At 45.6% G+C, this 72089-nt stretch overlaps 1 protein-coding gene and 7 pseudogenes across 8 annotated transcripts; all 8 read right to left on the reverse strand.

The window, feature by feature from the left end:
- Window positions 1-14966: 14966 nt before the first annotated feature.
- Window positions 14967-17362, reverse strand: LOC311045187 (lipoyl amidotransferase LIPT1, mitochondrial-like; annotated as a pseudogene). Its single transcript has 3 exons — window positions 16451-17362; window positions 15794-15813; window positions 14967-15108 (listed from the first exon to the last, which is right to left on the reverse strand). The product of its transcript is annotated as a lipoyl amidotransferase LIPT1, mitochondrial-like (transcript).
- Window positions 17363-22512: 5150 nt separating this feature from the next.
- LOC311045188 (lipoyl amidotransferase LIPT1, mitochondrial-like) lies at window positions 22513-24158 on the reverse strand (annotated as a pseudogene). The gene is made up of 3 exons: window positions 23260-24158; window positions 22755-22771; window positions 22513-22648 (listed from the first exon to the last, which is right to left on the reverse strand). The product of its transcript is annotated as a lipoyl amidotransferase LIPT1, mitochondrial-like (transcript).
- Window positions 24159-28042: 3884 nt separating this feature from the next.
- On the reverse strand, window positions 28043-29742 carry LOC311045189 (lipoyl amidotransferase LIPT1, mitochondrial-like; annotated as a pseudogene). Its single transcript has 3 exons — window positions 28788-29742; window positions 28285-28301; window positions 28043-28178 (listed from the first exon to the last, which is right to left on the reverse strand). The product of its transcript is annotated as a lipoyl amidotransferase LIPT1, mitochondrial-like (transcript).
- Window positions 29743-34167: 4425 nt separating this feature from the next.
- Window positions 34168-35865, reverse strand: LOC311045190 (lipoyl amidotransferase LIPT1, mitochondrial-like; annotated as a pseudogene). The gene is made up of 3 exons: window positions 34910-35865; window positions 34410-34426; window positions 34168-34303 (listed from the first exon to the last, which is right to left on the reverse strand). The product of its transcript is annotated as a lipoyl amidotransferase LIPT1, mitochondrial-like (transcript).
- A 13569-nt stretch (window positions 35866-49434) lies between these two features.
- On the reverse strand, window positions 49435-49899 carry LOC311045191 (lipoyl amidotransferase LIPT1, mitochondrial-like; the record flags this gene model as incomplete). The annotated part of the gene is made up of 1 exon (XM_084056996.1): window positions 49435-49899. A coding segment is annotated over one exon (465 nt), but the record flags the coding sequence as incomplete, so codon positions are not given.
- Window positions 49900-53941: 4042 nt separating this feature from the next.
- Window positions 53942-54689, reverse strand: LOC311045193 (lipoyl amidotransferase LIPT1, mitochondrial-like; annotated as a pseudogene). Its single transcript has one exon. The product of its transcript is annotated as a lipoyl amidotransferase LIPT1, mitochondrial-like (transcript).
- Window positions 54690-59930: 5241 nt separating this feature from the next.
- Window positions 59931-60678, reverse strand: LOC311045194 (lipoyl amidotransferase LIPT1, mitochondrial-like; annotated as a pseudogene). The gene has a single exon. The product of its transcript is annotated as a lipoyl amidotransferase LIPT1, mitochondrial-like (transcript).
- A 5710-nt stretch (window positions 60679-66388) lies between these two features.
- Window positions 66389-67136, reverse strand: LOC311045195 (lipoyl amidotransferase LIPT1, mitochondrial-like; annotated as a pseudogene). The gene has a single exon. The product of its transcript is annotated as a lipoyl amidotransferase LIPT1, mitochondrial-like (transcript).
- Between the last annotated feature and the right edge of the window lie 4953 nt (window positions 67137-72089).

Here is a 72089-nt window from a genome sequence, read left to right on the forward strand (position 1 = left end):
GTCTCTCTCTCTCTCTCTCTCTCTAGTGGCTCCCCATTGGCTTAGACTTGTCACATGACCTGTCTAAGCCAATGTGGAGCCTAGAAGTGTTGCCAGATTCTGCGAGACAAATCAGCAACCAGCGTGTGTGGGTCCTTGTCATGGCAAGGACCCCCAAAATTTGATGTAGGCTACTTGTCTGCAGAACACAGCATTCCTCTCTCGCTCTCTCTCTCTCTCTCTCTCTCTCTCTCTCTCCACGGCCAGATACATATCATTTGTGGGGTACCTTCATGTGTGTCCCCCCCCTCCTCTGAGTGGAACAACTACCGTAACAGCGGAATTTTACACGTGCATAATTACGCATGTAAGTGCATGTTGTAACATAATAATACACAGCGTGTGCTGTACATAGCTCGATATAGCTAGCTAGATAGATAGATAGATAATCACTTATGTTGCATGCAAGTAAATCCAACGTGCGTAAAGACGGTGCGTAAAGTCCAGCCCCTGTGTGCAAAACTGTTCTTATATTTAAAATATACAGCTCAAGCAATTCATTATTAGTTATAAATTAAGAATGTATTATTAATGATTTAAAATGGGGGGGGGGGGGGGGGGGGGTGATCCTCAATGCGCACTCAACCAGGGATTGTATCTTTCACAGAAGTGATGAGGATTTGGAATCCTTCATGAATGAATCTTTCCACCTATACCAGAATAAACCATGGGCCTATTCAGCGCATGCTGCACATCCCTGCCTGGGTGCACAGTAGGCAAAATTCACAGCTCTAGTCCCCAGCAGCTGGCTGGGACCGGAGAGCAAGCTGCCATTCAGTCATGATTGATTGAGGTGATTGAGATGACATCATGACATCATGATTTCTCCGTGAGTCTTTTAACAACTTTGCTTTGGAGGAAAAAAACAACAACAATTAAATAGGTGTGGATGGCTTCAGTCATTGAATCAACAGCAGTCGTTAGCTCCCCACTGGGAGATCAGACAAACGTGATGGCCCAATTCGCGCACACATCATAGGTGGTTAGGATCAAAGGCACTAATAGTTTGCACAAGGCATGAGTGGATGCCGGTGATGGTACGTTTCGGTCACTGTCGGGAGGTTTGTAGCGAGCTGTGTGCGGCCGTGGAACGAGCGGCCATTCAATTATTATTATTATTATTATTATTATTATTATTATATAATCATTATTATTATATTAGCCTACTATTGAATCATGTAAAGTCCAAATATATATTGTTCGAACGCAAACCAATGTCCACGCAAGCTATTAGAAAAGAAGTAGCGATCTTCATTTGCACAATAATCTCGCATGCAACAATCTCACATCACAGTGCTTTTTTTGGGGGGAAAAAGGAAGCAATCCATATACTTGAACGGAAAATGTATATTTGTATCCTGTGCTTCACAAATCACAATAAAAATATTTGAAACAAAAAAACCTGGCAAAATCAAAATCAAAACAACACAACAACAGAAACACTTCAACCAGGTATGCTCTATACTATAGCCTACCTGAGGACAGAACAGTATAGGCTCATCAAACTAGCCTATACAAACAACTGTCATTCAACTGTTGGCCTATGCATCATATACATCATCATTATCTTGCCGGAGGAATTGGAAATCAGTCGCCCAGAAGCGGCACAGCACTTAAGGTTACAAAGTTACAGGTATGTATGGGTAAGAAAAAGAAAAATTAGCCTTGTCCAAAAGGCTGCCAGTGAGAGAGTTAAGTGTGTGTGCTCGTTAAGGGTGTGCACAGGTCATCATGACCCCAGTCCTGCTTGCACGCACCTGCGGTTAATCAGTGCTTCTCTGATCGTTCAGAGCGTGCGGTGTCACATCAAACAAATTGCTCTGACGGTTCAGACGGACGGTCAGAAGTGTGTCGCAGTTTGTCAGACATTGTGCTCGAATACACTTTAAGTTTCTGTGCGTTCATGCAAAATGTAAGTCCTATGTTTCCTATTTAAGCGCCATTCATTTGTGTGGAATGTGCCCTTTGATGTTCCGTTTTGTAACGCTGTTTGGGCGTCGGTGATGGCGTTTGATTGACAGTAGTATGACGGTGGCAAGTGTTTTCTTATTTGTCTTAGTTCATTGTCTGTAACCAAATGAACCCCGGTCAATAATTATATTATGTTGTAAGTGCATTGAAGCACTGTTATGTTTACACTGTTTGTGGCTGAATAGTTTCAAGTGTAATTGAACACTGGGTATTAGGCCTATGTATAAGTTCATCCTGAATATGTATGTGTATAATCCATGTGGTATATGCATGCTGCTCATTGTCAAGCATTGTCAGTGTGATATCCTTCAATTCATTGTGAATGTGTGTAGCTTAGACAATAATTCATGATGTATGCAAGCATAATGCCTTTGTCATATATATATTATTGTTACTGTAATTATTTACTTTATTATTGCAGACACCACACACCAGTGTTGTACTGTACTGTGCTCATTGAAGTCTTCAGTAAATCCCTTAAATGAGTGAAGTTGTCTGTCCTGTGTTTTAATCGACACCCCTGGGTGAAGTGTGGAATCTGGACCAGCAAGCCACTACAAACCAGTCCCTATACAGTCCTTTCCTTTAACCCTCACTAACATTGAGGTCCTTCGAACCGGATCTACGCTTTACTTCAGGATAAGGATGGATCCATTGAGCACAGTACAGTACGAAGACGAGCACCAACGGATGGAGGAGGGAGCAGCCAAGACGACCTCTCTCAGCTGTCATCAGGCCACCCCTTCCCAACTCCAGCATGACAGGGATCGACCAGAGTCCCATGGCTCATCCAGCCACGACAGGGAGTTGGAGGTTATGTGGGAGGAGAACATGCAGCTTCACAGATCTCAGCTGGCCATCGAGAAGGACATTGCACAGCTGAAATCACTTAAGGACGACATGAAGCAGCTCATGGAGACTGTAAGCCGCCTTACGGAAGTGATACCAGCAGTGGGTGGTTACCGCCACACAAGGTCCATTAATCAGGAGCCAGCTGAAAGGCCTAACTACAGCTCCACACCAGCTCCACGCAATACAAGTCAACGGACACAGGCGCAGACGCTTGGGCCAGGACAGGCATCCGCCGGGCAGTCTTACAGTGGACCTTATCAAGCAGAGTCAACCTATAGGGGGCCCAGGCCCACTATACCACACTTAAGCCAGCGAGACCCAAGTCAGTTTGCCAAATTGAAGATCGCTCTAGAGAATCTGTTGCCTGCTGATGCAACAGAGCTCTTCAAGTACCAGATACTCACAGATCACCTCAAGCTGGAGGAAGCGAGTCTAGTAGCGGACTCATACCTCCACTCTGCCACGCCGTATTCAGATACCATGGCAGCTCTGAATGAACGGTTCGGGCAACCACACCAGGTGGCACTAAAGAAGATTGCCAGTGTCATGGACTCCCCTGACATCCACCGCGGTGACGCCACAGCCTTTGAGAGGTTTGCCTTACAAGTTCAGTCATTAGTGGGGCTGCTGAGGACCCTTGGCCGAGAAGGCGAGAGTGAGCTAGGCTGTGGGTCTCATGTAGCACGCCTGCTCAGTAAGCTGCCCCCTGAAATGAGATCAGACTTTCGTCGCTCCGTGATCCACCGCCCAGGTGCCATGTACTCACTTCAGGACTTTGCTGCGTGGCTCCAGTGCGAGTCTTGGTGCCAAGACTTTGATGGCCAGTTGTCTAGCAAAGGGCAGAAAGAAACCCAGAACCAGAAGTCAGAGAGTCGTCAGGGAAAGCGTTCAATATCTGTCCTCCTTGGAGCTGAAGATGCGACACACCCTGCTGGGAAGAACGCTAAAGCAAAGGTGTATTGTCCCTACTGCGACAATGATGCACATTACCTGAACCAGTGTTCAGCCATCCAGAAGCTCACTAAGGCACAAATCACTGAGTGGATCCGCTCCAACCACAAATGCTGGCGCTGTGGAAGGTCCCATCGGGCGGCACAGTGCACCCTCAAAAAGCCCTGTGGCATCTGCCAGGGCAAACATTTGCAAGTCCTGCATGAGGTCAACAGCAGGGCTCCTAAGGAGGAGCCAACAGACCAGAGCGTGCCAACAGAACAGAGTGCACCCGCTGTCTACACACTCTACCTAGATCGACCAACAGGCCGCAACCGTGTACTGCTGAAGGTCATCAGAGTAATCCTGCGTCACGGTAAACGCACCCTAGATACCTATGCCATATTGGATGACGGGGCCGAGCGCACAATGCTCCTTCCGGCTGCAGCAGAGAAGCTTGGCCTACAGGGCACGCCAGAGAATCTCGCCCTCAGAACCATCCGTCAGGATGTCCAAACGCTCCAAGGCGCCTCGGTATCCCTCCGTGTTTCCCCTGCTTCACAGCCCAAGAGAAGTTTCCCTATCAGTGGAGCCTTCACCGCAACTCGCCTAGGATTGGCTGATCATTCCTATCCTGTATCCAGCCTGCAGAAGAGGTACAAACACCTCGCAGGTCTTCCCTTAGAGCAGTTCGATAATGTCCGCCCACTCATCCTCATTGGAGCCGACCACCCACATCTCATCACCCCCAACAAGCCAGTGCGGTTGGGTCCGCCGGGGGGACCAGCGGCCATAAGAACGAGATTGGGGTGGGTGCTACAAGGCCCCACTGGGATGGTGGAACAACAGTCACGGCCACAGCAGTGCCTCCTGACGATGACAGTCCCAGACAAGTGGCCAGTGAAGCCAACCGCCTCAGCCGAGGAAGAGGAGTCAGAACTCCGTAAGTCAACCTTCTGCGAAGTCACATTCACAGTGACTGACCCGCAAGTTCCAGACGCAGACCAGTGTAACACCCGGAGGGAGCTCCTTGATGTTACCCCAGTGAAGCGGGCGCTTCACGGGGCGGCAGACCAACATAGTACAGCTGCCGACTATCAGAAAGCTGACAGTGACACCCTCATCTTCCAGCAAGCCCAAGGGGACAGCATCCCAGATGAGCTGCGTCTCTTGAGAGCCAACAAGCCTGTTCCATCTAGTAGCTGCCTTCCAACTCCACCCCCGGAGTTCGACAAGTCTGATGATATCATCAGAGTCGGTGGGAGACTACAAAGATCGGAAGACCAGGAGCCAGCCACCCTGCACCCCATTGTGCAAAATTCAAGCCGCCCTGCCGGTGAACTCCTGATGCAGGAGTACGACAGGCGTCTGTGTCACCCTCGCCCAGAGCGGGTGTTTGCAGAGATGTGCCGCACACTGTGGATCCTCCGAGGGCGTGAGGCTATCCGTCGCCAGAAGCACGCCTGTGAAGAGTGCAGTCGATGGAAGTCTCGACCGCCAATCCCCAAGATGGCTGACCTACCAGCTGCCCGCAGTGGGCAAAGTCTCCTGTTGATGGGGCGGCTCGACGGATCCCTTCCTCAAGTTGTGTACCCAGATAAAGAGCTCCGCTGCAGACGCAGGTGGAGGCACTTTCGGATCTTGCCAGATCACTTCTTTTCAAGTTTCATCAGGCGTTACAAACCTGCATTGCAAGCCTGCCAGAAGTGGCACGCCACCAAGGACAGTCTCACTGAGGACACAGTTGTCATGCCGGTGGCCCCTTGGCCTCCCCCAGTGGGCAGACTTTGTTTAAGCAAATAGCTTCCGCTATTTGGGGGCGGCTGTACAAAAGGCTGCCAGTGAGAGAGTTAAGTGTGTGTGCTCGTTAAGGGTGTGCACAGGTCATCATGACCCCAGTCCTGCTTGCACGCACCTGCGGTTAATCAGTGCTTCTCTGATCGTTCAGAGCGTGCGGTGTCACATCAAACAAATTGCTCTGACGGTTCAGACGGACGGTCAGAAGTGTGTCGCAGTTTGTCAGACATTGTGCTCGAATACACTTTAAGTTTCTGTGCGTTCATGCAAAATGTAAGTCCTATGTTTCCTATTTAAGCGCCATTCATTTGTGTGGAATGTGCCCTTTGATGTTCCGTTTTGTAACGCTGTTTGGGCGTCGGTGATGGCGTTTGATTGACAGTAGTATGACGGTGGCAAGTGTTTTCTTATTTGTCTTAGTTCATTGTCTGTAACCAAATGAACCCCGGTCAATAATTATATTATGTTGTAAGTGCATTGAAGCACTGTTATGTTTACACTGTTTGTGGCTGAATAGTTTCAAGTGTAATTGAACACTGGGTATTAGGCCTATGTATAAGTTCATCCTGAATATGTATGTGTATAATCCATGTGGTACATGCATGCTGCTCATTGTCAAGCATTGTCAGTGTGATATCCTTCAATTCATTGTGAATGTGTGTAGCTTAGACAATAATTCATGATGTATGCAAGCATAATGCCTTTGTCATATATATATTATTGTTACTGTAATTATTTACTTTATTATTGCAGACACCACACACCAGTGTTGTACTGTACTGTGCTCATTGAAGTCTTCAGTAAATCCCTTAAATGAGTGAAGTTGTCTGTCCTGTGTTTTAATCGACACCCCTGGGTGAAGTGTGGAATCTGGACCAGCAAGCCACTACAAACCAGTCCCTATACAGTCCTTTCCTTTAACCCTCACTAACAAGCCTACTGTTGTGTACAGCAATATAAGAAAGAAAAAAAAGCACACATAACAATACAGAGCAACGGTAAATGGAGGTAAAAACAAAAGTGTCCTCAGTGCTTCTTTAAGTGTCTCACTGCATCTCGTCATAAAACAAATAGAATAATTATCAGTGCAATGCCAATCAAAAAAAAGTGTCCATTTGGTCAGTGCAAAAATGTGAAAATGTTCACATCGAAAAACAGCACAACCTAGGAAAAAATATTGTCATTCAAATGTGTTGGCCTACATATAAATAAATGTCTTTCATGTTGCTTAGTGAGACAGAAAGTCACCCATACCATGTTTCAGCCCACTCATGTTCAATGCAAAGTTTATCAACACTGTGTGTGGTTTGAGGCAAAAGCGAAGCACGCTTCCTTTGCAGTTTGGAACGCACACTGTTAAATTCGGGGATGTTCCCGTCATCTGTTGCATCTCTGACGACCTCGTCGTATATCCTCTTAACAGGCTTTGTTGGGTCATTTTCAATCGCCTGAATCATCCTCTGTACAATGACAGTGCTTGAAACAATATCACCATCATCCCGGTGGTTGTGGTCTGGATTGGTTAAAATGATGATATTTGGATCGTCTTCATCCATGTTGAACACGGCGGTTTGGAGGAATACATTGCAGGTCTTCCTCCAACAGCGCCAGTATATTTTGGCACCTTTGGTTTTGTTTTTCTGGTAGCGGTATCCCTCATGTACTAGAATCTTGCCACCTCGTTTGCCTGGCTGTAGCCTTGCCATTACGGAGCGTGTATAACAGTTACTTTACGCATGGCCCGGGAGTTCTGCAACTTGTAGGAACTGTCCAAAGTGCTGATCAACTGCCATCAGCATTCAATGTGTTTTATACCCTCCTAAATTAGTTAGCAATTAGCAATTAGTATTATTGAACAGCTCAGGTGCTGATCAATTACCACCTGCATTCAGTTTATTTTATCAGCTGTTTATATTAAGGTTATGATTTCGAGGTTGTTTTCAATTAACGGGAAGGGTTCTGATTGCTAAGGAAGGTTCTGAACCGGCTTGGTTCAATAATACTAATTGCATTTAGGAGGGTATAAAACTGATCAGCACTTTGGACAGTTCCTACAAGTTGCAGAACTCGTGCAGGGCCGTGCGTAAAGTAACCGTTATACACGCTCCGTAATGGCAAGGCTACAGCCAGGCAAACGAGGTGGCAAGATTCTAGTACATGAGGGATACCGCTACCAGAAAAACAAAACCAAAGGTGCCAAAATATACTGGCGCTGTTGGAGGAAGACCTGCAATGTATTCCTCCAAACCGCCGTGTTCAACATGGATGAAGACGATCCAAATATCATCATTTTAACAAATCCAGACCACAACCACCGGGATGATGGTGATATTGTTTCAAGCACTGTCATTATACAGAGGATGATTCAGGCGATTGAAAATGACCCAACAAAGCCTGTTAAGAGGATATATGACGAGGTCGTCAGAGATGCAACAGATGACGAGAACATCCCCGAATTTAACAGTGTGCGTTCCAAATTGAACAGGAAGCGTGCATCGCTTTTGCCTCCAATTCCACACAGTGTCGATGAGGTTCGCGTTGAAAATGAGTGGGCTAGAACATGGGATGGAACTGAGTTTCTGTCTCACCAAGACAATGACTGGGGGATTCTGTTTTTTGGCACAGACAGAAATTTTGCCAAGCTGCAAAGGTGCGCAGATGTGTACATGGATGGTACTTTTTAAAGCTGCCCGAGGCCCTACGAGCAATTCGTAACCATCCATGGCAAGTACCACGGTAGGGTAGTACCACTTGTCATGTGCTTGATGACCGGTAAAATGGTTGGCCAGTACAGGGAGGTCATGACGCACGTGAAAAGAAAAGTCAGGCGCGTAACTGGACACCGCTGGAGACCGCAGCGCATAGTGACAGATTTTGAAAGTTCTCTGCTCCTGGCAATACAGACAGAATTGCCACAGAGTCAGTCATCAGGCTGCTACTTTCATTTTTGCCAAAGCCTATGGAGGCGAATTCAGGACCTGGGGCTAGCAGGTGCATACCGGCGCTCTAGGAGCTTAAAGAAATTACTCCAGAAATTCATGGCCATTGGATACCTGCCAGTGGCTTTGGTGAGGCAAAATTTCAGGACCCTGGCAACTGACAGAGCTACAGTACGGCTGACACGGCGCTTCCCCGCTGCGGCCGAGTTCATCCAATACATGGAGCGCAACTACATCAGAGAGGGCGCGCAGTTTCCTACACCGTTATGGAATGTCTTTGACAGAACGTCGGACAATAGGAGTAACAACTTTGTTGAAGGTAAGAAGTTAGAAATAATCTGTTAGAAGTGACAGTCAGGAGTAAAAGTATTGGTATTAAAATGTACTTAAAGTACCAAAAGTAAAAATACTCATTATGCAGAATGTCCCATTCCACAAGTTTTCAACTGTATAAAAATCTTTTGAAAATAGCCGATCTACAAGCACACAATAAGTTGCATCACCAGCATTGTGAGCTTGTAGATCGGCTATTTTCCAATGTAGGGCTGAAGTGTTTTATAATAATATTAACATTTCAAAAGTAACTAGTAACTAAAGTTTTCAACTTTAGTGTGTGTGTGTGTGTGTGTGTGTGTGTGTGTGTGTGTGTGTGTAAAAAGAAAAGGGTTTGGTTATTTATAGATATATTTTTTATTGTTTCAGGATTCCACGGAAGATGGAACTCAGCTCTGCAGAGGCGCCATCCATCACTCTGGATCTTTCTGCGACGCCTTAAAGACGAGCAGCGGCTGGTGGAGGTCAGAACAGCTGCAGCAGAACGGGGAGAGCCTCGTCCACCATCAAAGAGGAAATGGAGACGTCTGGAAATCAAAATCTCACGTCTGAAGAGGGAGTACAATCACGGAGACCGCACACTCACAGAGTATTGGGATGCGATAAGGCATTCGGTGCACAGTTTTGTGTAAATACATTTATTTGTAGGCCAACAGTTCAATGACAATATTTTTTCCTATGGGGTTGTGCTGTTTTTCGCTGTGAACATTTTCACATTTTTGCACTGACCAAATGGACACTTTTATTTGATTGGCATTGCACTGATAATTATTCTATTTGTTTTATGACGAGATAAGTGAGACACTTAAAGAAGCACTGAGGACACTTTATTTGTTTTTACCTCCGTTTACCGTTGCTCTGTATTGTTATATATGCTTCTTGTTTTTTTTTTGGTTTGTTTTTTAGATAATGATAAAGATAATGAGGATGTATAGGCCAACAGTTGAATGACAGTTGTTTATAGGCTAGTTTGATGAGCCTACTGTTCTGTCCTCAGGTATAGTATAGAGCATAGGCCTACTTAAAGAAGCACTGAGGACACTTCATTTGTTTTTACCTCCATTTACCGTTGCTCTGTATTGTTATATATATGCTTCTTGTTTTTTTGTGTGCTTTTTTGCCTTATATTGCTGTACACAACAGTAGGCTATTTTTTTTTTCTTGCCCATACCTGTAACATTGTAACCTTAAGTGCTGTGCCGCTTCTGGGCGACTGATTTCCAATTCCTCCGGCAAGATAATGATGATGTATATGATGTAGGCTATAGGCCAACAGTTGAATGACAGTTGTTTGTATAGGCTAGTTTGATGAGCCTATACTGTTCTGTCCTCAGGTAGGCTATAGTATAGAGAATACCTGGTTGAAGTGTTTCTGTTGTTGTGTTGTTTATTGATTTTGCCAGGTTTTTTTGTTTCAAATATTTTTATTGTGATTTGTGAAGCACAGGATACAAATATACATTTTCCGTTCAAGTATGGATTGCTTCCTCCCCCCCCCCTGTTTTGTTTTCTCACTCCCCATGTAAAAAGTGTTTGAATACAAAAAGCACTGTGATGTGAGATTGTTGCATGCGAGATTATTGTGCAAATGAAGATCGCTACTTCTTTTCTAATTGCTTGCGTGTACATTGGTTTGTGTTCGAACTATATTTGGACAGACTTTACATGATTCAATAGTAGGCTAATATAATAATAATGATTGTATAATAATAATAATAAGAAGAAGATGATATTATAATAATTAATAATAATAATAATAATAAGGGTAATAATAATAACAATATCAACAATAATAAAATAATACAAAGTAAAAGCACCGAACATTTGAAATACTCCAGTAAAGTAAAAAATACCTCAGAATTGTACTTAAGTATAGGCTACAGTACAGTACTTGAGTAAATGTACTTAGTTACTTTACACCACTGCACGTAGCCTACAGGCCGTTCATCTATTGAGAGAACGGGCAATTTCTAGTGAAAATTACGTCACTGTCAAACTATGATGGAACAATGTTGTCAGCTTGTAGATCGGCTATTTTCGTTGCGCGATCCTGTCGTATGACAAAGTATAAATACTTCCAAGTGTTCAACGTATTTTTGAGCAACACACGGACCCCAGACCTGCATGTTATACGTCATAACTTTGCGCAGTGGCGCATGCTAAAAAAAAAGAGATCTACAAGCTAATATCCTGTACATAGCACAGTGCTGATAGCTTGTAAATCTGTTCTTTTGGCGCATGACACAGACACCTCTCATAGACCGAAACAGGGAGAAGAGAGAGAGAGAAAAAAGGTTGGTTTGTGTTAATACATAATAATACAAATAATAATAATAATGATAAGAAGAAGAATGATAATAATTATTAATAATATCAATAATAACAATATCAACAGTAATAAAAGAATACAAATATATGCTAATAATAATAAAATAATATTAACAACATTAATACTTTATGGAGTATCTGCTGTAGGCTATTTGTTTCAATGAAGTTGACAGGCCTAGAGTTGGCCTGTAGATGTTTGGCTACCTTAAACAAATACAGGTCATGATGTTTAAGCTTTATTATAATAATTGGAGAGAGTGCGTCGCGTGCACCACTGGTGCTGCCGTGCGCGCGAGGCGCTCCATGGTCGGAATATTAGGATGTAGTAATTATGGGTTTTAAATGTCACGGTCGGAACATTAGGATGTCGGGATTATGGGTTTAATATGGTCGGGAAAATGGCATGGCGGACCTATGGGATGTCGGTAATATGGGTATTTTTCGAAATTATGGGAGGTCGGACTATGGAGAGGTCGGGATAATGACATGGCACCGGCCGTGGCGTTGCTCCGGATCCCCTCACAGGTCGGCCTGAGCGCCGCCGAGAGCAGAGCCCGATCCGCAGAGCACAGCAGAGTGCAGTGGTGGTAGGCCACGCTACCACCCAGCTTAGCTGCTGTACCAGAGATCTTGTAGTGTCCGTTGAGCAGCACGCCGAAGCGGTCAGTGCTGTGGATGTCCAGCCGTGGGGAGAGCTTCTTCAGAGCCGTGGTGAGCAGCCTCAGGTTCCTGTGTCTGTCGTACTGCTTCCTGGAGGTGAAGAAGGTCAGGTTGACGTTGCCCAGGTCATGGAACACCGTTCCGCCTCCACTCCTCCTCCTCCTGGCCAGAGGAATTTAGTCATATTTATAAGCATCATCATCATCATCTGGGATTGAGACAAATATACTGTCTAGATAGATGATACTCTTACCTTTAGTGAGCTAAAGCCCCCTTCGTTAAAGAGATCCCCATAATCAATACGATGTTGGGCCTACAGCTGCAGTGTGGTCTGGAAGGCCATCTCCATCTGCCATTTCTTGTGTCCCGGTGGCACATTTTAATATTATACGCCTCATTAGTGTTGGATTATACAGGGTAATACATAGTACATAATATCATTATCTGCACGTATGAGTACAATGGAGTCACTATGTAGTACCCTGTAGTAGTACACTATGTTGTAGGCTGATAGGGATGGGGTCAGAGGAGGGTCAAGGGTCAGGGGTTACTGGTCTTTGAAAGCCTCTGGGTCAAAGGTTGGTGTCCAGGAAGCGTGTCAACTCGGTCAGATGACCTTCCTTGTTTCCTGTAGAAGGAGCTGCAGCTGGTCCACCACGACCAGCTTACCAGACTGGTTTGATGCGTTCAGGGCTAAGTTCTCGTAGATGTCATTGCCTCTCCTGACCCACACTGAGCTTTTCCTAACAGGGAAAAGGTAAAATAAAGAAACTAGACGTTAGTGGGGAGCGCTAATTAAACGACCCCAGTTAAAACTCAAGAAATCACCAAAACAGTCTATTTTCAGACCGACTTGAAGATGATGCCTGGCAGAAGAGGGATGGAACATCATTAGTCAGCGGTAAACAGAGAATCCATCACTTTGACACTTTGTTCTTCAAAATTTAGAGGAGCCAATTATCTTTTACCCCTTTAATTCTCAGTTTAGTGTCATCAGGTAGCTTAAGCCTTAAACCTTTGTCAAGCAGACCTTTTCTGCTGCTGCAAACACTTCTTTCCCACTTTGAGGTGAGACAGGTGAAATTAAGGTGAAACTCAGGTCAAATCAATGACCAAAACAAATCCGAAAAATAAGCTCAATACCACCACAGACACTGAAATCCAATAACAACATAAAAGCACCTCACAAGAAACAGAAAATAAGCATCAATGCAATATACCTTACATGTTCATAAGATACAAATACATTTACAACAACAGACAGCATTGTATCACAGCCCACAGCAGTCATATTTATAAGCATCATCATCATCATCTGGGATTGAGACAAATAAACTGTAGATTGAAGACACTCTTGACTTTAGTGAGCTAAAGCCCCCTTCATCGAAGAGATCCCCATAATCAAATTAGCAAAAAATAAAGTCGTACCACAATGTGTGTGACCGCCGCCATGATACCCGGACAGAACCTGCAGCCAACAGCGAGGAGAACTCGCCATACTCCTCCGCCGGCAGCCAATCGGATGGCGCCCGGATCTCGCAGCGTTTCATGAACCCCTTCTTGACCGTGACGGTAGCGGACGTCGGGCTGTGATTGGTGGAGGCGGTGGATGCGTTGTCGTGGAGACGGAGCAGGGTGTGGACGGTGAACTTGGGCGTGCGTCCGAACGTCCACTCCCAAGACTACAGCTCATTGGCCAGTCTGGTGATGCTAGGAAATGAATTTTATTTCTCACATTAAACAGAAAATGAGAATCAATTGAATATAGCTTATATGTACTTACAATACAATAAACTTTGCTTTGGGGTCATTTACAACTACAGACAGCATTGTATTACAGTCCAGAGCATTCATATCATCATCATCATCTGGGATTGAGACAAATATACTGTCTAGATAGAAGATACTCTTGCCATTAGTGAGATAAAGCCCCTTTCGTCGAAGAGATCCCCATAATCAATACGATCTCGCAGCGTTTCATGAACCCGTTCTTGACCTCCATGGTAGCAGACGCCGGGCTGTGATAGGTGGAGGTGGTGGATGCGTCGTCGTGGAGATGGACTAGGGCGTGGACCGTGAATTTGGGCGTGCATCCGAATGTCCACTCCCAAGACCGCAGCTCATTGGCCAGTCTGCTGATGCCAGGAAATGACAACCATACTCTGTGTTGTACTGCGTTGCCACAGCGCTCAAGACGGTCCGGCAGTCCAGAGCCGGGTCTTCGGCTGGCTGCGGCGTTGCCCCGGATCCCCTCACAGGTTGGCCTGAGCGCCGCCGAGAGCAGAGATACGCAAAGGACAGCAGAGTAAAGTGGTGGTAGTTGCTGTGTCTGTCGTACTGCTTCCGGGAAGTGAAGAATGTTCATTGTTCAATGAGTATTACTGTATAATTCAACAAGAATACATGAATATTTAACAGGCTATCTTGCCTCTGGCCCCTCATGATCTCCCATTGTTAGTTTCTTAGGGGAGGCAGAGTCGAACAAATTACTTTTGATTTCTAATGTATGGTAGAATAATCCCGGACAGACCTTTACTATACAACTCAAACAGATAAAGCTAGTCTTGTTTACTTCTATGATGCAAGTGGAATGTCATTTAGGCTACTGCAATTCAATTGAATCCACATTCCATTTGGATTACATTAACAATCAGGATTTTACAGTGTAGGTCCGATAAGACTCTTTACATGTTTTGCATTTTTTATGTAAAATATTATGACAAAATATACGGTATACAGATTCATAATGGTTATTATAGATTTTTTTTTTGCATGTTCACTCATTCACACTGCAACTGATAAAAAAAAAGTACAGGCTCTGCAAAGAAGCTGTTCAAAAATCATTCTGGATGGATTTCAAATGGATTGAAAGACCACCTGCCTCTCCTGACCCACACTGAGCTTTTCTTAACAGGGAAAAGGTAAAATAAAGAGACTTAAGGTTGTTACACACCGGGGCGATTTTTTCGTGCGAATAATGCGTTTTTTTTTTAAACCTTATAAAGTCAATGGCTCCGTACATGGAGCGAAAAAGCGAAGCGAAAAAGCGTCTTTTAATTATTCGGAACGAGTCCGAATTTTGCGTATATTCGCTATTTTCGCCGGTGTGTAAGGACCTTAAACGTTAGTGGTAGCGGATGCCGGGCTGTGATAGGTGGAGGCGGTGGATGGGTCGTCGTGGAGACGGAGCAGGGCGTGGATGATGAACTTGGGCGTGCGTCCGAACGTCCACTCCCAAGACCACAGCTCATTGGCCAGTCTGGTGATGCCAGGAAATTACTGTTTGATTCTGAAATGAAACAGAAAATAAGCATTCATGGAATATACCTTACATGTACATGAAATACAATAAACTTTGCTCTGGTGTCATGTACAACTACAGACAGCATTGTATCACAGCCCACAGCAGTCATTTTTATAAGCATCATCATCATCTGGGATTGAGACAAATATACTGTCTAGATAGAAGATACTCTTACCTTTAGTGAGCTAAAGCCCCCTTCGTCAAAGAGATCCCCATAATCAATACGATGTTGGGCCTTAGCAGCTGCAGTGCGGTCTGGAAGGCCATCTCCATCTGCCATTTCCTGTGTCCCGGGGGCACATTTTAATATTATAAAAATGCTCCATACTTGGAGCCCCCAAATTGTTAAATCCGCCACTGGCTGCGTGTGGGTATTGGCCTCAGTGTTTTGCCTGGAGGCGGCCAAACGGATGCGACAATTCAATATTCTGAATTAAATAACATATAAAGAAATAAATAATAAACCCCCATCCCAAAAAACACCCGCTCCTGCCTAGGCTTACTAGCGTTCTGGCTGCACCACTGGTTGCATGTGGTTCTGAAATACAAAATATGAAAAAAACACATCTGTCTCTAACGCCTAATTGAAAAGTGAAGTTCTCTCCCCTGGGATCTCCCTTTACATCACAACATTGTTCACCCGTGGTCGTTTCCTCCTGCCTGGACAATAACGCCAAAAAAAAATGATGGTTTACCATTGTAAAACCTCTACTCTGTGAGCTTATACTGTAGATGGGCTACTTTGGCCAAAATGTCCTCCAGGGACATCTGGTTACATGTGTTTCATTGTCAAGACCCTAGATGTGTACTTCTACACTCACTGTAATTCCCCTCTAGTAGGTATTCTGTTAATAAGGTTTACTGTTCTTATGCATGCTGCTATATTGTCTGAGGATCCTTAAAACACAGACACTGCACTCTTATGGGCAGATACACAAGATGCAACATTACAGAACACAGTGAACCTTAAATGTATTAATGTGTATGCACATACAGTATTGTTATGATTAAAAACAACATAAACGTACCATTCTTGACCTGCATGGTAGCGAACACCGGGCTGTGGAGACGGAGCGGGGCGTAGACGGTGAACTTTTGTATTGCATTGTATCACAGCCCACAGCAGTCATATTTATAAGCATCATCATCATCATCTGGGATTGAGACAAATAAACTGTAGATATAAGATACTCTTGACTTTAGTGAGCTAAAGCCCCCTTCATCAAAGAGATCCCCATAATCAATTTTGAAACAAATAAAAGTCGTACCACAATGTGTGTGACCGCCGCCATGGCACCCGGACAGAACCTGCAGACAACAGCGAGGAGAACTCGCCACACGCCTCCGCCGGCAGCCAATCGGACGGCGCCCGGATCTCGCAGCGTTTCATGAACCCCTTCTTGAACCTCCATGGTAGCGGACGCCGGGCTGTGGAGGCGTCGTCGTGGAGACGGAGCAGGGCGTGGACGGTAAACTTGGGCGTGCGTCCGAACGTCCACACCCAAGACCACAGCTCATTGGCCAGTCTGGTGATGCCAGGAAATGACAACCATGCTCTTTTGTACTGCGTTGCCATGGCGCTCATGACGGTCCGGCAGTCCAGAGCCGGGTCTTCCTCCTGCAGGTTCCTGACAGGGGAGGGGACGCTGGCCGTGGCGTTGTTCCGGATCCCCTCACAGGTTGGCCTGAGCGCCGCCGAGAGCAGAGCCCGATCCGCACGGCACAGCAGAGTGCAGTGGTGGTAGGCCACGCTACCACCCAGCTTAGCTGCTGTACCAGAGATCTTGTAGTGTCCGTTGAGCAGCACGTCGAAGCGGTCAGTACTGTGGACGTCCAGCCGTGGGGAGAGCTTCTTCAGAGCCGTGGTGAGCAGCCTCAGGTTCCTGTGTCTGTCTTACTGCTTCCTGGAGGTGAAGAAGGTCAGGTTGACGTTGCCCAGGTCATGGAACACCGTTCCTCCTCCACTCCTCCTCCTCCTGGCCAGAGGAACCTTAGAGCTCCTCAGCACCTTCATGTCACTCTCCTGCCAGGGGTTCTAGTGCCTGCCCACCACCACACAGGGGGAGTTCCTACACAACAGCAGCACATGTGGGTTGTTCTGCAGGTCCATGTGGTCGTAGATCCAGTCCTCCAGGGCTAAGTTCTCGTAGATGTTTGTAGACACAGACTGTAAGACCAGGCCCGGGGATGCTTTAAACACAGAGGTCATGCTCCTCCTAAAAAAAAAGTAAACTTACTGCTCTCATGTTTGTTGTGGTTTCAGTGTGTTGAGTTAGTCCCTATATGATATTACACTCTGTGTTCTGTTCACACATGCCAGTTTGTAATTTGTGTTCTGTTCTTGTGCTTCCATGTGAAACGGAGAGTAATCCCATGGGTGTATTTGTGTTTCTTGTGTTTTTGTGAATAAACGGACGAATGTCAGCACTGCCTCTTTGACCTGCATTTGGCTCCTACCAAAACATTGACTATTCATGACATTATCATCGCATAGGCATGCACCGCCTCAGTGTCAGGTGAAAAGAAGCAGATGGTTACTCCAAGTGTAACATGGTAGTTGGTAGGTAGGTAGGTTCACTCTCCCTCCCCAGACAATGGATATGAATATTGTCAGCAACATATACATATATATGATATATATATTTTTCAAAACTGACATGAATAAAAGGCAACCACATTTCTATATCGGTCCTTTCAATTTTCTCCAAAATGTAAACTGAATCCATTTATATAAAGTGTAAAGCTGAACAAGCCGTCCGGGTCTTCCTCCTGCAGGTTCCTGACAGGCGAGGGGATAATGGCCGTGGTGTTCCTCCATAACAGCAGCACATGTGGGTTGTTCTGCAGGTCCATGTGGTCGTGGATCCAGTCCTCCAGGGCTAAGTTCTCGTAGATGTCATTTTGGATGGATTTCAAATGGGTTGAAAGACCACCTGCCTCTCCTGACCCACACTGAGCTTTTCCTAACAGGGAAAAGGTAAAATAAAGAAACTACACGTTAGTGGGGAGCGCTAATTAAACGACCCCAGTTAAAACTCAGTTAAAACTCAAGAAATCACCAAAACAGTCTATTTTCAGACCGACTTGAAGATGATGCCTGGGAGAAGAGGGATCCCTTTAATTCTCAGTTTAGTGTCATCAGGGAGCTTAAGCCTTAAACTTTTTCAATGACCAAAACAAATCCGAAAAATAAGCTCAATACCACCAGACACTGAAATCCAATAACATAAAAGCACCTCACATGAAAGAGAAAATAAGCATCAATGCAATATACCTTACATGTTCATAAAATACAAATACATTTACATGGAAGTCTCGGTGTAAGACAGCCCCAGCTCAACGTGAGGCTAATCAAGAAGGATCATCTTAAAGTGACAACCACCGGATACGGTGTCGTTTATAACTTTAAACTCGATGATTTCACATCGAATACCAACTGGGACTACTATCGTATCTACAAGGCGGTGATCAAGTGGATCCCGGATCAGAATTCAACAATGACCCGGAACGGAGGGAACGATGTGCTCGGGGGGACAGCGATCGATTACGATGCCGGAAATCCGCCGAAGCACATGGACCAAATATGGAACATGCAAACGTTCCGGATGTTCAAAGGAAGCAGAGGGTTCACCCGGATCATAACACCGAGAGCAACCGTGGGCTTGGGAACAAGCACCACTACTATCGGTCTGGCGCCTGCGGGTATTGGAAAACCGCGACAGTGGATCAACACTATCTACAACAGCGTGCCTCATTACGGTGTGCGCTGCTGGGTTAACGGGTATACCGGAAGCCCCGATCCCAACATCGGTTGGTCGGTGATCTACAAGATCTATGTGAGCTTCAGAGGAGCTCTGGCTTTCTAATGCCTTGACCATCTACTGCTCGCCGCTCCGCGGCTCGAAGATTGCCCATAGGGTACTGAAGGGTTCATTCAGTGGGGGTGATACAAATGTGAACTCAGTGGGGGGTGATTCAAATGTGAACTCAGTAAACCAATCATTGTTTGTGTTCAAATAAAATTGTTTATTTCAAATAATAAAAATCACATAAAAGAAAGAATTGTGTCGACATTCAATAATTATATGGAACAGTGGGATTGTAGAGGGGGGTGTCCTTAAGCTCAGCGAAGGCAGGGTCGATGAACACCTGGTAGGTAGTGACATGACGCATCAGGGCCTTGGCGTCGAACTTCTCGAATTTGTACCAGCCCCACAGCTCGGAGTTGGAGGTTATGTAAATCTTCTTAGCGAGGAACTGGGCGAAACCACCCTTGATGGGCACACGGTGGGGGTAGCGGTCAGTAATGCGGAGCATCTCATCGTGCTTCAGCCAGCCGTAGAAGTCATCGATGACGACACAGGGTTGACCAACGTAGCCGTCCCACCATTCACGCGGGTCTTGTAGAACACGTTGTCTCCGTATTCAGCGGTGGCGAGGGCGTGGACCTGGCGGGACTTGCCACATCCGGGGGGGCCTATCAGGACATGCAGCTCGGTTTTAAAATCACGGGGAACTTGCACCTTGGAAAAATCGCACCACATGCTCAAGCCACGCCCATAGCGTATAAAAGTAGAGGGCTGCGCGACAGCCAGTTGATGCAAGTGTCCCTTGTTGGCGGTCAGTAACTCTACAGCAGCGTCGAGGTCGGTTCGTTTTCCCTGTGCTCCCGGAGTTCCAATGGCGAGGTATATATCTTTCTCTTTGCCACAGTACTCTTCGTTGTCGCGGTCGGTTCCCCGTGCACGTTCAAAGTGTGCTCTCTGGGAGATCATTTCTTTTATGCCGGATAATCGCTGTTTCTTGAGCAGATTAACGAATCCCTGTAGATGCGGAGTGCCATTTTCTCCCTTCTCCTTCCCAACAATGGCGTACTCACACGTGTCGAGGGTTAGCTTGCTGCTAATGTGTGCTAGTTCAGCTTCAGTGTAATTGTTTAGAGTGAAGCACCATCGCTTCACTGGATTTTCTCTCAGCTTTGCCTTTTTCTTCGGTGGCAGATTCTCTTTGTTTCCCTTGCGTTTGCGATTAACTATCTCGGACATGTTTGCGTGCCGTGTTCTCTGGTTGTTGTGGTTCTTGTGGTGCCGAGGTGGTGCCGAAGTGGCCAACGGTATAACAACAGACAGCATCGTATCGCAGCCCACAGCAGTCATATTTATAAGCATCATCATCATCATCTGGGATTGGGACAAATAAACTGTAGATAGAAGACACTCTTGACTTTAGTGAGCTAAAGCCCCCTTCGTCGAAGAGATCCCCATAATCAATTTTGCAAAAAATAAAGTCGTACCACAATTTGTGTGACCGCCGCCATGATACCCGGACAGAACCTGCAGCCAACACGAGGAGAACTCGCCACACCCCTCCGCAGCCAATCGGATGGCGCCCGGATCTCGCAGCGTTTCATGAACCCCTTCTTGACCTCCACGGTCCACTCCCAACGTCCACTCCCAAGACCGCAGCTCATTGGCCAGTCTGGTGATGCCAGGAAATGAATTTTATGAAACAGAAAATAAGAATCAATTGAATATAGCTTACATGTACATACAATACAATAAACTTTGCTTTGTGGTCATTTACAACTACAGACAGCATTGTATTACAGTCCACAGCATTCATATTTATAAGCATCATCATAATCTGGGATTGAGACAAATATACTGTGTAGATAGAAGATACTCTTGCCATTAGTGAGATAAAGCCCCTTTCGTCGAAGAGATCCCCATAATCAATACGATCTCGCAGCGTTTCATGAACCCGTTCTTGACCTCCATGGTAGCAGACGCCGGGCTGTGATAGGCGGAGGTGGTGGATGCGTCGTCGTGGAGATGGACTAGGGCGTGGACCGTGAATTTGGGCGTGCATCCGAACGTCCACTCCCAAGACCACAGCTCATTGGCCAGTCTGCTGATGCCAGGAAATGACAACCATACTCTGTGTTGTACTGCGTTGCCACAGCGCTCAAGACGGTCCGGCAGTCCAGAGCCGGGTCTTCCTCCTGCAGGTTCCTGACAGGCGAGGTGACGCTGGCTGCGGCGTTGCCCCAGATCCCCTCACAGGTTGGCCTGAGCGCCGCCGAGAGCAGAGCCCGATCCGATACGCAAAGGACAGCAGAGTAAAGTGGTGGTAGTTGCTGTGTCTGTCGTACTGCTTCCAGAATGTTCATTGTTCAATGAGTATATAATTCAACAAGAATACATGAATATTTAACAGGCTATCTTGCCTCTGGCTCCTCATGATCTCCCATTGTTGGTTTCTTAGGGGAGGCAGAGTCGAACAAATTACTTTTGATTTGTAATGTATGGTAAAATAATCTCGGACAGGCCTTTACTATACAACTCAAACAGACAAAGCTAGTCTTGTTACTTCTATGATGCAAGTGGAATGTCATTTAAGCTACTGCAATTCAATTTTATCCACATTCCATTTGGATTACATTAACAATCAGGATTTTACAGTGTAGGTCCGATAAGACTCTTTACATGTTTTGCATTTTTGATGTAAAATATTATGACAAAATCGTATAGTAGTAGTATATAATCAGGGGTGCACATAACTGGTGCGCAGGTGCGCATGCGCACCCAAAATAAAAAATGAGCACCACATCAGACGACGTGAGGCGCTTTTGCGTACCAACAGCTGGGACAGGAAATTCCAAGCTTTTATTTTTTAGCTAAACTAAAAAATAAAAGCCTGGAGATCGAGGCTAGGAATTTACTTCCTTAAGCCACACTCACAAAATCACGGTAAAGCACCCGTCGGCCCCATGTACAGCCAGTAGGCGCAGGGGGAGAGATGCATGCTGCACGTGATTGTGTGTGTCTCGCATCGCCTCGCATTGCCCCGCTGCGTGCACGCAGCCAGCAGCGGCTGTTAGAGGCACTCGTCACCGATGATGAACGCACCTTGAAGGTGCAAAATATGCCGCGAACGTCCCAATCTGGCGGATAAAAGCAGCGCAGCACAGGGCACCAACATTGGGGGCTTCACCAAACGGTGTGAGAGAAAAAAGAAACGGCGAAATTCGGCTGAATTTGCAAGCAGAGCGTCCTTTTTTTTTTCTTCGCGCAGCTGCACAACCCCCCCCCCCCCGTTAACAAAATGGGACGGGACCATTTATTTGTTGCGCACCAAGTCACATCTCCAGGTGCTCTTCTGAGTACTAGACCTAAAAAGTTATGTGCACCCCTGTATATAATATCTGCACGTATGAGTACAATGGAGTCACTATGTAGTACCCTGTAGTAGTACAGTATGTTGGAGGCTGATAGGGATAGGGTCAGAGGAGGTCAGGGGTTACTGGTTTTTGAAAGCCTCCGGGTCAAAGGTTGGTGTCCAGGAAGCGTGTCAACTCGGTCAGATGACCTTCCTTGTTTCCTGTAGAAGGAGCTGCAGCTGGTCCACCACGACCAGCGTACCAGACTGGTTTGATGCGTTCAGGGCTAAGTTCTCGTAGATGTCATTGCCTCTCCTGACCCACACTGAGCTTTTCCTAACAGGGAAAAGGTGAAATAAAGAAACTACACGTTAGTGGGGAGCGCTAATTAAACGACCCCAGTTAAAACTCAAGAAATCACCAAAACAGTCTATTTTCAGACCGACTTGAAGATGATGCCTGGGAGAAGAGGGATGGAATATCATTAGTCAGCGGTAAACAGAGAATCCATCACTTTGACACTTTGTTCTTCAAAATTTAGAGGAGCCAATCATATTTTACCCCTTTAATTCTCAGTTTAGTGTCATCAGGGAGCTTAAGCCTTAAACCTTTGTCAAGCAGACCTTTTCTGCTGCTGCAAACACTTCTTTCCCTCTCTGAGGTGAAACAGGTGAAATCAAGGTGAAAATCCAATCCAATAACAACATAAAAGCACCTCAGATGAAACAGGAAATAAGCATCAATGCAATATACCTTACATGTTCATAAGATACAAATACATTTACAACAACAGACAGCATTGTATCACAGCAGTCATATTTAGAAGCATCATCATCATCTGGGAGACAAATATACTGTAGATAGAAGATACTCTTGACTTTAGTGAGATAAAGCCCCTTCGTCAAAGAGATCCCCATAATCAATTTTGAAAAACAATAAAGTCGTACCACAATTTGTGTGCCCGCCGCCATGTCACCCGGACAGAACCTGCAGCCAACAGCGAGGAGAACTCGCCACACGCCTCCGCTGGCAGCCAATCGGATGGTGCCCGGATCTCCTAGCGTTTCATGAATCCCTTCTTGAACCTCCATGGTAGCGGACGTCGGGCTGTGATTGGTGGAGGCGGTGGATGCGTTGTCGTGGAGACGGAGCAGGGCGTGGACGGTAAACTTGGGCGTGCGTCCGAACGTCCACTCCCAAGACCACAGCTCATTGGCGCTCATGATGGTCCGGCAGTCCAGAGCCGGGTCTTCCTCCTGCAGGTTCCTGACAGGCGAGGGGACGCTGGCCGTGGCGTTGTTCCGGATCCCCTCACAGGTCGGCCTGAGCGCCGCCGAGAGCAGAGCCCGATCCGCAGAGCACAGCAGAGTGCAGTGGTGGTAGGCCACGCTACCACCCAGCTTAGCTGCTGTACCAGAGATCTTGTAGTGTCCGTTCAGCAGCACGTCGAAGCGGTCAGAGCTGTGGACGTCCAGCCGTGGGGAGAGCTTCTTCAGAGCCGTGGTGAGCAGCCTCAGGTTCCTGTGTCTGTCGTACTGCTTCCTGGAGGTGAAGAAGGTCAGGTTGACGTTGCCCAGGTCATGGAACACCGTGTTCCTCCTCCACTCCTCCTCCTGGCCAGAGGAACCTTAGAGCTCCTCAGCACCTTCATGTCACTCTCCTGCCAGGGGTTCTGGTGCCTGCCCACCACCACACAGGGGGAGTTCCTACACAACAGCAGCACATGTGGGTTGTTCTGCAGGTCCATGTGGTCGTAGATCCAGTCCTCCAGGGCTAAGTTCTCGTAGATGTTTGTAGACAGACTGTGTAAGACCAGGCCCGGGGACGCTTTAAACACAGAGGTCATGCTCCTCCTAAAAAAAAGTAAACTTACTGCTCTCATGTTTGTTGTGGTTTCAGTGTGTTGAGCTAGTCCCTGTATGATATCACACTCTGTGTTCTGTTCACACATGCCAGTTTGTAATTTGTGTTCTGTTCTTGTGCTTCCATGTGAAACCGACAGTAATCCCATGGGTGTATTTGTGTTTCTAGTGTTTTTGTGAATAAACGGATGAATGTCAGCACTGCCTCTTTGACCTGCATTTGGCTCCTACCAAAACATTGACTATTCATGACATTATCATCGCATAGGCATGCACCGCCTCACTGTCAGGTGAAAAGAAGCAGCTGGTTACTCCAAGTGTAACATGGTAGTTGGTAGGTAGGTAGGTACACTCTCCCTCCCCAGACAATGGATATGAATATTGTCAGCAACATATATATATATATATATGATATATATATATTTTTTAAATGACATGAATAAAAGGCAACCACATTTCTATATCGGTCCTTTCAATTTTCTCCAAAATGTAAACTGAATCCATTTATATAAAGTGTAAAGCTGAACAAGCTGTCCAGGTCTTCCTCCTGCAGGTTCCTGACAGGCGAGGGGATAATGGCCGTGGTGTTCCTCCATAACAGCAGCACATATGTGGGTTGTTCTGCAGGTCCATGTGGTCGTGGATCCAGTCCTCCAGGGCTAAGTTCTCGTAGATGTCATTTTGGATGGATTTCAAATGGGCTGAAAGACCACCTGTCTCTCCTGACCCACACTGAGCTTTTCTTAACAGGGAAAAGGTAAAATAAAGAAACTACACGTTAGTGGGGAGCGCTAATTAAACGACCCCAGTTAAAACTCAGTTAAAACTCAGTTAAAACTCAAGAAATCGCCAAAACAGTCTATTTTCAGACCGACTTGAAGATGATGCCTGGGAGAAGAGAGATCCCTTTAATTCTCAGTTTAGTGTCATCAGGGAGCTTAAGCCTTAAACTTTTTCAATGACCAAAACAAATCCGAAAAATAAGCTCAATACCACCAGACACTGAAATCCAATAACAACATAAAAGCACCTCACATGAAAGAGAAAATAAGCATCAATGCAATATACCTTACATGTTCATAAAATACACATACATTTACAACAACAGACAGCATTGTATCACAGCCCACAGCAGTCATATTTATAAGCATCATCATCTGGGATTGAGACAAATATACTGTAGATAGAAGATACTCTTGACTTTAGTGAGATAAAGCCCCCTTCGTCAAAGAGATCCCCATAATCAATTTTGCAAAAAATAAAGTCGTACCACAATTTGTGTGACCGCCGCCATGATACCCGGACAGAACCTGCAGCCAACAGCGAGGAGAACTCGCCACACGCCTCCGCCGGCAGCCAATCAGATGGCGCCCGGATCTTGCAGCTTTTCATGAACTCCTTCTTGACCTCCATGGTAGCAGACGTCGGGCTGTGATTGGTGGAGGCGGTGGATGCGGCTTTGGAATGCCCTGCCTATAGAGCTGAGGTTTGCAAGTTCCGTGTCTTCTTTTAAATCACTTCTAAAAACCCACCTTTATGTTAAGGCCTTTTCGTAGCTGTTGCGCCTTCTTGCTCTTTCTCATCATTAACTGTTTTATTTGTTGTAATTGATTATATGTGTTGCTTTTTTGTATGTTGTTTTAACCTATGTGGTTATTATGCTGCCCTTTATATGTAAAGCACTTTGTAACCTTGTTTGGAAAAGCGCTATATAAATAAATTCATTATCATTATCATTATGTGAAACAGACAGTAATCCCATGGGTGTATTTGTGTTTCTTGTGTTTTTGTGAATAAACGGACGAATGTCAGCACTGCCTCTTTGACCTGCATTTGGTTCCTACCATTGACTATTCATGACAGCACCGCCTCACTGTCAGGTGAAAAGAAGCAGCTGGTTACTCCAAGTGTAACATGGTAGTTGGTAGGTAGGTAGGTACACTCTCCCTCCCCAGATAATGGATATGAATATTGTCAGCAACATATATATATATATATATGATATATATTTAAAAAAACCTGACATGAATAAAAGGCAACCACATTTCTATATCGGTCCTTTCAATTTTCTCCAAAATGTAAACTGAATCCATTTATATAAAGTGTAAAGCTGAACAAGCTGTCCGGGTCTTCCTCCTGCAGGTTCCTGACAGGCGAGGGGATAATGGCCGTGGTGTTCCTCCATAACAGCAGCACAAGTGGGTTGTTCCGCAGGTCCATGTGGTCGTGGATCCAGTCCTCCAGGGCTAAGTTCTCCTAGATGTCATTTTGGATGGATTTCAAATGGGTTGAAAGACCACCTGCCTCTCCTAACCCACACTGAGCTTTTAGGTAAAATAAAGAAAGTACACGTTAGTGGGGAGCGCTAATTAAACGACCCCAGTTAAAACTCAAGAATTCACCAAAACAGTCTATTTTCAGACCGAATTGAAGATGATGCCTGGGAGAAGAGGGATCCCTTAAATTCTCAGTTTAGTGTCATCAGGGAGCTTAAGCCTTAAACTTTTTCAATGACCAAAACAAATCCGAAAAATAAGCTCAATACCACCAGACACTGAAATCCAATAACAACATAAAAGCACCTCACATGAAAGAGAAAATAAGCATCAATGCAATATACCTTACATGTTCATAAAATACAAATACATTTACAACAACAGACAGCATTGTATCAGAGCCCACAGTAATCATATTTATAAGCATCATCATCATCTGGGCTTGAGACAAATATACTGTAGATAGAAGATACTCTTGACTTTAGTGAGCTAAAGCCCCCTTCGTCGAAGAGATCCCCATAATCAATTTTGCCAAAAATAAAGTCGTACCACAATGTGTGTGACCGCCGCCATGATACCCGGACAGAACCTGCAGCCAACAGCGAGGAGAAACGCCACACGCCTCCGCCGGCAGCCAATCGGACGGCGCCCGGATATCGCAGCGTTTCATGAACCCCTTCTTGACCTCCATGGTAGCGGACGCCAGGCTGTGATAGGTGGAGGCGGTGGATGCGTCGTCGTGGAGATGGACTAGGGCGTGGACGGTGAATTTGGGCGTGCATCCGAACGTCCACTCCCAAGACCACAGCTCATGTTGTACTGCGTTGCCACAGCGCTCAAGACGGTCCGGCAGTCCAGAGCCGGGTCTTCCTCCTGCAGGTTCCTGACAGGCGAGGGGACGCTGGCCGTGGCGTTGCCCCGGATCCCCTCACAGGTTGGCCTGAGCGCCGCCGAGAGCAGAGCCCGATCAGATACGCAAAGGACAGCAGAGTAAAGTGGTGGTAGTTGCTGTGTCTGTCGTACTGCTTCCGGGAAGTGAAGAATGTTCATTGTTCAATGAGTATATAATTCAACAAGAATACATGAATATTTAACAGACTATCTTGCCTCTGGCTCCTCATGATCTCCCATTGTTAGTTTCTTAGGGGAGGCAGAGTCGAACAAATTACTTTTGATTTGTAATGTATGGTAAAATAATCCCGGACAGGCCTTTACTATACAACTAAAACAGACAAAGCTAGTCTTGTTTACTTCTATGATGCAAGTGGAATGTCATTTAGGCTACTGCAATTCAATTGAATCCACATTCCATTTGGATAACATTAACAATCAGGATTTTACAGTGTAGGTCCGATAAGACTCTTTACATGTTTTGCATTTTTGATGTAAAATATTATGACAAAATCGTATAGTAGTAGTATATAATATCTGCACATGTGTGCAGTGTGAGTACAATGGAGTCACTATGTAGTACCCTGTAGTAGTACAGTAGGTTGGAGGCTGATAGGGATGGGGTCAGAGGAGGTCAGGGGTTACTGGTTTTTGAAAACCTCCGGGTCAAAGGTTGGTGTCCAGGAAGCGTGTCAACTCGGTCAGATGACCTTCCTTGTTTCCTGTAGAAGGAGCTGCAGCTGGTCCACCACGACCAGCGTACCAGACTGGTTTGATGCGTTCAGGGCTAAGTTCTCGTAGATGTCATTGTCTCTCCTGACCCACACTGAGCTTTTCCTAACAGGGAAAAGGTAAAATAAAGAAACTACACGTTAGTGGGGAGCGCTAATTAAACGACCCCAGTTAAAACTCAAGAAATCACCAAAACAGTCTATTTTCAGACCGACTTGAAGATGATGCCTGGGAGAAGAGGGATGGAATATCATTAGTCAGCGGTAAACAGAGAATCATCACTTTGTTCTTCAAAATTTAGAGGAGCCAATCATATTTTACCCCTTTAATTCTCAGTTTAGTGTCATCAGGGAGCTTAAGCCTTAAACCTTTGTCAAGCAGACCTTTTCTGCTGCTGCAAACACTTCTTTCCCTCTCTGAGGTGAAACAGGTGAAATCAAGGTGAAAATCCAATCCAATAATAACATAAAAGCACCTCAGATGAAACAGGAAATAAGCGTCAATGCAATATACCTTACATGTTCATAAGATACAAATACATTTACAACAACAGACAGCATTGTATCACAGCCCACAGCAGTCATATTTAGAAGCATCATCATCATCTGGGAGACAAATATACTGTAGATAGAAGATACTCTTGACTTTAGTGAGATAAAGCCCCTTCGTCAAAGAGATCCCCATAATCAATTTTGAAAAACAATAAAGTCGTACCACAATTTGTGTGCCCGCCGCCATGTCACCCGGACAGAACCTGCAGCCAACAGCGAGGAGAACTCGCCACACGCCTCCGCTGGCAGCCAATCGGATGGTGCCCGGATCTCCTAGCGTTTCATGAATCCCTTCTTGAACCTCCATGGTAGCGGACGTCGGGCTGTGATTGGTGGAGGCGGTGGATGCGTTGTCGTGGAGACGGAGCAGGGCGTGGACGGTAAACTTGGGCGTGCGTCCGAACGTCCACTCCCAAGACCACAGCTCATTGGCCAGTCTGGTGATGCCAGGAAATGACAACCATGCTCTTTCGTACTGCGTTGTCATGGCGCTCATGATGGTCCGGCAGTCCAGAGCCGGGTCTTCCTCCTGCAGGTTCCTGACAGGCGAGGGGACGCTGGCCGTGGCGTTGTTCCGGATCCCCTCACAGGTCGGCCTGAGCGCCGCCGAGAGCAGAGCCCGATCCGCAGAGCACAGCAGAGTGCAGTGGTGGTAGGCCACGCTACCACCCAGCTTAGCTGCTGTACCAGAGATCTTGTAGTGTCCGTTCAGCAGCACGTCGAAGCGGTCAGAGCTGTGGACGTCCAGCCGTGGGGAGAGCTTCTTCAGAGCCGTGGTGAGCAGCCTCAGGTTCCTGTGTCTGTCGTACTGCTAGCCTGGAGGTGAAGAAGGTCAGGTTGACGTTGCCCAGGTCATGGAACACCGTTCCTCCTCCACTCCTCCTCCTGGCCAGAGGAACCTTAGAGCTCCTCAGCACCTTCATGTCACTCTCCTGCCAGGGGTTCTGGTGCCTGCCCACCACCACACAGGGGGAGTTCCTACACAACAGCAGCACATGTGGGTTGTTCTGCAGGTCCATGTGGTCGTAGATCCAGTCCTCCAGGGCTAAGTTCTCGTAGATGTTTGTAGACAGACTGTGTAAGACCAGGCCCGGGGACGCTTTAAACACAGAGGTCATGCTCCTCCTAAAAAAAAGTAAACTTACTGCTCTCATGTTTGTTGTGGTTTCAGTGTGTTGAGCTAGTCCCTGTATGATATTACACTCTGTGTTCTGTTCACACATGCCAGTTTGTAATTTGTGTTCTGTTCTTGTGCTTCCATGTGAAACCGACAGTAATCCCATGGGTGTATTTGTGTTTCTAGTGTTTTTGTGAATAAACGGATGAATGTCAGCACTGCCTCTTTGACCTGCATTTGGCTCCTACCAAAACATTGACTATTCATGACATTATCATCGCATAGGCATGCACCGCCTCACTGTCAGGTGAAAAGAAGCAGCTGGTTACTCCAAGTGTAACATGGTAGTTGGTAGGTAGGTAGGTACACTCTCCCTCCCCAGACAATGGATATGAATATTGTCAGCAACATATATATATATATATATGATATATATATATTTTTTAAAACTGACATGAATAAAAGGCAACCACATTTCTATATCGGTCCTTTCAATTTTCTCCAAAATGTAAACTGAATCCATTTATATAAAGTGTAAAGCTGAACAAGCTGTCCGGGTCTTCCTCCTGCAGGTTCCTGACAGGCGAGGGGATAATGGCCGTGGTGTTCCTCCATAACAGCAGCACATATGTGGGTTGTTCTGCAGGTCCATGTGGTCGTGGATCCAGTCCTCCAGGGCTAAGTTCTCGTAGATGTCATTTTGGATGGATTTCAAATGGGCTGAAAGACCACCTGTCTCTCCTGACCCACACTGAGCTTTTCTTAACAGGGAAAAGGTAAAATAAAGAAACTACACGTTAGTGGGGAGCGCTAATTAAACGACCCCAGTTAAAACTCAGTTAAAATTCAGTTAAAACTCAAGAAATCGCCAAAACAGTCTATTTTCAGACCGACTTGAAGATGATGCCTGGGAGAAGAGAGATCCCTTTAATTCTCAGTTTAGTGTCATCAGGGAGCTTAAGCCTTAAACTTTTTCAATGACCAAAACAAATCCGAAAAATAAGCTCAATACCACCAGACACTGAAATCCAATAACAACATAAAAGCACCTCACATGAAAGAGAAAATAAGCATCAATGCAATATACCTTACATGTTCATAAAATACACATACATTTACAACAACAGACAGCATTGTATCACAGCCCACAGCAGTCATATTTATAAGCATCATCATCTGGGATTGAGACAAATATACTGTAGATAGAAGATACTCTTGACTTTAGTGAGATAAAGCCCCCTTCGTCAAAGAGATCCCCATAATCAATTTTGCAAAAAATAAAGTCATACCACAATTTGTGTGACCGCCGCCATGATACCCGGACAGAACCTGCAGCCAACAGCGAGGAGAACTCGCCACACGCCTCCGCCGGCAGCCAATCAGATGGCGCCCGGATCTTGCAGCTTTTCATGAACTCCTTCTTGACCTCCATGGTAGCAGACGTCGGGCTGTGATTGGTGGAGGCGGTGGATGCGGCTTTGGAATGCCCTGCCTATAGAGCTGAGGTTTGCAAGTTCCGTGTCTTCTTTTAAATCACTTCTAAAAACCCACCTTTATGTTAAGGCCTTTTCGTAGCTGTTGCGCCTTCTTGCTCTTTCTCATCATTAACTGTTTTATTTGTTGTAATTGATTATATGTGTTGCTTTTTTGTATGTTGTTTTAACCTATGTGGTTATTATGCTGCCCTTTATATGTAAAGCACTTTGTAACCTTGTTTGGAAAAGCGCTATATAAATAAATTCATTATCATTATCATTATGTGAAACAGACAGTAATCCCATGGGTGTATTTGTGTTTCTTGTGTTTTTGTGAATAAACGGACGAATGTCAGCACTGCCTCTTTGACCTGCATTTGGTTCCTACCATTGACTATTCATGACAGCACCGCCTCACTGTCAGGTGAAAAGAAGCAGCTGGTTACTCCAAGTGTAACATGGTAGTTGGTAGGTAGGTAGGTACACTCTCCCTCCCCAGATAATGGATATGAATATTGTCAGCAACATATATATATATATATATGATATATATTTAAAAAAACCTGACATGAATAAAAGGCAACCACATTTCTATATCGGTCCTTTCAATTTTCTCCAAAATGTAAACTGAATCCATTTATATAAAGTGTAAAGCTGAACAAGCTGTCCGGGTCTTCCTCCTGCAGGTTCCTGACAGGCGAGGGGATAATGGCCGTGGGGGCACGGTGGCACAGTCGGTAGCGCTGTCGCCTCACAGCTAGAAGGTCCTGGGTTCGATTCCCGCCAGGGACGCTGTGGGCGCTGGGGGCGTGTTCTCTCCTCCACGTCACCGGCGCCCATACCCTAGGTGGGGTTGGTGAAAGGGCCTACTCTGTGTGGAGTTTGCATGTTCTCCCCGTGTCTCCTAGGGTAGTTAATACCCTCACAAAAACATGTAGTAATCCTGGTCACTATACTGCCTCCCCCTGGTCAGCCGGGGCGCCTGATGGAGGAGAAGGGAACTGGTTGGAATAACGTGTTCCTTCCACGCGCTATGTCCAACCAGGGAAACTCCCCCCTGTCGGGTGATAAGAAGCGGCCTGCTTGCTCCTCATGCATTGAAGGAGGCATGAGCTTCAGCTTGGGCTCTCCCTAGGCTGGCAGAGGGTAGGTAGTGCCCAGGATTACATAGGCAATTGGCACTGGGTGAAAAAAATGTGGGTTACAAAATCGTGGGATAAAAATTATAAATTAAAAAAAAAAAGATAATGGCCGTGGTGTTCCTCCATAACAGCAGCACAAGTGGGTTGTTCCGCAGGTCCATGTGGTCGTGGATCCAGTCCTCCAGGGCTAAGTTCTCCTAGATGTCATTTTGGATGGATTTCAAATGGGTTGAAAGACCACCTGCCTCTCCTAACCCACACTGAGCTTTTAGGTAAAATAAAGAAAGTACACGTTAGTGGGGAGCGCTAATTAAACGACCCCAGTTAAAACTCAAGAATTCACCAAAACAGTCTATTTTCAGACCGAATTGAAGATGATGCCTGGGAGAAGAGGGATCCCTTAAATTCTCAGTTTAGTGTCATCAGGGAGCTTAAGCCTTAAACTTTTTCAATGACCAAAACAAATCCGAAAAATAAGCTCAATACCACCAGACACTGAAATCCAATAACAACATAAAAGCACCTCACATGAAAGAGAAAATAAGCATCAATGCAATATACCTTACATGTTCATAAAATACAAATACATTTACAACAACAGACAGCATTGTATCAGAGCCCACAGTAATCATATTTATAAGCATCATCATCATCTGGGCTTGAGACAAATATACTGTAGATAGAAGATACTCTTGACTTTAGTGAGCTAAAGCCCCCTTCGTCGAAGAGATCCCCATAATCAATTTTGCCAAAAATAAAGTCGTACCACAATGTGTGTGACCGCCGCCATGATACCCGGACAGAACCTGCAGCCAACAGCGAGGAGAAACGCCACACGCCTCCGCCGGCAGCCAATCGGACGGCGCCCGGATATCGCAGCGTTTCATGAACCCCTTCTTGACCTCCATGGTAGCGGACGCCAGGCTGTGATAGGTGGAGGCGGTGGATGCGTCGTCGTGGAGATGGACTAGGGCGTGGACGGTGAATTTGGGCGTGCATCCGAACGTCCACTCCCAAGACCACAGCTCATGTTGTACTGCGTTGCCACAGCGCTCAAGACGGTCCGGCAGTCCAGAGCCGGGTCTTCCTCCTGCAGGTTCCTGACAGGCGAGGGGACGCTGGCCGTGGCGTTGCCCCGGATCCCCTCACAGGTTGGCCTGAGCGCCGCCGAGAGCAGAGCCCGATCAGATACGCAAAGGACAGCAGAGTAAAGTGGTGGTAGTTGCTGTGTCTGTCGTACTGCTTCCGGGAAGTGAAGAATGTTCATTGTTCAATGAGTATATAATTCAACAAGAATACATGAATATTTAACAGACTATCTTGCCTCTGGCTCCTCATGATCTCCCATTGTTAGTTTCTTAGGGGAGGCAGAGTCGAACAAATTACTTTTGATTTGTAATGTATGGTAAAATAATCCCGGACAGGCCTTTACTATACAACTAAAACAGACAAAGCTAGTCTTGTTTACTTCTATGATGCAAGTGGAATGTCATTTAGGCTACTGCAATTCAATTGAATCCACATTCCATTTGGATAACATTAACAATCAGGATTTTACAGTGTAGGTCCGATAAGACTCTTTACATGTTTTGCATTTTTGATGTAAAATATTATGACAAAATCGTATAGTAGTAGTATATAATATCTGCACATGTGTGCAGTGTGAGTACAATGGAGTCACTATGTAGTACCCTGTAGTAGTACAGTAGGTTGGAGGCTGATAGGGATGGGGTCAGAGGAGGTCAGGGGTTACTGGTTTTTGAAAACCTCCGGGTCAAAGGTTGGTGTCCAGGAAGCGTGTCAACTCGGTCAGATGACCTTCCTTGTTTCCTGTAGAAGGAGCTGCAGCTGGTCCACCACGACCAGCGTACCAGACTGGTTTGATGCGTTCAGGGCTAAGTTCTCGTAGATGTCATTGTCTCTCCTGACCCACACTGAGCTTTTCCTAACAGGGAAAAGGTAAAATAAAGAAACTACACGTTAGTGGGGAGCGCTAATTAAACGACCCCAGTTAAAACTCAAGAAATCACCAAAACAGTCTATTTTCAGACCGACTTGAAGATGATGCCTGGGAGAAGAGGGATGGAATATCATTAGTCAGCGGTAAACAGAGAATCATCACTTTGTTCTTCAAAATTTAGAGGAGCCAATCATATTTTACCCCTTTAATTCTCAGTTTAGTGTCATCAGGGAGCTTAAGCCTTAAACCTTTGTCAAGCAGACCTTTTCTGCTGCTGCAAACACTTCTTTCCCTCTCTGAGGTGAAACAGGTGAAATCAAGGTGAAAATCCAATCCAATAGCATAAAAGCACCTCAGATGAAACAGGAAATAAGCATCAATGCAATATACCTTACATGTTCATAAGATACAAATACATTTACAACAACAGACAGCATTGTATCACAGCCCACAGCAGTCATATTTAGAAGCATCATCATCATCTGGGAGACAAATATACTGTAGATAGAAGATACTCTTGACTTTAGTGAGATAAAGCCCCTTCGTCAAAGAGATCCCCATAATCAATTTTGAAAAACAATAAAGTCGTACCACAATTTGTGTGCCCGCCGCCATGTCACCCGGACAGAACCTGCAGCCAACAGCGAGGAGAACTCGCCACACGCCTCCGCTGGCAGCCAATCGGATGGTGCCCGGATCTCCTAGCGTTTCATGAATCCCTTCTTGAACCTCCATGGTAGCGGACGTCGGGCTGTGATTGGTGGAGGCGGTGGATGCGTTGTCGTGGAGACGGAGCAGGGCGTGGACGGTAAACTTGGGCGTGCGTCCGAACGTCCACTCCCAAGACCACAGCTCATTGGCCAGTCTGGTGATGCCAGGAAATGACAACCATGCTCTTTCGTACTGCGTTGTCATGGCGCTCATGATGGTCCGGCAGTCCAGAGCCGGGTCTTCCTCCTGCAGGTTCCTGACAGGCGAGGGGACGCTGGCCGTGGCGTTGTTCCGGATCCCCTCACAGGTCGGCCTGAGCGCCGCCGAGAGCAGAGCCCGATCCGCAGAGCACAGCAGAGTGCAGTGGTGGTAGGCCACGCTACCACCCAGCTTAGCTGCTGTACCAGAGATCTTGTAGTGTCCGTTCAGCAGCACGTCGAAGCGGTCAGAGCTGTGGACGTCCAGCCGTGGGGAGAGCTTCTTCAGAGCCGTGGTGAGCAGCCTCAGGTTCCTGTGTCTGTCGTACTGCTTCCTGGAGGTGAAGAAGGTCAGGTTGACGTTGCCCAGGTCATGGAACACCGTGTTCCTCCTCCACTCCTCCTCCTGGCCAGAGGAACCTTAGAGCTCCTCAGCACCTTCATGTCACTCTCCTGCCAGGGGTTCTGGTGCCTGCCCACCACCACACAGGGGGAGTTCCTACACAACAGCAGCACATGTGGGTTGTTCTGCAGGTCCATGTGGTCGTAGATCCAGTCCTCCAGGGCTAAGTTCTCGTAGATGTTTGTAGACAGACTGTGTAAGACCAGGCCCGGGGACGCTTTAAACACAGAGGTCATGCTCCTCCTAAAAAAAAGTAAACTTACTGCTCTCATGTTTGTTGTGGTTTCAGTGTGTTGAGCTAGTCCCTGTATGATATTACACTCTGTGTTCTGTTCACACATGCCAGTTTGTAATTTGTGTTCTGTTCTTGTGCTTCCATGTGAAACCGACAGTAATCCCATGGGTGTATTTGTGTTTCTAGTGTTTTTGTGAATAAACGGATGAATGTCAGCACTGCCTCTTTGACCTGCATTTGGCTCCTACCAAAACATTGACTATTCATGACATTATCATCGCATAGGCATGCACCGCCTCACTGTCAGGTGAAAAGAAGCAGCTGGTTACTCCAAGTGTAACATGGTAGTTGGTAGGTAGGTAGGTACACTCTCCCTCCCCAGACAATGGATATGAATATTGTCAGCAACATATATATATATATATGATATATATTTAAAAAAACCTGACATGAATAAAAGGCAACCACATTTCTATATCGGTCCTTTCAATTTTCTCCAAAATGTAAACTGAATCCATTTATATAAAGTGTAAAGCTGAACAAGCTGTCCGGGTCTTCCTCCTGCAGGTTCCTGACAGGCGAGGGGATAATGGCCGTGGGGGCACGGTGGCACAGTCGGTAGCGCTGTCGCCTCACAGCTAGAAGGTCCTGGGTTCGATTCCCGCCAGGGACGCTGTGGGCGCTGGGGGCGTGTTCTCTCCTCCACGTCATCGGCGCCCATACCCTAGGTGGGGTTGGTGAAAGGGCCTACTCTGTGTGGAGTTTGCATGTTCTCCCCGTGTCTCCTAGGGTAGTTAATACCCTCACAAAAACATGTAGTAATCCTGGTCACTATACTGCCTCCCCCTGGTCAGCCGGGGCGCCTGATGGAGGAGAAGGGAACTGGTTGGAATAACGTGTCCCTTCCACGCGCTATGTCCAACCAGGGAAACTCCCCCCTGTCGGGTGATAAGAAGCGGCCTGCTTGCTCCTCATGCATTGAAGGAGGCATGAGCTTCAGCTTGGGCTCTCCCTAGGCTGGCAGAGGGTAGGTAGTGCCCAGGATTACATAGGCAATTGGCACTGGGTGAAAAAAATGTGGGTTACAAAATCGTGGGATAAAAATTATAAATTAAAAAAAAAAAGATAATGGCCGTGGTGTTCCTCCATAACAGCAGCACAAGTGGGTTGTTCCGCAGGTCCATGTGGTCGTGGATCCAGTCCTCCAGGGCTAAGTTCTCCTAGATGTCATTTTGGATGGATTTCAAATGGGTTGAAAGACCACCTGCCTCTCCTAACCCACACTGAGCTTTTAGGTAAAATAAAGAAAGTACACGTTAGTGGGGAGCGCTAATTAAACGACCCCAGTTAAAACTCAAGAATTCACCAAAACAGTCTATTTTCAGACCGAATTGAAGATGATGCCTGGGAGAAGAGGGATCCCTTAAATTCTCAGTTTAGTGTCATCAGGGAGCTTAAGCCTTAAACTTTTTCAATGACCAAAACAAATCCGAAAAATAAGCTCAATACCACCAGACACTGAAATCCAATAACAACATAAAAGCACCTCACATGAAAGAGAAAATAAGCATCAATGCAATATACCTTACATGTTCATAAAATACAAATACATTTACAACAACAGACAGCATTGTATCAGAGCCCACAGCAATCATATTTATAAGCATCATCATCATCTGGGCTTGAGACAAATATACTGTAGATAGAAGATACTCTTGACTTTAGTGAGCTAAAGCCCCCTTCGTCGAAGAGATCCCCATAATCAATTTTGCCAAAAATAAAGTCGTACCACAATGTGTGTGACCGCCGCCATACCCGGACAGAACCTGCAGCCAACAGCGAGGAGAAACGCCACACGCCTCCGCCGGCAGCCAATCGGACGGCGCCCGGATATCACAGCGTTTCATGAACCCCTTCTTGACCTCCATGGTAGCGGACGCCAGGCTGTGATAGGTGGAGGCGGTGGATGCGTCGTCGTGGAGATGGACTAGGGCGTGGACGGTGAATTTGGGCGTGCATCCGAACGTCCACTCCCAAGACCACAGCTCATGTTGTACTGCGTTGCCACAGCGCTCAAGACGGTCCGGCAGTCCAGAGCCGGGTCTTCCTCCTGCAGGTTCCTGACAGGCGAGGGGACGCTGGCCGTGGCGTTGCCCCGGATCCCCTCACAGGTTGGCCTGAGCGCCGCCGAGAGCAGAGCCCGATCAGATACGCAAAGGACAGCAGAGTAAAGTGGTGGTAGTTGCTGTGTCTGTCGTACTGCTTCCGGGAAGTGAAGAATGTTCATTGTTCAATGAGTATATAATTCAACAAGAATACATGAATATTTAACAGACTATCTTGCCTCTGGCTCCTCATGATCTCCCATTGTTAGTTTCTTAGGGGAGGCAGAGTCGAACAAATTACTTTTGATTTGTAATGTATGGTAAAATAATCCCGGACAGGCCTTTACTATACAACTCAAACAGACAAAGCTAGTCTTGTTTACTTCTATGATGCAAGTGGAATGTCATTTGGGCTACTGCAATTCAATTGAATCCACATTCCATTTGGATTACATTAACAATCAGGATTTTACAGTGTAGGTCCGATAAGACTCTTTACATGTTTTGCATTTTTTATGTAAAATATTATGACAAAATATACGGCAAACAAGCTGTTCAAAAATCATTCTGGATGGATTTCAAATGGATTGAAAGACCACCTGCCTATCCTGACCCACACTGAGCTTTTCTTAACAGGGAAAAGGTAAACTAAACGTTAGTGGTAGCGGATGCCGGGCTGTGATAGGTGGAGGCGGTGGATTGGTCGTCGTGGAGACGGAGCAGGGCGTGGATGATGAACTTGGGCGTGCGTCCGAACGTCCACTCCCAAGACCACAGCTCATTGGCCAGTCTGGTGATGCCAGGAAATGACTGTTTAATTCTGAAATGAAACAGAAAATAAGCATTAATGGAATATACCTTACATGTACATGAAATACAATAAACTTTGCTCTGGTGTCATGTACAACAACAGACAGCATTGTATCACAGCCCACAGCAGTCATTTTTATAAGCATCATAATCATCTGGGATTGAGAAAAATATACTGTCTAGATAGAAGATACTCTTACCTTTAGTGAGCTAAAGCCCCCTTCGTCAAAGAGATCCCCATAATCAATACGATGTTGGGCCTTAGCAGCTGCAGTGCGGTCTGGAAGGCCATCTCCATCTGCCATTTCCTGTGTCCCGGGGGCACATTTTAATATTATAATCTCATTTTAATATTATATCAATTTGTTTATTAATATGTTGTATTGAACAAAAAGCGGTGACAAAGGATGATTAATTATTAAATTAAATCCCACAAGAGAAACAGATGATCATTACAATTATTTACCTTCGCAGTCTGTCAAACCATTACGTCAGTAGACACTTTCCCGTGCCCTAAGATCATTGGTCCGAAGGACAGAATTGTTTTTGTTGCATGCAGGGGCGAAGCCACCGGAGGGCCTGGGTGGCCCGTGGCCCACCCACATAGAAAGCTAGGCCCACCCAATCGATTTAGCAAAATTATAATTAAGGATTTGAAACCAAAAACACCCTCATTAATGTTGGATTATACAGGATAATACATAGTATATAATATCTGCACATATGAGTACAATGGAGTCACTATGTAGTACCCTGTAGTAGTACTGATAGGGATGGGGTCAGAGGAGGGTCAAGGGTCAGGGGTTACTGGTCTTTGAAAGCCTACCAGGTCAAAGGTTGGTGTCCAGGAAGCGTGTCAACTCGGTCAGATGAGCTTCCTTGTTTCCTGTAGCAGGAGCTGCAGCTGGTCCACGACCAGCGTACCAGACTGGTTCGACGCGTTCGATGGTGGTCCTCATGCAAGGCTTGGCTATGGAAGATACAACCAAAGGAGTGAGAGCTCTAATGCCATCTACATGCTGGACACCACTCACAAGGGTCTGGTCCTTAATGAACACCAGAGGCCACGGATTGCTTCATCTTCAACTTTTGCTCTGCTTTTTGTTTCTGCACCTCCTGAAAGACCTTGATGCAAAGGGCCTTTTTGGCCAGCCAGCGGCGGGTGATGCGTCTGTAATACTCTGGAGGGAAGGTGTAGGTGATGCCCAGCCGACATACGGGCTCCTACATTACCGGCCCCTAATTGTTATCAAAGTCTTTAAAACCCTAACCCGCATACTTGGAGCCCCAAAATTGTTAAATCCGCCACTGGCTGCGTGTGGGTATTGGCCTCAGTGTTTTGCTTGGAGGCGGCCAAACGGGTGTTGCGACACCTGTCAATATTCTGAATTAAATAACATATAAAGAATTAAATAATAAACCCCCATCCCGAAAAACACCCACTCCTGCCTAGGCCCAGCCTATACTAGAGTTCTGGCTGCACCACTGGTTGCATGTGGTTCTGAAATACAAAATATGAAAAAAAACACATCTGTCTCTAGCGCCTAATTGAAAAGTGAAGTTCTCTCCCCTGGGATCTCCCTGTACATCACGACACCGTTCACCCGTGGTCGTTTCCTCCTGCCTGGACAATAACGCAAAAAAAGAATGATGGTTAACCACTGTTAAGCCTCTACTCTGTGAGCTTAAACTGTAGAGATGGGCTACTTTGGCCCAAATGTCCACCAGGGACATCTGGTTACATGTGTTTCATTGTCAAGACCCTAGAAGTGTACTTCTACACTCACTGTAATTCCCCTCTAGTATGTCTTCTGTTTATAAGGTTTACTGTTCTTATGCATGCTGCTACATTGTCTGAGGATCCTTAAAACACAGACACTGCACTCTTATGGGCAGTTACACAAGATGCAACATTACAGAACACAGTGAACCTTAAATGTATTAACGTGTATGCACATACAGTATTGTTATGATTAAAAACAACATAAATGTACCATTCTTGACCTGCATGGTAGCGAACACCGGATTGTGGAGACGTAGCGGGGCGTAGACGGTGAACTTAGTCGTGCGTCCGAACGTCCAGCTCATTGGCCAGTCTGGTGATGCCAGGAAACGACTGCTCATCACCTGGATCCACCCGATGCACTGGTACACTGCAACCATACTCTGTGTTGTACTGCGTTGCCACGGCGCTCATGACGGTCCGGCAGTCCAGAGCCGGGTCTTCCTCCTGCAGGTTCCTGACAGGCGAGGGGACGCTGGCCGTGGCGTTGCTACAGATCGCGCCAGAGTGCCGCCGAGAGCAGAGCCCGATCCGCAGAGCAGAGCAGAGCAGAGTGCAGTGGTGGTAGGCCACGCTACCACCCAGCTTAGCTGCTGTACCAGAGATCTTGTAGTGTCCGTTCAGCAGCACGTCGAAGCGGTCAGTGCTGTGGACGTCCGGCCGTGGGGAGAGCTTCTTCAGAGCCGTGGTGAGCAGCCTCAGGTTCCTGTGTCTGTCGTACTGCTTCCTGGAGGTGAAGAAGGTCAGGTTGACGTCGCCCAGGTCATGGAACACCGTTCCTCCTCCACTCCTCCTCCTGGCCAGAGGAACCCGAGAGCTCCTCAGCACCTTCATGTCACTCTCCTGCCAGGGGTCCTGGTGCCTGCCCACTACCACACAGGGGGAGTTCCTACACAACAGCAGCACGTGGGTTGTTCTGCAGGTCCATGTGGTCGTAGATCCAGTCCTCCAGGGCTAAGTTCTCGTAGATGTTTGTAGACACAGACTGTAAGACCAGGCCCGGGGATGCTTTAAACACAGAGGTCATGCTCCTCCTAAAAAAAAAGTAAACTTACTGCTCTCATGTTTGTTGTGGTTTCAGTGTGTTGAGCTAGTCCCTGTATGATATTACACTCTGTGTTCTGTTCACACATGCCAGTTTGTAATTTGTGTTCTGTTCTTGTGCTTCCATGTGAAACGGACAGTAATCCCATAGGTGTATTTGTTTTTCTTGTGTTTTTGTGAGTAAACGGACGAATGTCAGCACTGCCTCTTTGACCTGCATTTGGCTCCTACCAAAACATTGACTATTCATGACATTATCATCGCATAGGCATGCACCGCCTCACTGTCAGGTGAAAAGAAGCAGCTGGTTACTCCAAGTGTAACATGGTAGTTGGTAGGTAGGTACACTCTCCCTCCCCAGACAATGGATATGAATATTGTCAGCAACATATATATATATATATATATATATATATATATATATATATATATATTTTTTTTTTTTAAATGACATGAATAAAAAGGCAACCACATTTCTATATCGGTCCTTTAAATTTTCTCCAAAATGTAAACTGAATCCATTTATATAAAGTGTAAATCTGAACAAGCTGTCCGGGTCTTCCTCCTGCAGGTTCCTGACAGGCGAGGGGATAATGGCCGTGGTGTTCCTCCATAACAGCAGCACATGTGGGTTGTTCCGCAGGTCCATGTGGTCGTGGATCCAGTCCTCCAGGGCTAAGTTCTCGTAGACGTCATTTTGGATGGATTTCAGATGGGTTGAAAGACCACCTGCCTCTCCTGACCCACACTGAGCTTTTCCTAACAGGGAAAAGGTAAAATAAAGAAACTACACGTTAGTGGGGAGCGCTAATTAAACGACCCCAGTTAAAACTCAGTTAAAACTCAGTTAAAACTCAAGAAATCTCCATCTCTATTTTCAGACCGACTTGAAGATGATGCCTGGGAGAAGAGGGATCCCTTTAATTCTCAGTTTAGTGTCATCAGGGAGCTAAAGCCTTAAACTTTTTCAATGGCTAAAACAAATCCGAAAAATAAGCTCAATACCACCAGACACTGAAATCCAATAACAACACTAGAAAAAGGTCTCCGCCAGGCTCGGTAGGTTATTGTGGGGCAGCAATGTTCGGAATTCGGCAATCAGGATGTAATATGAAAAATCGGACGGAACCATCTTGACCACTTGACTATAGAGATAATGGGTACCGATTTGCATGATGTTTGGACACAATTTGTAGGAGTAATATAAAAAATAAAAACTGTTGCAAAAATTGGCCTCAAGGTGGCGCTATAATAGGGCAATGTTAAAATGGTGGCATTTGTTCCTCAACGTAGTGCGAATGTGCGAGCAAAGTTTCACTGCAATCGGACACTGCGTTCATGATTTGCGGCATTTTGTTCAAAACGGGCCACTCCTGCAAACTTTAGATGTACATTTTAGTCAATCAGGATGGACTATGAAACATCTAACAGATACTTCTTGATCACATGACTATAGAGAGCATGTGTACCGATTTGCGTGAAATTTGGATAAAATGTGAAGGCTTACAATCAAAAAATGTGTTTTACATAAGTCGGCCTCCTGGTGGCGCTATAAAAGGCAGATGTGAAAAATGCAGGGCAAAGGTTTTTCCTTGGCCTCTAGAGAGTGTGCATACAAAGTTTTACACAGATCGGTACAGTTATAGGCAAAAACACAAATCGGCCTGTTATAGCGCCACCATGAGGCTGATTTTAAAATTTTCAAGTAGCATTTCTTCCTTGACGTAGTGGGAATGTGCGTGCAAAATTTCACCGACATTGCATGCTGTGTTCATGATTTGAGGCATTTTGTTCAAAACGGAGCACTCCTGCAAACTTTGGAAGGCAATTTTAGTCAATCAGGAAGGAATATGAAAAATCTGAAAGACCCGTTTCGTTTAATGACTATAGAGATACTGTGTACCGATTTGCGGGCTGTTTGGACAAAATATGTAGGAGTACTGTCAAAAAATGCCTCCTGTGAAAAATTTGGGGCAGAGGTTCTGCTCTGGTATCCAGGGAGTGTGTGTGCACAGTTTCGCTGCGAGCAAGCCAACGGTGCCGGACATTAGCTGTACACAGACAGATCGAATGACGGACACACGGACGGACGGACGGACGGACGGACGGACAGGGGGTAAAACATACTCTCTCGCCATGCCTTTCGGCCTGGCGGAGACAATAAAAGCACCTCACATGAAAGAGAAAATAAGCATCAATGCATCAAGAGAAAATAAGCATCAAAGCATCAATGTTCATAAAATACAAATACATTTACAACAACAGACAGCATTGTATCACAGCCCACAGCAGTCATATTTATAAGCATCATCATCATCTGGGATTGAGACAAATACTGTCTATATATAAGATACTCTTGACTTTAGTGAGCTAAAGCCCCCTTTGTCAAAGAGTTACCCATAATCAATTTTGCAAAAAATAAAGTCGTACCACAATTTGTGTGACCGCCGCCATGATACCCAGACAGAACCTGCAGCCAACACCGAGGAGAACTCGCCACACGCCTCCGCCGGCAGCCAATCGGATGGCGCCCGGATCTCGCAGCGTTTCATGAACCCCTTCTTGAACCTCCATGGTAGCGGACGTCGGGCTGTGATTGGTGGAGGCGGTGGATGCGTCGTCGTGGAGACGGAGCAGGGCGTGGACGGTGAACTTGGGCGTGCGTCCGAACGTCCACTCCCAAGACCGCAGCTCATTGGCCAGTCTGGTGATGCCAGGAAATGAATTTTATTTCTCACATGAAAAAGAAAATAAGAATCAAGTGAATATAGCTTACATGTACATACAATACAATAAACTTTGCTTTGGGGTCATTTACAACTACAGACAGCATTGTATTACAGTCCACAGCATTCATATTTATAAGCATCATCATCATCTGGGATTGAGACAAATATACTGTCTAGATAGAAGATACTCTTGCCTTTAGTGAGATGAAGCCCCTTTCGTCGAAGAGATCCCCATAATCAATACGATCTCGCAGCGTTTCATGAACCCGTTCTTGACCTCCATGGTAGCAGACGCCGGGCTGTGATAGGTGGAGGCGGTGGACGCGTCGTCGTGGAGATGGAGCAGGGCGTGGACGGTGAACTTGGGCGTGCATCCGAACGTCCACTCCCAGCTCATTGGCCAGTCTGGTGATGCCAGGAAATGAATTTTAATTCTCACATGAAACAGAGAATAAGCATCAATGGAATATACCTTACATGTACATGAAATACAATACACTTTGCTCTGGTGTCATGTACAACAACAGACAGCATTGTATCACAGCCCACAGCAGTCATTTTTATAAGCATCATCATCATCTGGGATTGAGACAAATATACTGTCTAGATAGAAGATACTCTTACCTTTAGTGAGCTAAAGCCCCCTTCGTCAAAGAGCTCCCCATAATCAATACGATGTTGGGCCTTAGCAGCTGCAGTGTGGTCTGGAAGGCCATCTCCATCTGCCATTTCCTGTGTCCCGGGGGCACATTTTAATATTATACGCCTCATTAATGTTGGATTATACAGGGTAATACATAGTATATAATATCTGCACGTATGAGTACAATGGAGTCACTATGTAGTACCCTGTAGTAGTACAGTAGGTTGTAGGCTGATAGGGATGGGGTCAGAGGAGGGTCAAGGGTCAGGGGTTACTGGTCTTTGAAAGCGTCCAGGTCAAAGGTTGGTGTCCAGGAAGCGTGTCAACTCGGTCAGATGACCTTCCTTGTTTCCTGTAGAAGGAGCTGCAGCTGGTCCACCACGACCAGCGTACCAGACTGGTTTGATGCGTTCAGGGCTAAGTTCTCGTAGATGTCATTGCCTCTCCTGACCCACACTGAGCTTTTCCTAACAGGGAAAAGGTAAAATAAAGAAACTACACGTTAGTGGGGAGCGCTAATTAAACGACCCCAGTTAAAACTCAAGAAATCACCAAAACAGTCTATTTTCAGACCGACTTGAAGATGATGCCTGGCAGAAGAGGGATGGAACATCATTAGTCAGCGGTAAACAGAGAATCCATCACTTTGACACTTTGTTCTTCAAAGTTTAGAGGAGCCAATCATCTTTTACCCCTTTAATTCTCAGTTTAGTGTCATCAGGGAGCTTAAGCCTTAAACCTTTGTCAAGCAGACCTTTTCTGCTGCTGCAAACACTTCTTTCCCACTTTGAGGTGAGACAGGTGAAATTAAGGTGAAAATCAGGTCAAATCAATGACCAAAACAAATCCGAAAAATAAGCTCAATACCACCACAGACACTGAAATCCAATAACATAAAAGCACCTCACATGAAAGAGAAAATAAGCATCAATGCAATATACCTTACATGTTCATAAAATACACATACATTTACAACAACAGACAGCATTGTATCAGCAGTCATATTTATAAGCATCATCATCATCTGGGATTGAGACAAATATACTGTAGATAGAAGATACTCTTGACTTTAGTGAGCTAAAGCCCCCTTCATCAAAGAGATCCTCATAATCAAATTAGCAAAAAATAAAGTCGTACCACAATTTGTGTGACCGCCGCCATGATACCCGGACAGAACCTGCAGCCAACAGCGAGGAGAACTCGCCACACGCCTCCGCCGGCAGCCAATCGGATGGCGCCCGGATCTCGCACTGTTTCATGAACCCCTTCTTGACCGCCACGGTAGCGGACGTCGGGCTGTGATTGGTGGAGGCGGTGGATGCGTTGTCGTGGAGACGGAGCAGGGCGTGGACGGTGAACTTGGGCGTGCGTCCGAACGTCCACTCCCAAGACCACAGCTCATTGGCCAGTCTGGTGATGCCAGGAAATGAATTTTATGAAACAGAAAATAAGAATCAATTGAATATAGCTTACATGTACATACAATAAACTTTGCTTTGGGGTCATTTACAACTACAGACAGCATTGTATTACAGTCCACAGCATTCATATTTATAAGCATCATCATCTGGGATTGAGACAAATATACTGTCTAGACAGAAGATACTCTTGCCTTTAGTGAGATAAAGCCCCTTTCGTCGAAGAGATCCCCATAATCAATACGATCTCGCAGCGTTTCATGAACCCGTTCTTGACCTCCATGGTAGCAGACGCCGGGCTGTGATAGGTGGAGGCGGTGGATGCGTCGTCGTGGAGATGGAGCAGGGCGTGGACGGTGAACTTGGGCGTGCATCCGAACGTCCACTCCCAGCTCATTGGCCAGTCTGGTGATGCCAGGAAATGAATTTTAATTCTCACATGAAACAGAGAATAAGCATCAATGGAATATACCTTACATGTACATGAAATACAATACACTTTGCTCTGGTGTCATGTACAACAACAGACAGCATTGTATCACAGCCCACAGCAGTCATTTTTATAAGCATCATCGTCATCTGGGATTGAGACAAATATACTGTCTAGATAGAAGATACTCTTACCTTTAGTGAGCTAAAGCCCCCTTCGTCAAAGAGATCCCCATAATCAATACGATGTTGGGCCTTAGCAGCTGCAGTGCGGTCTGGAAGGCCATCTCCATCTGCCATTTCCTGTGTCCCGGGGGCCCATTTTAATATTATACGCCTCATTAATGTTGGATTATACAGGGTAATACATAGTATATAATATCTGCACGTATGAATACAATGGAGTCACTATGTAGTACCCTGTAATAGTACAGTAGGTTGTAGGCTGATAGGGATGGGGTCAGAGGAGGGTCAAGGGTCAAGGGTTACTGGTCTTTGAAAGCCTCCGGGTCAAAGGTTGGTGTCCAGGAAGCGTATCAACTCGGTCAGATGACCTTCCTTGTTTCCTGTAGAAGGAGCTGCAGCTGGTCCACCACGACCAGCGTACCAGACTGGTTTGATGCGTTCAGGGCTAAGTTCTCGTAGATGTCATTGCCTCTCCTGACCCACACTGAGCTTTTCCTAACAGGGAAAAGGTAAAATAAAGAAACTAGACGTTAGTGGGGAGCGCTAATTAAACGACCCCAGTTAAAACTCAAGAAATCACCAAAACAGTCTATTTTCAGACCGACATTAAGATGATGCCTGGGAGAAGCGGGATGGAATATCATTAGTCAGCGGTAAACAGAGAATCCATCACTTTGACACTTTGTTCTTCAAAATTTAGAGGAGCCAATCATCTTTTACCCCTTTAATTCTCAGTTTAGTGTCATCAGCAGTGTTGGGACTAACGCGTTACTAACGTAACGTGTTACGTAACGCAACTACTTTTTGCGGTAACTAATAACGTTACTAGTTACCTTTTCCAATTCAGTAACGCCGTTATAGTTACTGTGATTTTAAAAGGTGCGTTACTGCGTTACATTATGTGATCCAACTGCCCCCTTCATCAAAGAGATCCCCATAATCAATTTAGCAAAAAATAAAGTCGTACCACAATTTGTGTGACCGCCGCCATGATACCCGGACAGAACCTGCATGCAGCCAACAGCGAGGAGAACTCGCCACACGCCTCCGCCGGCAGCCAATCGGATGGCGCCCGGATCTTGCAGCGTTTCATGAACTCCTTCTTGACCTCCATGGTAGCGGATGTGACGCACACAAAATGTATGGTCACATTTATGTTGTTTTTATTTGAAGATGATATTTTTGTGAAAAGAATGTTTCTCATATGCACCTGCATGGACAAGAATGGACAATCATTTCTTGGTTGAATCCAAGTGTTCAAAGTAACACTACACACAGTGGGACTCTCCTAGTGTTGCCACCACTAGGGGGCAGTGTGGCGATTATTTCTCAGAGACACATGTTGAATGGAATGACGTTGCTTCCTCATTCTGCTGAGGAAGGCTGACTGGAGAAGATCGTCTCATTGTGTCTTAATTCTTCTATTCCTGTTTTAACAGGTTTGTACAACACTAAAGTGTCATAAACTGAATACAGTTGTTGGTGAAGTTATTAGTTTTATTGGAGATCGATTTTTATGAAGTGATGTGTCCAATTTGAGTGTGTTTGTGACCCAGTCCAAACTGTTGTTTTCATGTGCTCCTAAAATGGTGGATCTGCTTTGTTTTGTTCGTGACCAAGGCAGACTTTGTTTTTGGGCTCCAGATCATTCTATTTTACTGTCTTTAGATTAGTAGAAGTGTTAAGAACGATTTTGGGTTAACAGTATTATTGATTATAAAACGTTTTGTATTTTAATGCACTTTAAGCACTCAAGCTAAAAACGTTTTTCCAGAGCCTGATTATTTTAACTCAGTCATGCACTACCCATACTTACCTGATGCCTAGTAATCTGATGTTTATAGCAAAATGCTAGTTATGTCCATATAGTGGGCACTTCTGTCTATGACAGACATTTAAAGGGACATTCCTTGCATTTTTGTGTTTTGGTTCAAACAGATGCAACTGATAAAAGTAACTAAAGAAATGTGGTGATTATAACTAAATGTGACATTGAAACCCATTGAAATGTGATGTAATGAAAAGAAAGAATATTGTGAGAAAAGAAAGAATATTGTGACTATGTGAAAGTTTATTGATGAGAAGAAAATGACAAGATATAAAGAGAAAAGTAATACAGTCTGTGCATTAATAAATATGCCTGATTCTGCTGAGGAAGCTGACTGGAGAAGATCGTCTCATTGTGTCTTAATTCTTCTATTCCTGTTTTAACAGGCCTTTCCAGCAGCAAACCTTATCTGTATATGGGTCTCAAATCTGGGACCTGTAACACGGACGTCGGGCTGTGATTGGTGGAGGCGGTGGATGCGTTGTCGTGGAGACGGAGTAGGGCGTGGACGGTGAACTTGGGCGTGCGTCCGAACGTCCACTCCCAAGACCACAGCTCATTGGCCAGTCTGGTGATGCCAGGAAATGACTGCTCATCACCTGGATCCACCTGATGTACTGGTACACTGCAACCATACTCTGTGTTGTACTGCGTTGCCACGGCGCTCATGGCGGTCCGGCAGTCCAGAGCCGGGTCTTCCTCCTGCAGGTTCCTGACAGGCGAGGGGACGCTGGCCGTGGCGTTGCTCCAGATCGCGCCAGAGTGCCGCCGAGAGCAGAGCCCGATCCGCAGAGCACAGCAGAGTGCAGTGGTGGTAGGCCACGCTACCACCCAGCTTAGCTGCTGTACCAGAGATCTTGTAGTGTCCGTTCAGCAGCACGTCGAAGCGGTCAGTGCTGTGGACGTCCAGCCGTGGGGAGAGCTTCTTCAGAGCCGTGGTGAGCAGCCTCAGGTTCCTGTGTCTGTCGTACTGCTTCCTGGAGGTGAAGAAGGTCAGGTTGACGTTGCCCAGGTCATGGAACACTGTTCCTCCTCCACTCCTCCTCCTGGCCAGAGGAATTTAGTCATATTTATAAGCATCATCATCATCTGGGATTGAGACAAATATACTGTCTAGATAGAAGATACTCTTACCTTTAGTGAGCTAAAGCCCCCTTCGTCAAAGAGATCCCCATAATCAATACGATGTTGGGCCTACAGCTGCAGTGTGGTCTGGAAGGCCATCTCCATCTGCCATTTCCTGTGTCCCGGGGGCACATTTTAATATTATACGCCTCATTAATGTTGGATTATACAGGGTAATACATAGTATATAATATCTGCACGTATGAGTACAATGGAGTCACTATGTAGTACCCTGTAGTAGTACAGTAGGTTGTAGGCTGATAGGGATGGGGTCAGAGGAGGGTCAAGGGTCAGGGGTTACTGGTCTTTGAAAGCGTCCAGGTCAAAGGTTGGTGTCCAGGAAGCGTGTCAACTCGGTCAGATGACCTTCCTTGTTTCCTGTAGAAGGAGCTGCAGCTGGTCCACGACCAGCGTACCAGACTGGTTTGATGCGTTCAGGGCTAAGTTCTGGTAGATGTCATTGTCTCTCCTGACCCACACTGAACTTTTCCTAACAGGGAAAAGGTAAAATAAAGAAACTACACGTTAGTGGGGAGCGCTAATTAAACGACCCCAGTTAAAACTCAAGAAATCACCAAAACAGTCTATTTTCAGACCGACTTGAAGATGATGCCTGGCAGAAGAGGGATGGAACATCATTAGTCGGCGGTAGAACAGAGAATCCATCACTTTGACACTTTGTTCTTCAAAGTTTAGAGGAGCCAATCATCTTTTACCCCTTTAATTCTCAGTTTAGTGTCATCAGGGAGCTTAAGCCTTAAACATTTGTCAAGCAGACCTTTTCTGCTGCTGCAAACACTTCTTTCCCTCTCTGAAGTGAGACAGGTGAAATCAAGGTGAAAATCAGGTGAAATCAATGACCAAAACAAATCCGAAAAATAAGCTCAATACCACCACAGACACTGAAATCCAATAACAACATAAAAGCACCTCACATGAAACAGAAAATAAGCATCAATGCAATATACCTTACATGTTCATAAAATACAAATACATTTACAACAACAGACAGCATTGTATCACAGCCCACAGCAGTCATATTTATAAGCATCATCATCATCTGGGATTGAGACAAATAAACTGTAGATAGAAGATACTCTTGACTTTAGTGAGCTAAAGCCCCCTTCGTCAAAGAGATCCCCATAATCAATTTTGCAAAAAATAAAGTCGTACCACAATTTGGGTGACCGCCGCCATGATACCCGGACAGAACCTGCAGCCAACAGCGAGGAGAACTCGCCACACGCCTCCGCCGGCAGCCAATCGGATGGCGCCCGGATCTCGCAGCGTTTCATGAACCCCTTCTTGACCTCCATGGTAGCGGAGGTCGGGCTGTGATTGGTGGAGGCGGTGGGTGCGTTGTCGTGGAGACGGAGCAGGGCGTGGACGGTGAACTTGGGCGTGCGTCCGAACGTCCACTCCCAAGACCACAGCTCATTGGCCAGTCTGGTGATGCCAGGAAATGAATTTTATGAAACAGAAAATGAGAATCAAGTGAATATAGATTACATGTACATACAATAAAATAAACTTTGCTTTGGGGTCATTTACAACTACAGACAGCATTGTAATACAGTCTACAGCATTCATATTTATAAGCATCATCATCATCTAGGATTGAGACAAATATACTGTCTAGATAGAAGATACTCTTGCCTTTAGTGAGATAAAGCCCCTTTCGTCGAAGAGATCCCCATAATCAATACGATCTCGCAGCGTTTCATGAACCCGTTCTTGACTCAATGGTAGCAGACGCCGGACTGTGATAGGTTGAGGCGGTGGATGCGTCGTCGTGGAGATGGAGTAGGGCGTGGACCGTGAATTTGGGCGTGCATCCTAACGTCCACTCCCAAGACCACAGCTCATTGGCCAGTCTGGTGATGCCAGGAAATGACAACCATACTCTGTGTTGTACTGCGTTGCCACAGCGCTCAAGACGGTCCAGCAGTCCAGAGCCGGGTCTTCCTCCTGCAGGTTCCTGACAGGCGAGGGGACGCTGGCTGCGGCCCCGGATCCCCTCACAGGTTGGCCTGAGCGCCGCCGAGAGCAGAGCCCGATCCGCTACGCAAAGGACAGCAGAGTATAGTGGTGGTAGTTGCTGTGTCTGTCGTACTTCTTCCGGGAAGTGAAGAATGTTCAATGAGTATATAATTCAACAAGAATACATGAATATTTAACAGGCTATCTTGCCTCTGGCTCCTCATGATCTCCCATTGTTAGTTTCTTAGGGGAGGCAGAGTCGAACAAATTACTTTTGATTTGTAATGTATGGTAAAATAATCTCGGACAGGCCTTTACTATACAACTAAAGCAGACAAAGCTAGTCTTGTTTACTTCTATGATGCAAGTGGAATGTCATTTAGGCTACTGCAACTCAATTGAATCCACATTCCATTTGGATTACATTAACAATCAGGATTTTACAGTGTAGGTCCGATAAGACTCTTTACATGTTTTGCATTTTTGATGTAAAATATTATGACAAAATATACGGTATACAGATTCATAATGGTTATTATAGATTTTTTTTTGCATGTTCACTCACTCACACTGCAACTGATAAAAAAAAGTACAGGCTCTGCAAAGAAGCTGTTCAAAAATGATTCTGGATGGATTTCAAATGGATTGAAAGACCACCTGCCTCTCCTGACCCACACTGAGCTTTTCTTAACAGGGAAAAGGTAAAATAAAGAAACTAAACGTTAGTGGTAGCGGATGCCGGGCTGTGATAGGTGGAGGCGGTGGATGGGTCGTCGTGGAGACGGAGCAGGGCATGGATGATGAACTTGGGCGTGCGTCCGAACGTCCACTCCCAAGACCACAGCTCATTGGCCAGTCTGGTGATGCCAGGAAATTACTGTTTAATTCTGAAATGAAACAGAAAATAAGCATTAATGGAATATACCTTACATGTACATGAAATACAATAAACTTTGCTCAGGTGTCATGTACAACAACAGACAGCATTGTATCACAGCCCACAGCAGTCATTTTTATAAGCATCATCATCATCTGGGATTGAGACAAATATACTGTCTAGATAGAAGATACTCTTACCTTTAGTGAGCTAAAGCCCCCTTCGTCAAAGAGATCCCCATAATCAATACGATGTTGGGCCTTAGCAGCTGCAGTGCGGTCTGGAAGGCCATCTCCATCTGCCATTTCCTGTGTCCCGGGGGCACATTTTAATATTATAAAAATGCTCCATACTTGGAGCCCCCAAATTGTTAAATCCGCCACTGGCTGCTTGTGGGTATTGGCCTCAGTGTTTTGCCTGGAGGCGGCCAAACGGATGCGACACCTGTCAATATTCTGAATTAAATAACATATAAAGAAATAAATAATAAACCCCCATCCCGAAAAACACCCGCTCCTGCCTAGGCTTACTAGCGTTCTGGCTGCACCACTGGTTGCATGTGGTTCTGAAATACAAAATATGAAAAAAACACATCTGTGTCTAAAGCCTAATTGAAAAGTGAAGTTCTCTCCCCTGGGATCTCCCTGTACATCACGACATCGTTCACCCGTGGTCGTTTCCTCCTGCCTGGACAATAACGCAAAACAAAAATGATGGTTTACCATTGTAAAGCCTCTACTCTGTGAGCTTAAACTGTAGAGATGGGCTACTTTGGCCAAAATGTCCACCAGGGACATCTGGTTACATGTGTTTCATTGCCAAGACCCTAGAAGTGTACTTCTACACTCACTGTAATTCCCCTCTAGTATATATTCTGTTAATAAGGTTTACTGTTCTTATGCATGCTGCTACATTGTCTGACGATCCTTAGAAACACAGAAGCTGCACTCTTATGGGCAGTTACACAAGATGCAACATTACAGAACACAGTGAACCTTAAATGTATTAATGTGTATGCACATACAGTATTGTTATGATTAAAAACATAAACGTACCATTCTTGACCTGCATGGTAGCGAACACCGGGCTGTGGAGACTGAGCGGGGCGTAGACGGTGAACTTAGTCGTGCGTCCGAACGTCCAGCTCATTGGCCAGTCTGGTGATGCCAGGAAACGACTGCTCATCACCTGGATCCACCCGATGCACTGGTACACTGCAACCATACTCTGTGTTGTACTGCGTTGCCACAGCGCTCATGACGGTCCGGAAGTCCAGAGCCAGGCCTTCCTCCTGCAGGTTCCTGACAGGCGAGGGGACGCTGGCCGTGGCGTTGCTCCAGATCGCGCCAGAGTGCCGCCGAGAGCAGAGCCCGATCCGCAGAGCACAGCAGAGTGCAGTGGTGGTAGGCCACGCTACCACCCAGCTTAGCTGCTGTACCAGAGATCTTGTAGTGTCCGTTGAGCAGCACGTCGATGCGGTCAGTGCTGTGGACGTCCGGCCGTGGGGAGAGCTTCTTCAGAGCCGTGGTGAGCAGCCTCAGGTTCCTGTGTCTGTCGTACTGCTTCCTGGAGGTGAAGAAGGTCAGGTTGACGTTGCCCAGGTCATGGAACACCGTTCCTCCTCCACTCCTCCTCCTGGCCAGAGGAACCCGAGAGCTCCTCAGCACCTTCATGTCACTCTCCTGCCAGGGGTTCTGGTGCCTGCCCACCACCACACAGGGGGAGTTCCTACACAACAGCAGCACATGTGGATTGTTCTGCAGGTCCATGTGGTCGTAGATCCAGTCCTCCAGGGCTAAGTTCTCGTAGATGTTTGTAGACACAGACTGTAAGACCAGGCCCGGGGATGCTTTAAACACAGAGGTCATGCTCCTCCTAAAAAAAAGTAAACTTACTGCTCTCATGTTTGTTGTGGTTTCAGTGTGTTGAGCTAGTCCCTGTATGATATTACACTCTGTGTTCTGTTCACACATGCCAGTTTGTAATTTGTGTTCTGTTCTTGTGCTTCCATGTGAAACAGACAGTAATCCCATGGGTGTATTTGTGTTTCTTGTGTTTTTGTGAATAAACGGACGAATGTCAGCACTGCCTCTTTGACCTGCATTTGGCTCCTACCAAAACATTGACTATTCATGACATTATCATCGCATAGGCATGCACCGCCTCACTGTCAGGTGAAAAGAAGCAGCTGGTTACTCCAAGTGTAACATGGTAGTTGGTAGGTAGGTAGGTAGACTCTCCCTCCCCAGACAATGGATATGAATATTGTCAGCAACATATATATATATATATATGATATATATATATTTTTTAAACTGACATGAATAAAAGGCAACCACATTTCTATATCGGTCCTTTCAATTTTCTCCAAAATGTAAACTGAATCCATTTATATAAAGTGTAAAGCTGAACAAGCTGTCCGGGTCTTCCTCCTGCAGGTTCCTGACAGGCGAGGGGATAATGGCCGTGGTGTTCCTCCATAACAGCAGCACATGTGGGTTGTTCTGCAGGTCCATGTGGTCGTGGATCCAGTCCTCCAGGGCTAATTAAGTTCTCCTAGATGTCATTTTGGATGGATTTCAAGTGGGTCGAAAAAAAGAAACTACACGTTAGTGGGGAGCGCTAATTAAACGACCGCAGTTAAAACTCAGTTAAAACTCAAGAAATCTCCAAAACAGTCTATTTTCAGACCGACTTGAAGATGATGCCAGGGAGAAGAGGGATCCCTTTAATTCTCAGTTTAGTGTCATCAGGGAGCTTAAGCCTTACACTTTTTCAATGACCAAAACAAATCCGAAAAATAAGCTCAATACCACCAGACACTGACATCCAATAACAACATAAAAGCACCTCACATGAAACAGAAAATAAGCATCAATGCAATATACCTTACATGTTCATAAAATACACATACATTTACAACAACAGACAGCATTGTATCACAGCCCACAGCAGTCATATTTATAAGCATCATCAGGGATTGAGACAAATATACTGTAGATATTAGATACTCTTGACTTTAGTGAGCTAAAGCCCCCTTTGTCGAAGAGATCCCCATAATCAATTTTGCAAAAAATAAAGTCGTACCACAATTTGTGTGACCGCCGCCATGATACCCGGACAGAACCTGCAGCTAACAGCGAGGAGAACTCGCCACACGCCTCCGCCGGCAGCCAATCGGATGGCGCCCGGATCTCGCAGCGTTTCATGAACTCCTTCTTGAACCTCCATGGTAGCGGACGTCGGGCTGTGATTGGTGGAGGCGGTGGATGCGTAGTCGTGGAGACGGAGCAGGGCGTGGACGGTGAACTTGGGCGTGCGTCCGAACGTCCACTCCCAAGACCGCAGCTCATTGGCCAGTCTGGTGATGCCAGGAAATGGATTTTATGAAACAGAAAATAAGAATCAAGTGAATATAGCTTACATGTAAACCCCAAAACTTTGCTTTGGGGTCATTTACAAGTACAGACAGCATTGTATTACAGTCCACAGCATTCATATTTATAAGCATCATCATCATCTGGGATTGAGACAAATATACTGTCTAGATAGAAGATACTCTTGCCTTTAGTGAGATAAAGCCCCTTTCGTCGAAGAGATCCCCATAATCAAGACGATCTCCTCGCAGCGTTTCATGAACCCGTTCTTGACCTCCATGGTAGCAGACGCCAGGCTGTGATTGGTGGAGGCGGTGGACGCGTCGTCGTGGAGATGGAGTAGGGCGTGGACGGTGAACTTGGGCGTGCATCCGAACGTCCACTCCCAGCTCATTGGCCAGTCTGGTGATGCCAGGAAATGAATTTTAATTCTCACATGAAACAGAAAATAAGCATCAACGGAATATAGCTTACATGTACATGAAATACAATAAAGTTTGCTCTGGAGTCATGTACAACAACAGACAGCATTGTATCACAGCCCACAGCAGTCATTTTTATAAGCATCATCATCATCTGGGATTGAGACAAATATACTGTTGTAGGAACTATACAGTTGTAGGAACTATTGTTGTATTGGATCTATTAGCTCGTGCTCATTTGATTTGGCTATTTTATCTCAGGTGTTTATGAAAGTAGATAGCTGATACATTGCACTTTTACCTTAGCGCTAGGTATACTCTTGGTTGCTTGTTTTTACAGGAAATGCACTTAAGACCTCTGGTGATTAGTAGTTTCGTTCCCTACCTATGTTGAATGCACCTATTGTAAGTCGCTTTGGATAAAAGCGTCTGCTAAATGAATGTAATGTAATGTATACTGTCTAGATAGAAGATACTCTTACCTTTAGTGAGCTAAAGCCCCCTTCGTCAAAGAGCTCCCCATAATCAATACGATGTTGGGCCTTAGCAGCTGCAGTGTGGTCTGGAAGGCCATCTCCATCTGCCATTTCCTGTGTCCCGGGGGCACATTTTAATATTAATACGCCTCATTAATGTTGGATTATACAGGGTTAATACATAGTATATAATATCTGCACATATGAGTACAATGGAGTCACTATGTAGTACCCTGTAGTAGTACAGTAGGTTGTAGGCCGATAGGGATGGGGTCAGAGGCGGGTCAAGGGTCAGGGGTTACTGGTCTTTGAAAGCCTCCGGGTCAAAGGTTGGTGTCCAGGAAGCGTGTCAACTCGGTCAGATGACCTTCCTTGTTTCCTGTAGAAGGAGCTGCAGCTGGTCCACCACGACCAGCGTACCAGACTGGTTTGATGCGTTCAGGGCTAAGTTCTGGTAGATGTCATTGCCTCTCCTGACCCACACTGAGCTTTTCCTAACAGGGAAAAGGTAAAATAAAGAAACTAGACGTTAGTGGGGAGCGCTAATTAAACGACCCCAGTTAAAACTCAGTTAAAACTCAAGAAATCACCAAAACAGTCTATTTTCAGACCGACTTGAAGATGATGCCAGGGAGAAGAGGGATCCCTTTAATTCTCAGTTTAGTGTCATCAGGGAGCTTAAGCCTTAAACCTTTTCAATGACCAAAACAAATCCGAAAAATAAGCTCAATACCACCAGACACTGACATCCAATAACAACATAAAAGCACCTCACATGAAACAGAAAATAAGCATCAATGCAATATACCTTACATGTTCATAAAATACACATACATGTACAACAACAGACAGCATTGTATCACAGCCCACAGCAGTCATATTTATAAGCATCATCAGGGATTGAGACAAATATACTGTAGATATTAGATACTCTTGACTTTAGTGAGCTAAAGCCCCCTTTGTCGAAGAGATCCCCATAATCAATTTTGCAAAAAATAAAGTCGTACCACAATTTGTGTGACCGCCGCCATGATACCCGGACAGAACCTGCAGCCAACAGCGAGGAGAACTCGCCACACGCCTCCGCCGGCAGCCAATCGGATGGCGCCCGGATCTCGCAGCGTTTCATGAACTCCTTCTTGAACCTCCATGGTAGCGGACGTCGGGCTGTGATTGGTGGAGGCGGTGGATGCGTAGTCGTGGAGACGGAGCAGGGCGTGGACGGTGAACTTGGGCGTGCGTCCGAACGTCCACTCCCAAGACCGCAGCTCATTGGCCAGTCTGGTGATGCCAGGAAATGGATTTTATGAAACAGAAAATAAGAATCAAGTGAATATAGCTTACATGTAAACCCCCAAACTTTGCATTGGGGTCATTTACAACTACAGACAGCATTGTATTACAGTCCACAGCATTCATATTTATAAGCATCATCATCATCTGGGATTGAGACAAATATACTGTCTAGATAGAAGATACTCTTGCCTTTAGTGAGATAAAGCCCCTTTCGTCGAAGAGATCCCCATAATCAATACGATCTCGCAGCGTTTCATGAACCCGTTCTTGACCTCCATGGTAGCAGACGCCGGGCTGTGATAGGTGGAGGCGGTGGATGCGTCGTCGTGGAGATGGAGTAGGGCGTGGACGGTGAACTTGGGCGTGCATCCGAACGTCCACTCCCAGCTCATTGGCCAGTCTGGTGATGCCAGGAAATGAATTTTAATTCTCACATGAAACAGAAAATAAGCATCAATGGAATATACCTTACATGTACATGAAATACAATAAACTGCTCTGGAGTCATGTACAACAACAGACAGCATTGTATCACAGCAGTCATTTTTATAAGCATCATCATCATCTGGGATTGAGAGACAAATATACTGTCTAGATAGAAGATACTCTTACCTTTAGTGAGATAAAGCCCCCTTCGTCAAAGAGATCCCCATAATCAATACGATGTTGGGCCTTAGCAGCTGCAGTGCGGTCTGGAAGGCCATCTCCATCTGCCATTTCCTGTGTCCCGGGGGCACATTTTAATATTATAAAAATGCTCCATACTTGGAGTCCCCAAATTGTTAAATCCGCCACTGGCTGCGTGTGGGTATTGGCCTCAGTGTTTTGCCTGGAGGCGGCCAAACGGATGCGACACCTGTCAATATTCTGAATTAAATAACATATAAAGAAATAAATAATAAACCCCCATCCCGAAAAACACCCACTCCTGCCTAGGCCCAGCCTATACTAGCGTTCTGGCTGCACCACTGGTTGCATGTGGTTCTGAAATACAAAATATGAAAAAAACACATCTGTGTCTAAAGCCTAATTGAAAAGTGAAGTTCTCTCCCCTGGGATCTCCCTGTACATCACGACATCGTTCACCCGTGGTCGTTTCCTCCTGCCTGGACAATAACGCAAAACAAAAATGATGGTTTACCATTGTAAAGCCTCTACTCTGTGAGCTTAAACTGTAGAGATGGGCTACTTTGGCCAAAATGTCCACCAGGGACATCTGGTTACATGTGTTTCATTGTCAAGACCCTAGATGTGTACTTCTACACTCACTGTAATTCCCCTCTAGTATGTATTCTGTTTATAAGGTTTACTGTTCTTATGCATGCTGCTATATTGTCTGAGGATCCTTAAAACACAGACACTGCACTCTTATGGGCAGTTACACAAGATGCAACATTACAGAACACAGTGAACCTTAATATGTATTAATGTGTATGCACATACAGTATTGTTATGATTAAAAACATAAACGTACCATTCTTGACCTGCATGGTAGCGAACACTGGGCTGTGGAGACGGAGCTGGTGTAGACGGTGAACTTAGTCGTGCGTCCGAACGTCCAGCTCATTGGCCAGTCTGGTGATGCCAGGAAACAACTGCTCATCACCTGGATCCACCCGCTGCACTGGTACACTGCAACCATACTCTGTGTTGTACTGCGTTGCCACGGCGCTCATGACGGTCCGGAAGTCCAGAGCCAGGCCTTCCTCCTGCAGGTTCCTGACAGGCGAGGGGACGCTGGCCGTGGCGTTGCTCCAGATCGCGCCAGAGTGCCGCCGAGAGCAGAGCCCGATCCGCAGAGCACAGCAGAGTGCAGTGGTGGTAGGCCACGCTACCACCCAGCTTAGCTGCTGTACCAGAGATCTTGTAGTGTCCGTTGAGCAGCACGTCGATGCGGTCAGTGCTGTGGACGTCCGGCCGTGGGGAGAGCTTCTTCAGAGCCGTGGTGAGCAGCCTCAGGTTCCTGTGTCTGTCGTACTGCTTCCTGGAGGTGAAGAAGGTCAGGTTGACGTTGCCCAGGTCATGGAACACCGTTCCTCCTCCACTCCTCCTCCTGGCCAGAGGAACCTTAGAGCTCCTCAGCACCTTCATGTCACTCTCCTGCCAGGGGTTCTGGTGCCTGCCCACCACCACACAGGGGGAGTTCCTACACAACAGCAGCACATGTGGATTGTTCTGCAGGTCCATGTGGTCGTAGATCCAGTCCTCCAGGGCTAAGTTCTCGTAGATGTTTGTAGACACAGACTGTAAGACCAGGCCCGGGGATGCTTTAAACACAGAGGTCATGCTCCTCCTAAAAAAAAGTAAACTTACTGCTCTCATGTTTGTTGTGGTTTCAGTGTGTTGAGCTAGTCCCTGTATGATATTACACTCTGTGTTCTGTTCACACATGCCAGTTTGTAATTTGTGTTCTGTTCTTGTGCTTCCATGTGAAACAGACAGTAATCCCATGGGTGTATTTGTGTTTCTTGTGTTTTTGTGAATAAACGGACGAATGTCAGCACTGCCTCTTTGACCTGCATTTGGCTCCTACCAAAACATTGACTATTTATGACATTATCATCGCATAGGCATGTACCGCCTCACTGTCAGGTGAAAAGAAGCAGCTGGTTACTCCAAGTGTAACATGGTAGTTGGTAGGTAGGTAGGTAGACTCTCCCTCCCCAGACAATGGATATGAATATTGTCAGCAACATATATATATATATATATGATATATATATATTTTTTAAACTGACATGAATAAAAGGCAACCACATTTCTATATCGGTCCTTTCAATTTTCTCCAAAATGTAAACTGAATCCATTTATATAAAGTGTAAAGCTGAACAAGCTGTCCGGGTCTTCCTCCTGCAGGTTCCTGACAGGCGAGGGGATAATGGCCGTGGTGTTCCTCCATAACAGCAGCACATGTGGGTTGTTCTGCAGGTCCATGTGGTCGTGGATCCAGTCCTCCAGGGCTAATTAAGTTCTCCTAGATGTCATTTTGGATGGATTTCAAGTGGGTCGAAAAAAAGAAACTACACGTTAGTGGGGAGCGCTAATTAAACGACCGCAGTTAAAACTCAGTTAAAACTCAAGAAATCTCCAAAACAGTCTATTTTCAGACCGACTTGAAGATGATGCCAGGGAGAAGAGGGATCCCTTTAATTCTCAGTTTAGTGTCATCAGGGAGCTTAAAGGACAACTTTGGTTTTTTACAACCAATGTTTATGTTTTAGATTGTAATTAAAGTAAATAAAAGATGAGTGTTAAAATTTTAAAATTTACTGCTTTCTATAGTTTTAGCAATTTTCACAATCTTTTTTACAGTGTTTTCACAGTGGGCGGGGGCATTCTGTCCGGTGGCTAAATATGCATTTTCTTAACACATTAACCCGGCGTTTTCTTTATTATTATTTACAGTAGCTCTTCTAGCCCCCAATAACTCACATCTGGCCATCTCAGACAGCCGGACCTTTTTTATTGTGTAAAAAAGGCATATTTAGCCACCGGACAGAATGCCCCCGCCCACTGTAAAAAATATCGCAAAAAATGCTAAAACTATAGAAAGCAGTAAATGAAAAAAAAATTACACTCATCATTTATTTACTTTAATTACAAGCTAAAATATAAACCTTGGTTGTAAAAAACCAAAGTTGTCCTTTAAGCCTTAAACTTTTTCAATGACCAAAACAAATCCGAAAAATAAGCTCAATACCACCAGACACTGACATCCAATAACAACATAAAAGCACCTCACATGAAACAGAAAATAAGCATCAATGCAATATACCTTACATGTTCATAAAATACACATACATTTACAACAACAGACAGCATTGTATCACAGCCCACAGCAGTCATATTTATAAGCATCATCAGGGATTGAGACAAATATACTGTAGATATTAGATACTCTTGACTTTAGTGAGCTAAAGCCCCCTTTGTCGAAGAGATCCCCATAATCAATTTTGCAAAAAATAAAGTCGTACCACAATTTGTGTGACCGCCGCCATGATACCCGGACAGAACCTGCAGCCAACAGCGAGGAGAACTCGCCACACGCCTCCGCCGGCAGCCAATCGGATGGCGCCCGGATCTCGCAGCGTTTCATGAACTCCTTCTTGAACCTCCATGGTAGCGGACGTCGGGCTGTGATTGGTGGAGGCGGTGGATGCGTAGTCGTGGAGACGGAGCAGGGCGTGGACGGTGAACTTGGGCGTGCGTCCGAACGTCCACTCCCAAGACCGCAGCTCATTGGCCAGTCTGGTGATGCCAGGAAATGGATTTTATGAAACAGAAAATAAGAATCAAGTGAATATAGCTTACATGTAAACCCCAAAACTTTGCTTTGGGGTCATTTACAAGTACAGACAGCATTGTATTACAGTCCACAGCATTCATATTTATAAGCATCATCATCATCTGGGATTGAGACAAATATACTGTCTAGATAGAAGATACTCTTGCCTTTAGTGAGATAAAGCCCCTTTCGTCGAAGAGATCCCCATAATCAAGACGATCTCCTCGCAGCGTTTCATGAACCCGTTCTTGACCTCCATGGTAGCAGACGCCAGGCTGTGATTGGTGGAGGCGGTGGACGCGTCGTCGTGGAGATGGAGTAGGGCGTGGACGGTGAACTTGGGCGTGCATCCGAACGTCCACTCCCAGCTCATTGGCCAGTCTGGTGATGCCAGGAAATGAATTTTAATTCTCACATGAAACAGAAAATAAGCATCAACGGAATATAGCTTACATGTACATGAAATACAATAAAGTTTGCTCTGGAGTCATGTACAACAACAGACAGCATTGTATCACAGCCCACAGCAGTCATTTTTATAAGCATCATCATCATCTGGGATTGAGACAAATATACTGTTGTAGGAACTATACAGTTGTAGGAACTATTGTTGTATTGGATCTATTAGCTCGTGCTCATTTGATTTGGCTATTTTATCTCAGGTGTTTATGAAAGTAGATAGCTGATACATTGCACTTTTACCTTAGCGCTAGGTATACTCTTGGTTGCTTGTTTTTACAGGAAATGCACTTAAGACCTCTGGTGATTAGTAGTTTCGTTCCCTACCTATGTTGAATGCACCTATTGTAAGTCGCTTTGGATAAAAGCGTCTGCTAAATGAATGTAATGTAATGTATACTGTCTAGATAGAAGATACTCTTACCTTTAGTGAGCTAAAGCCCCCTTCGTCAAAGAGCTCCCCATAATCAATACGATGTTGGGCCTTAGCAGCTGCAGTGTGGTCTGGAAGGCCATCTCCATCTGCCATTTCCTGTGTCCCGGGGGCACATTTTAATATTAATACGCCTCATTAATGTTGGATTATACAGGGTTAATACATAGTATATAATATCTGCACATATGAGTACAATGGAGTCACTATGTAGTACCCTGTAGTAGTACAGTAGGTTGTAGGCCGATAGGGATGGGGTCAGAGGCGGGTCAAGGGTCAGGGGTTACTGGTCTTTGAAAGCCTCCGGGTCAAAGGTTGGTGTCCAGGAAGCGTGTCAACTCGGTCAGATGACCTTCCTTGTTTCCTGTAGAAGGAGCTGCAGCTGGTCCACCACGACCAGCGTACCAGACTGGTTTGATGCGTTCAGGGCTAAGTTCTGGTAGATGTCATTGCCTCTCCTGACCCACACTGAGCTTTTCCTAACAGGGAAAAGGTAAAATAAAGAAACTAGACGTTAGTGGGGAGCGCTAATTAAACGACCCCAGTTAAAACTCAGTTAAAACTCAAGAAATCACCAAAACAGTCTATTTTCAGACCGACTTGAAGATGATGCCAGGGAGAAGAGGGATCCCTTTAATTCTCAGTTTAGTGTCATCAGGGAGCTTAAGCCTTAAACCTTTTCAATGACCAAAACAAATCCGAAAAATAAGCTCAATACCACCAGACACTGACATCCAATAACAACATAAAAGCACCTCACATGAAACAGAAAATAAGCATCAATGCAATATACCTTACATGTTCATAAAATACACATACATGTACAACAACAGACAGCATTGTATCACAGCCCACAGCAGTCATATTTATAAGCATCATCAGGGATTGAGACAAATATACTGTAGATATTAGATACTCTTGACTTTAGTGAGCTAAAGCCCCCTTTGTCGAAGAGATCCCCATAATCAATTTTGCAAAAAATAAAGTCGTACCACAATTTGTGTGACCGCCGCCATGATACCCGGACAGAACCTGCAGCCAACAGCGAGGAGAACTCGCCACACGCCTCCGCCGGCAGCCAATCGGATGGCGCCCGGATCTCGCAGCGTTTCATGAACTCCTTCTTGAACCTCCATGGTAGCGGACGTCGGGCTGTGATTGGTGGAGGCGGTGGATGCGTAGTCGTGGAGACGGAGCAGGGCGTGGACGGTGAACTTGGGCGTGCGTCCGAACGTCCACTCCCAAGACCGCAGCTCATTGGCCAGTCTGGTGATGCCAGGAAATGGATTTTATGAAACAGAAAATAAGAATCAAGTGAATATAGCTTACATGTAAACCCCCAAACTTTGCATTGGGGTCATTTACAACTACAGACAGCATTGTATTACAGTCCACAGCATTCATATTTATAAGCATCATCATCATCTGGGATTGAGACAAATATACTGTCTAGATAGAAGATACTCTTGCCTTTAGTGAGATAAAGCCCCTTTCGTCGAAGAGATCCCCATAATCAATACGATCTCGCAGCGTTTCATGAACCCGTTCTTGACCTCCATGGTAGCAGACGCCGGGCTGTGATAGGTGGAGGCGGTGGATGCGTCGTCGTGGAGATGGAGTAGGGCGTGGACGGTGAACTTGGGCGTGCATCCGAACGTCCACTCCCAGCTCATTGGCCAGTCTGGTGATGCCAGGAAATGAATTTTAATTCTCACATGAAACAGAAAATAAGCATCAATGGAATATACCTTACATGTACATGAAATACAATAAACTGCTCTGGAGTCATGTACAACAACAGACAGCATTGTATCACAGCAGTCATTTTTATAAGCATCATCATCATCTGGGATTGAGAGACAAATATACTGTCTAGATAGAAGATACTCTTACCTTTAGTGAGATAAAGCCCCCTTCGTCAAAGAGATCCCCATAATCAATACGATGTTGGGCCTTAGCAGCTGCAGTGCGGTCTGGAAGGCCATCTCCATCTGCCATTTCCTGTGTCCCGGGGGCACATTTTAATATTATAAAAATGCTCCATACTTGGAGCCCCCAAATTGTTAAATCCGCCACTGGCTGCGTGTGGGTATTGGCCTCAGTGTTTTGCCTGGAGGCGGCCAAACGGATGCGACACCTGTCAATATTCTGAATTAAATAACATATAAAGAAATAAATAATAAACCCCCATCCCGAAAAACACCCACTCCTGCCTAGGCCCAGCCTATACTAGCGTTCTGGCTGCACCACTGGTTGCATGTGGTTCTGAAATACAAAATATGAAAAAAACACATCTGTGTCTAAAGCCTAATTGAAAAGTGAAGTTCTCTCCCCTGGGATCTCCCTGTACATCACGACATCGTTCACCCGTGGTCGTTTCCTCCTGCCTGGACAATAACGCAAAACAAAAATGATGGTTTACCATTGTAAAGCCTCTACTCTGTGAGCTTAAACTGTAGAGATGGGCTACTTTGGCCAAAATGTCCACCAGGGACATCTGGTTACATGTGTTTCATTGTCAAGACCCTAGATGTGTACTTCTACACTCACTGTAATTCCCCTCTAGTATGTATTCTGTTTATAAGGTTTACTGTTCTTATGCATGCTGCTATATTGTCTGAGGATCCTTAAAACACAGACACTGCACTCTTATGGGCAGTTACACAAGATGCAACATTACAGAACACAGTGAACCTTAATATGTATTAATGTGTATGCACATACAGTATTGTTATGATTAAAAACATAAACGTACCATTCTTGACCTGCATGGTAGCGAACACTGGGCTGTGGAGACGGAGCTGGCGTAGACGGTGAACTTAGTCGTGCGTCCGAACGTCCAGCTCATTGGCCAGTCTGGTGATGCCAGGAAACAACTGCTCATCACCTGGATCCACCCGCTGCACTGGTACACTGCAACCATACTCTGTGTTGTACTGCGTTGCCACGGCGCTCATGACGGTCCGGAAGTCCAGAGCCAGGCCTTCCTCCTGCAGGTTCCTGACAGGCGAGGGGACGCTGGCCGTGGCGTTGCTCCAGATCGCGCCAGAGTGCCGCCGAGAGCAGAGCCCGATCCGCAGAGCACAGCAGAGTGCAGTGGTGGTAGGCCACGCTACCACCCAGCTTAGCTGCTGTACCAGAGATCTTGTAGTGTCCGTTGAGCAGCACGTCGATGCGGTCAGTGCTGTGGACGTCCGGCCGTGGGGAGAGCTTCTTCAGAGCCGTGGTGAGCAGCCTCAGGTTCCTGTGTCTGTCGTACTGCTTCCTGGAGGTGAAGAAGGTCAGGTTGACGTTGCCCAGGTCATGGAACACCGTTCCTCCTCCACTCCTCCTCCTGGCCAGAGGAACCTTAGAGCTCCTCAGCACCTTCATGTCACTCTCCTGCCAGGGGTTCTGGTGCCTGCCCACCACCACACAGGGGGAGTTCCTACACAACAGCAGCACATGTGGATTGTTCTGCAGGTCCATGTGGTCGTAGATCCAGTCCTCCAGGGCTAAGTTCTCGTAGATGTTTGTAGACACAGACTGTAAGACCAGGCCCGGGGATGCTTTAAACACAGAGGTCATGCTCCTCCTAAAAAAAAGTAAACTTACTGCTCTCATGTTTGTTGTGGTTTCAGTGTGTTGAGCTAGTCCCTGTATGATATTACACTCTGTGTTCTGTTCACACATGCCAGTTTGTAATTTGTGTTCTGTTCTTGTGCTTCCATGTGAAACAGACAGTAATCCCATGGGTGTATTTGTGTTTCTTGTGTTTTTGTGAATAAACGGACGAATGTCAGCACTGCCTCTTTGACCTGCATTTGGCTCCTACCAAAACATTGACTATTTATGACATTATCATCGCATAGGCATGCACCGCCTCACTGTCAGGTGAAAAGAAGCAGCTGGTTACTCCAAGTGTAACATGGTAGTTGGTAGGTAGGTAGGTAGACTCTCCCTCCCCAGACAATGGATATGAATATTGTCAGCAACATATATATATTTTTATATATATATATATATATGATATATATATATTTTTTAAACTGACATGAATAAAAGGCAACCACATTTCTATATCGGTCCTTTCAATTTTCTCCAAAATGTAAACTGAATCCATTTATATAAAGTGTAAAGCTGAACAAGCTGTCCGGGTCTTCCTCCTGCAGGTTCCTGACAGGCGAGGGGATAATGGCCGTGGTGTTCCTCCATAACAGCAGCACATGTGGGTTGTTCTGCAGGTCCATGTGGTCGTGGATCCAGTCCTCCAGGGCTAATTAAGTTCTCCTAGATGTCATTTTGGATGGATTTCAAGTGGGTCGAAAAAAAGAAACTACACGTTAGTGGGGAGCGCTAATTAAACGACCGCAGTTAAAACTCAGTTAAAACTCAAGAAATCTCCAAAACAGTCTATTTTCAGACCGACTTGAAGATGATGCCAGGGAGAAGAGGGATCCCTTTAATTCTCAGTTTAGTGTCATCAGGGAGCTTAAGCCTTAAACTTTTTCAATGACCAAAACAAATCCGAAAAATAAGCTCAATACCACCAGACACTGACATCCAATAACAACATAAAAGCACCTCACATGAAACAGAAAATAAGCATCAATGCAATATACCTTACATGTTCATAAAATACACATACATTTACAACAACAGACAGCATTGTATCACAGCCCACAGCAGTCATATTTATAAGCATCATCAGGGATTGAGACAAATATACTGTAGATATTAGATACTCTTGACTTTAGTGAGCTAAAGCCCCCTTTGTCGAAGAGATCCCCATAATCAATTTTGCAAAAAATAAAGTCGTACCACAATTTGTGTGACCGCCGCCATGATACCCGGACAGAACCTGCAGCCAACAGCGAGGAGAACTCGCCACACGCCTCCGCCGGCAGCCAATCGGATGGCGCCCGGATCTCGCAGCGTTTCATGAACTCCTTCTTGAACCTCCATGGTAGCGGACGTCGGGCTGTGATTGGTGGAGGCGGTGGATGCGTAGTCGTGGAGACGGAGCAGGGCGTGGACGGTGAACTTGGGCGTGCGTCCGAACGTCCACTCCCAAGACCGCAGCTCATTGGCCAGTCTGGTGATGCCAGGAAATGGATTTTATGAAACAGAAAATAAGAATCAAGTGAATATAGCTTACATGTAAACCCCAAAACTTTGCTTTGGGGTCATTTACAAGTACAGACAGCATTGTATTACAGTCCACAGCATTCATATTTATAAGCATCATCATCATCTGGGATTGAGACAAATATACTGTCTAGATAGAAGATACTCTTGCCTTTAGTGAGATAAAGCCCCTTTCGTCGAAGAGATCCCCATAATCAAGACGATCTCCTCGCAGCGTTTCATGAACCCGTTCTTGACCTCCATGGTAGCAGACGCCAGGCTGTGATTGGTGGAGGCGGTGGACGCGTCGTCGTGGAGATGGAGTAGGGCGTGGACGGTGAACTTGGGCGTGCATCCGAACGTCCACTCCCAGCTCATTGGCCAGTCTGGTGATGCCAGGAAATGAATTTTAATTCTCACATGAAACAGAAAATAAGCATCAACGGAATATAGCTTACATGTACATGAAATACAATAAAGTTTGCTCTGGAGTCATGTACAACAACAGACAGCATTGTATCACAGCCCACAGCAGTCATTTTTATAAGCATCATCATCATCTGGGATTGAGACAAATATACTGTTGTAGGAACTATACAGTTGTAGGAACTATTGTTGTATTGGATCTATTAGCTCGTGCTCATTTGATTTGGCTATTTTATCTCAGGTGTTTATGAAAGTAGATAGCTGATACATTGCACTTTTACCTTAGCGCTAGGTATACTCTTGGTTGCTTGTTTTTACAGGAAATGCACTTAAGACCTCTGGTGATTAGTAGTTTCGTTCCCTACCTATGTTGAATGCACCTATTGTAAGTCGCTTTGGATAAAAGCGTCTGCTAAATGAATGTAATGTAATGTATACTGTCTAGATAGAAGATACTCTTACCTTTAGTGAGCTAAAGCCCCCTTCGTCAAAGAGCTCCCCATAATCAATACGATGTTGGGCCTTAGCAGCTGCAGTGTGGTCTGGAAGGCCATCTCCATCTGCCATTTCCTGTGTCCCGGGGGCACATTTTAATATTAATACGCCTCATTAATGTTGGATTATACAGGGTTAATACATAGTATATAATATCTGCACATATGAGTACAATGGAGTCACTATGTAGTACCCTGTAGTAGTACAGTAGGTTGTAGGCCGATAGGGATGGGGTCAGAGGCGGGTCAAGGGTCAGGGGTTACTGGTCTTTGAAAGCCTCCGGGTCAAAGGTTGGTGTCCAGGAAGCGTGTCAACTCGGTCAGATGACCTTCCTTGTTTCCTGTAGAAGGAGCTGCAGCTGGTCCACCACGACCAGCGTACCAGACTGGTTTGATGCGTTCAGGGCTAAGTTCTGGTAGATGTCATTGCCTCTCCTGACCCACACTGAGCTTTTCCTAACAGGGAAAAGGTAAAATAAAGAAACTAGACGTTAGTGGGGAGCGCTAATTAAACGACCCCAGTTAAAACTCAGTTAAAACTCAAGAAATCACCAAAACAGTCTATTTTCAGACCGACTTGAAGATGATGCCAGGGAGAAGAGGGATCCCTTTAATTCTCAGTTTAGTGTCATCAGGGAGCTTAAGCCTTAAACCTTTTCAATGACCAAAACAAATCCGAAAAATAAGCTCAATACCACCAGACACTGACATCCAATAACAACATAAAAGCACCTCACATGAAACAGAAAATAAGCATCAATGCAATATACCTTACATGTTCATAAAATACACATACATGTACAACAACAGACAGCATTGTATCACAGCCCACAGCAGTCATATTTATAAGCATCATCAGGGATTGAGACAAATATACTGTAGATATTAGATACTCTTGACTTTAGTGAGCTAAAGCCCCCTTTGTCGAAGAGATCCCCATAATCAATTTTGCAAAAAATAAAGTCGTACCACAATTTGTGTGACCGCCGCCATGATACCCGGACAGAACCTGCAGCCAACAGCGAGGAGAACTCGCCACACGCCTCCGCCGGCAGCCAATCGGATGGCGCCCGGATCTCGCAGCGTTTCATGAACTCCTTCTTGAACCTCCATGGTAGCGGACGTCGGGCTGTGATTGGTGGAGGCGGTGGATGCGTAGTCGTGGAGACGGAGCAGGGCGTGGACGGTGAACTTGGGCGTGCGTCCGAACGTCCACTCCCAAGACCGCAGCTCATTGGCCAGTCTGGTGATGCCAGGAAATGGATTTTATGAAACAGAAAATAAGAATCAAGTGAATATAGCTTACATGTAAACCCCCAAACTTTGCATTGGGGTCATTTACAACTACAGACAGCATTGTATTACAGTCCACAGCATTCATATTTATAAGCATCATCATCATCTGGGATTGAGACAAATATACTGTCTAGATAGAAGATACTCTTGCCTTTAGTGAGATAAAGCCCCTTTCGTCGAAGAGATCCCCATAATCAATACGATCTCGCAGCGTTTCATGAACCCGTTCTTGACCTCCATGGTAGCAGACGCCGGGCTGTGATAGGTGGAGGCGGTGGATGCGTCGTCGTGGAGATGGAGTAGGGCGTGGACGGTGAACTTGGGCGTGCATCCGAACGTCCACTCCCAGCTCATTGGCCAGTCTGGTGATGCCAGGAAATGAATTTTAATTCTCACATGAAACAGAAAATAAGCATCAATGGAATATACCTTACATGTACATGAAATACAATAAACTGCTCTGGAGTCATGTACAACAACAGACAGCATTGTATCACAGCAGTCATTTTTATAAGCATCATCATCATCTGGGATTGAGAGACAAATATACTGTCTAGATAGAAGATACTCTTACCTTTAGTGAGATAAAGCCCCCTTCGTCAAAGAGATCCCCATAATCAATACGATGTTGGGCCTTAGCAGCTGCAGTGCGGTCTGGAAGGCCATCTCCATCTGCCATTTCCTGTGTCCCGGGGGCACATTTTAATATTATAAAAATGCTCCATACTTGGAGTCCCCAAATTGTTAAATCCGCCACTGGCTGCGTGTGGGTATTGGCCTCAGTGTTTTGCCTGGAGGCGGCCAAACGGATGCGACACCTGTCAATATTCTGAATTAAATAACATATAAAGAAATAAATAATAAACCCCCATCCCGAAAAACACCCACTCCTGCCTAGGCCCAGCCTATACTAGCGTTCTGGCTGCACCACTGGTTGCATGTGGTTCTGAAATACAAAATATGAAAAAAACACATCTGTGTCTAAAGCCTAATTGAAAAGTGAAGTTCTCTCCCCTGGGATCTCCCTGTACATCACGACATCGTTCACCCGTGGTCGTTTCCTCCTGCCTGGACAATAACGCAAAACAAAAATGATGGTTTACCATTGTAAAGCCTCTACTCTGTGAGCTTAAACTGTAGAGATGGGCTACTTTGGCCAAAATGTCCACCAGGGACATCTGGTTACATGTGTTTCATT

The sequence above is a fragment of the Gymnoscopelus microlampas genome, assembly GCF_963454915.1.
Source record: "Gymnoscopelus microlampas genome assembly, chromosome: 5".
NCBI classification, from domain to species: Eukaryota; Metazoa; Chordata; class Actinopteri; order Myctophiformes; family Myctophidae; genus Gymnoscopelus; species Gymnoscopelus microlampas.